This window comes from Diabrotica undecimpunctata, chromosome 7 (assembly GCF_040954645.1).
Source record: "Diabrotica undecimpunctata isolate CICGRU chromosome 7, icDiaUnde3, whole genome shotgun sequence".
NCBI lineage: Eukaryota > Metazoa > Arthropoda > Insecta > Coleoptera > Chrysomelidae > Diabrotica > Diabrotica undecimpunctata.
Window position 1 is genome coordinate 54,444,981 of NC_092809.1, and position 60,948 is coordinate 54,505,928.

General features: G+C 32.2%; 2 protein-coding genes across 2 annotated transcripts; both read right to left on the reverse strand.

The window, feature by feature from the left end:
* Positions 1–4,773: 4,773 nt before the first annotated feature.
* Positions 4,774–13,824, reverse strand: LOC140445365 (uncharacterized). Its single transcript, XM_072537344.1, has 2 exons — positions 13,281–13,824; positions 4,774–5,613 (listed from the first exon to the last, which is right to left on the reverse strand). Exons 1-2 carry the CDS (start codon positions 13,693–13,695, stop codon positions 4,814–4,816), a joined length of 1,215 nt encoding a protein of 404 aa, XP_072393445.1. The 5' UTR covers positions 13,696–13,824; the 3' UTR covers positions 4,774–4,813.
* A 20,665-nt stretch (positions 13,825–34,489) lies between these two features.
* On the reverse strand, positions 34,490–53,353 carry LOC140446762 (uncharacterized). Its single transcript, XM_072539354.1, has 2 exons — positions 52,890–53,353; positions 34,490–35,327 (listed from the first exon to the last, which is right to left on the reverse strand). The coding sequence occupies exons 1-2, from the start codon at positions 53,302–53,304 to the stop codon at positions 34,534–34,536; spliced, it is 1,209 nt and encodes a 402-aa protein (XP_072395455.1). The 5' UTR covers positions 53,305–53,353; the 3' UTR covers positions 34,490–34,533.
* Between the last annotated feature and the right edge of the window lie 7,595 nt (positions 53,354–60,948).

The window sequence follows — 60,948 nt, forward strand, 5'->3', positions numbered from 1 at the left end:
CTTTTATAATGCAAAAATACGTGCAAGTTGGGCCGAGGTATCTCAAACAACTGAGTCACAATTGATTAGCTGCGGTTAACTGGCCTGCGTCTTGGGTTGGGAGGGAAGGAGGGAGGTAGTGCTTGGAAACGCTCGGTTGTCAAATGCGCGCTATTGTTACTTTGAACGGCTCACATTCCATTCTTTCAAGCATTCGATTTCAAATTTATGTGTACAGTCAGATGTTACAGTGGTCTGTTTTAATTTTCTAAACATCAAGGTTAATTTAGAATTTTAGAAAGACCACCTAAATTTAATTTAATTTTTGACTTGTCTCGCGCCCCCCTCCTGACATGTCCTCACTTCCCCGGGGGGTCCCTCCCAGTTTGGGAACCCCTGGTGTAGATGGCCAACCCCTGCATCTTCTGTCAGCTCGTGGTCTCGTAGCGAGCGTTTTATTTGTCTTTGGAAAAATCTGCCTTTGCTTGCTGTAGCCTGGGTTAAGGAAAGTGTTTCGGCGCCGTAAGTCATGACTGGAAGTACACTTTGGTCAAACGTCTGTTGTTTTCAAATAATTTGACATGTTGCCCTTGAAGATGTATGATAGACCTTCATATGCGGCTCATGCTAAAGTGATTCTTTTTTACTTATCAGAAGTTTTGGATGTTCCCGGAAATTTGGATTTTATGGCCTTAGTATTTATATTTATGAACTAATCCTATTTCGTTGCAGTCGACTTTTGAATTTTAGCTTGGTACCAGATTTGTTATGTATTGTGTCTTTTCAAAATTTATGTTTAAACCAACTTTAATGACCAGACCGGTACAGACGGCCTCTAATTTAGTAACCATAGCTCCAGACTCTTTTAAGTTATGTGTTATCAGAACAATGTCATCCGCAAATCGTACGTGGGAGAACATTAAATTCCTTGGCTTTTCACTTCAATTTTTTGAAGGCATGTTCCAGACCTGCCGTAAAGAGTTTGGGAGATAACGTGTCTACTTGCCTGATTCCTCTTTTGGCTTTTTTAGATTTTGTATCCGTGTGTAGTCTTTTGGTCATAGTTGCATTACTGTTGTAAATATTCGCGAGCAGTTTGGAGTAATGATAGTCTATGCGACTTTCCTCCAACGCTCCCATTACGCTGTTAATTTTTATCGAATCGAATACTTTCCGAAAGTATACGAGAGCTCGATCCAATGGTAGATTGAATTCGATGAATTATTCTATAATCCCTTTTATGCAGTGGAGGTGGTCGTTGGTGTCAAAGTTTTTTCTAAAACCTGCCTGTTTCCTAGGTTGGTAAAAATCTAGTTTTGTTTCCAGTACATTTGTTATTATTATTGTAAATAACTTGTAGAGGTGATTTAACAGGCTTATGGTTGTTTAATTCTCAAGGGCTGTTGGATCGCCCTTTTGTGTAATAAAATGGTAAGTGCTCTGTGCCACCTTGTAGGTATTTCACTTTGGTGCAGAACAGTTTCCTTATAGTTGAACAATTTCCTTATAATTTTTTCTAAAATCTGTCTTCTCCAATCTTCATAACTTCTATAACGATATCATCCACTCCTGGCGCTTTATTTCTTTTTTTTTTCATTTCATTTTTATCAATTCCGATCTTTGGTTGACTAATTTTTTTCCTAAGTTGTCTATAAAAATAGATTTTTGTATTTTTTTACTTATTTCCTCCAAGTTCATGATGTTCTTTGCTTCTGTTACTTTGCATTTTTCTCCTCTTCTATTAAGGCTTGTGTTTTTGGACTTATTCTTTCATTATATAATTTCTTTTGGCAATGTATCTTCTGGCTTTCCTCTATAGCTTCTATAATAATGCCATTTAGGGTATTAATATTTTTGTCTGGGTGTAATATTATTGCTTTCGAGAATGCTGTTGATGTGTTCTTCAAATGCATTTATATTACTAGACTCACTCTGTTCAGGTATGTGTAGATTTCCTTTTGATCATGCGATATCTCTCTTTCTCAAGGTCTATTTTTAACCACGCTTTTACCATTATGTGGTCGCTACCTGTAAAAAACTGATGAAGAGCTGTAACAACTTTTTAGCCAAACAAAAATTTGCCTCTTGTCAGTGATCATAAAATCTAACTCGTTCTTAGTTGTTCAATTCGGGCTCCACCACGTCCATTTTAGATGTTCTTTTTTGTAGAAGAAGGTATTTATTAAAAATAGATTTTTTTCCAGTTTCTTAGTTTAGCAAAACAAAGTAAAGTTTTGCCGCGCTCGTTCCTGTTTCCCATACCAAATTTTACCAGTGATGTTTCTGTCTCATCTACCTTTCTCCCAATTTTTGCGTTGAAGTTACCTCATATTAAATTTCAATATAACAGGCGTATTGGTCTGTAGTTTTTAAGTTTATGGCTGTCTCCTTTCTCGTGTAGTAAAAGTATCTACGCATTTTGCATTTGCAAGTTGGAATAGAACCCATAAAGAACACCCTCTGTGATACTGCTTTATTTAAAAAATCATAGAAACAAAATTAAATAATATTTTTTTTTATATTTTAAATTGGATGTGTACTTACAATATCGATAGTGTATCCAATATGAGAATCCAATAAGTCTAGAAGAGGTAACAGTTTATCGAAAATAAATAATTGTTAGCATGTTAAATGTTGGGTCATATTTACATATAGACACCGGCTAATATAATTCGCAATATCTAATAAGATAGTAGCTAAATATACACAATTTGAAAGAAAGGACATTTACAAGGTTACGTTGGTTTTAAATGATGAAATAACACATAACCAAATAGGTCATATCCTTATTGATACAAGATACTGGAAAGATTCGAACGTAGATTTGAGGTTCGAATCGGTTTGTAAATGCCCCTTTGTCCGCTTCTTGTCGATCGACGATGATAGGTATAATAAAAGGTTGAAGTTGTGGAGTAAAGGTGTTGATTTATTGACAGCTACTGTTAATTACACAATATGATGCTCGTTAGGTAACTACTTATGATTGACTGTGTTCAAATGAGCTCAAATCCCCAATTTATATTCTCACAAATATTTCATACCTCAGCACAGAGGTTATTGCTTCTATGATACTAACCAACTTTTGAACTATTAGCTTACATTACAATTTAATCTAGACAATCATTGCAATACTTAGGACGTTCAAATAGAAACAATATATTATTCGACAATTCATTAACAGGTGAATGGACTTTAATTATTAAAATATTACTCGATATCATTTTCACAATGTCACTTATACACGGTGAAACTATAATAGATTAAGAAGTTAAGAATAATGTGAGATTACAAATTAAGGGGTTAATTTGTGATTGAACAGTACTCTAGTAGCATTATTAATTCGCGAAGTATAAGAGGAGCAGACAGCGATAGTGATCACTTTCTGGTAAAATCTAAGCTGAAAACATGAATAACTGTACCAAAGCTAAAGCAACAAGAACAAAGAGACAGGACATAGAATCTCTTTAAACACCAAATAAAGAACTGGATTATCATTAGCCATAAGCAATAGATTCCAATTGCTGGTAGAGGAAAAGCATAATGCAGACTTAGGACAAGCACTGCAACACGTGGCATCAGTTATAGAACAGGAAGCGAAAAAAACCACTGGAAAAAAGAGGACTCGTCCAAAAAGGAAATATTTTGAAAATCAATACGAAGAAATACTTAGAATAATATGAACACAAAAGCAAAATGAACAGTAACAGGGTAGTATTGCGAGAAATGGGCAAAGAATACGAAATCTTTTTCTTCTCACTATATGTACCATATACCCTCCCTACATCTATTAGTTTTTCTTGGTGTCCAACGTCTGTTCAGCATTCGTCCCTACGAATCCTCATTGCCAGTTCTGTTAATGCTTGATAATTTGAGTGTCTACACTCCTACTTCATACAAAAGTACAGACCAAATATAGCACTTAACCATTCTTCGCCTTAGTTCTAGATTGAAATGATTATTGCAAAGAAATGTCTTCATTTTCATAGAAGTAGTTTTGGTCATTGCTATTCTACCTTTTATTTTTATGTCTGGATTTAGTTTGATCGTTATGACAGTTCCCAATTATGTAATTTTGTAAACTTTTTCAACTTAGACTCTATTTAGTTGAAGCTGTGCATGAAATGTTTGAAATGACGTTTTGTATGTATTTTATTTTAACGTTTAAGAAAATATGATTTAGAATAAAAATAACTTCATTTGTCTTATCACAACTTACAAACTATGCGTGAAAATAAAAAAAATGCCACGCTTTTTCAACTTCTTTTTTATTTTTTCCTTAAAATTTTGGTTTTCCCTAAAATTATTAATTGTTAATTAATATTATGAGACATTAAACATGATTATTGTTCTGAAACTATTTTCTTGTGGGATCTTAAAGGAATTACTGTTTTAATTAGAATAAGCCATAATTAAAATTTAAAATAATTTTATTGACCTTTCAATTTTCACTTCGAAAATCGATGGTGACAGACGAAGAAATGACATAATATATTATTGAATTAAAATTTTGGTTTATTTCTAATGAATATAAAAGACCAAATTATTATTTCATGTATCATATTAACTTACCTTATACATAATAGTTCAGTTGATGACATTGTATAATATATTATGTATTATGATTGTTATGTAATATATTTATGATGGTTTCAGTGCGTCCTGGTATAAAAATTTACTAAAACTTAATTAGATATTACAGATAAAATAAATATCAAAAGATATTTGTGTTAGACAAGAAAAGCTGATAGAATTGATACATCACTTCTAAAGCACAAATAAAATAAAAAAAAATGATATATTTGAATTACTTTATTACAACAAAAAAACAATCAAATTACATCCAATCCCTTTCAGCAGCTTCTACGCATAATAAAATCATCTTTTTTAGTGCTATTGGATGTATATCTTCAACTGTCATCTCATTCAATTTTTCGTGATCAGCTGCCTTTCCTTTCTTTCCAAAAATAACGGTGGGTAGCATGAATAAAGTCCGTACAATGGCCAATTTTCCCGGTGCTCTAAATTCTTCCAAAAAATTCTCGAATGAAAAATCGTCAGTATATATATCCAGCTGTTTTAATATGCACATAAACTCTTCATAGTAATATTTAATTAGGCTATCAAGATTATTTTTGAGACAATTATATTCGACACTGCTGAAGAGAAAAAAAATTAAATCGTCAGCAGGCAAACCGAGTTGGCACATTTGAAAATCAACAAATTTATTTTTAACTGCTACATCGTTCTCGATAAGTTGCATCGTATTATTGATCCACACATCTTGATGTACTATTGTCAAAAATGTTCTCATATCGTCGTTATTAAATAACTTTTCCGGATTTTTCTCCATTGCTTTTGAAAAATTACCCAACATTTTCGTCAACTTGTCAGCCGCTTTTTTATATTCATCATTTGCATTTAATGTTTCTATCATTATTTTAAAAATCGTCGGTGGTTTTTTATCTTCTCTTTTTGGTGGTAATGAAATGGATATTTTTTTAACTAATCTCGTAAATTCTTCAGGTTCCAATAACCTGATCGCCAGCGGTACTGCATGGAACATTGCCAGATCTTTTAAAATCAGCTTAGATGTGGCCAAATCAAATCCCACATGCCTGTCCAAATTTTTGTATCCTAAAAATTATGAATTATAAATATAATTACTAAAAGCAATAACTAATGTATGTTACTTATTTAATGGACCAAAGTATTAATAAGGGTGTTAAATGACCGAGATATTTTAAGTTGGTTAACCGAGTTAGAAAAACTATTTGAAGACCAAAGAGATAACACCTTTGAGCTAGAAGAAGAAGTAAATGATGAACCAAGAATATTACAGCAGGAAGTTTATTCCGCAATAACACAGTTAAAGGATGGCAAAATAGCAGGCCCTGATAATATACAAGCAGAATTACTCAAACTAATGGACAACGACAACCTCACCGCAGATGGACGTGGAAAAGCCCAGATGGGAAGACGACAAACGAGATTGATTACTTTATCACTGATAAAAGATACATATTTACAGATGTGACAGTGCTAAATAAATTTGCGAAATCAAGCGACCATCGTATGGTGAGAGCCACCATTGTGTTAAATACCAACTATGAACGACACAATATGATAAAAAAGAAGCAAATAAACATATGGACACATCCAAACAACGAACAAAATTTTGAAGATCATATCGGTAAATTCCTTCAAGAAAAATCATCAACAAATGATATTAACATCCTAAATGACATAATAGTAGAAGCAATAACAGAAGCTCAAAAGAAATGCTGCCCAAAAAGCGTGAAGGAAGAAAAAATTAGTCTGGACACACAGAAAAAAATGGAACAAAGAAGAATACTGAGAAGCGACGAAAACTCTAGTAACGACGATATAAATAAAATAAACAAGGAAGTATCAAGAGAAATAAGAAAAGACCTAAAAAAATACAAAGATGAGAAAATCATCAAAACTATTGAGGAAAATAAGAGTATGAAAATAATGAGACGCAAACTCACAAATGGAAATAAACAAATTGTCAAACTCAAGGATAGAAATGGCAACATCACATCAAACAGAGAACATTTGTTACAAATTGTGGAATCATTCTATGAGACATTATATAGCAACCAATCGACTCTAGATATAGTTGAATATCAGCAGAGGAAGGTTCAAAATCAGGGTTCCGAAGATATCCCAGAAATCTCCTTGGACGAAATTTACAAGGCTCTAAAAAAGATGAAGAATAACAAAGCTCCGGGGGAGGACGGTGTCGTCACGGATACGATAAAGATAGGAGGCTCAGTACTGATAACCAAAATTCAAAAGCTCTTTAATCTATGTCTATGGAATCAAAATATCCCAACAAAGTGGAATAATTCAATAACTGTACTCTTACACAAGAAGGGAGATATAGCAGACCTGGAAAGATACAGACCAATCAGTCTCCTTAACCATCTTTATAAATTATACACCCGAATAATAACGAACAGATTAGAGACAAAGCTGGATTTTTACCAACCTCGGGAACAAGCCGGTTTCCGCCCTAATTACGGCACAAACGATCACCTGCAGTGCCTAAAAACCCTGATAGAAAAAACTAACGAATATAACCGTCCCTTGGCATTGATATTTGTAGACTTTAAAAAGGCGTTTGATACAGTGGAATTACCGTCCATCTTAAGAGCACTACAAGATTGCAGGGTCGACCACAGATATTGTAATATAGTTAAAAATATATATGAAAATGCCACAACAACCATAAGTCTACATTCAGCAACTAATAAGATAAAGATAAAAAGGAGAGTCAGGCAAGGTGATACCATGTCACCAAAGCTGTTCATTACCGTTCTTGAGTATGCATTTAAAAGACTAACATGGCAACAGAAAGGAATATCCATCGATGGAGAAAGATTAAACCATCTACGTTTTGCGGACGATATCGTGCTTCTGTCAGATAATCTGGGAGAGATCAAAGACATGCTCCAAGAACTGAATTACATACTACAAGAAACTGGGCTGGAGATAAATTTCGAGAAAACCAAAATGATGACCAATATGGTTCCCAGCGAAGAGATACAGATCAATAACAACAAGGTAGAATTAATCGATAAATACACATACTTGGGTCATGAAATCAGAATAACCAGAGACAACCAAACCTGCGAGCTAAATAGACGAATCACGTTGGGATGGGCGGCATATGGAAGGATAAGAGACATTTTTAAAACAAATACTCCAATTCACCTGAAAAGGAAGGCATTTAACCAATGCATCCTACCAGTCTTGACCTACGGAGCAGAGACCCTAACTTTAACGAAAGCTACTGCCGAAAAACTAAGGGTAACACAAAGGCGAATGGAGAGATCAATGCTGGGTCTGACCTTGAAAGATCGCGTGAGAAATGAGGAGATACGCCGACGAACTGGCGTTGACGATATTATACTGCGAATCAATAAACAAAAGTGGAGGTGGGCTGGATATGTTGCTAGAATGGAAGACGGAATATGGACGAAGAGATTATTGGAGTGGAGACCAAGAGCCGACAAGCGAAGTCGAGGCAGACCACCCACCCGACGGACCGACGACCTAAGGAGAATAGAAACAAACTGGATTGCAGCAGCTAGAGATAGAGAGAACTGGAGACGTTTGGAGGAGGCCTATATCCAACAATGGATGTGAAAACGGGGCTGGATGATGATGAATGGACAACGAATCAATAGCAATAATCGCAAAGATATTCAACAACATATACAACTCTGAAGAAATACCAACATATTGGCTGAAATCTGAGTTTATTGAACTTCCAAAAAAACCAGAAGCCAAAAAAATGCGAAGACTACCGTACTATAAGCCTCATGGGTCATCTAAAATTGTTCCTAAAGATAATTCATAAGAAAATCTACAAGCTGTGTTAAAGTCATATTTTCCCCAACCAGTTCGGGTTCACAAATACTGTTGGTACTAAAGAGGCTTTGTTCTCAGTACAAGTCTTATTCAAGAGATGCAAAGACGTTAACTGCGACGTATACGCATGTTTGGTTGATTACAATAAAGCGTTTGATTAAGTACAGCACGCCAAGATGATGCAAATACTTAAGAGCGTAGGCACAAAATTTCGGCCAATGCTTTTTAAATGCATTCATTTTTTTCGAATCCTAAGAAAACAAATAAGTATTTTTAAAAAATTTAAACGCAGAATGAAAGAATACATTATTACTGAGGGCCGAAAGTCCCTGAAAACGTTTATAATGTTTATTTTAATAAATTACAGGGGTGAAAAAAAAAAGAGAAAATTTAGTGTGATTTTTAATTTCAAATATTTTATTCAAAAAAACTTCTTGTTTATTCTAAGGGACTTCCGGCCCTCGGTAATAATGTAATCTTTTATTCTGCGTTTAACTTTTTCAAAAATATGTGTTAGTTTTCTCAGGATTCGAAAAAAATGAATGCATTTAAAAAGCATTGGCCCGAAATTTTGCGCTTACGCTCTTAAAGAGGCAGGAATTAACAGGCAAGATCTGAAAATAATTTGAAATCTTCAGTGGAATCAGACAGCAAATCTTAGAGTTAAAGGTGAACACACTGACTATGTGAAAATCATGCGTGGAGTGAGGCAAGGCTGTATTTTGTCTCCTCTAATCTTCAATTTGTACTCTAAAAGAATATTTATCGAAGCTTTGCACGAAACTGAAAAAAATATTCTACTAAATGGTTACCGGCTAAACAATATCAGATATGCAGATGACACCATAGTATTTGCGGACAACTTAGAAGACCTACAAGTTCTTATGAATAAAATCACGTATTACAGTCAACAATATGAACTCAATATAAACGTTAAGAAGACAAAGCTATGATAATTAGCAAGAAAAAGGTAACAAAAGGTCAACTCTATCCTCAACTACCTCGGTACCATAATAAATGAAGAATGGACCAACAACCAGGAGATTAGAGCACGCATCGGAAAATCTAGATTCAACTTCAACAAGATGGGGGCCATCTTCAAGAGCCACAACCTCTCTCTTCGTACAACAGTAAGAATGCTGCGATGCTACGTCTTCTCTGTCCTTTTTTATAATGTTGAATCGTGGACCGCGAACGAAGATATGTGCAAAAAACTGGAAGCATTTGAGATGTGGCTATATCGGAGAATACTTAAAATCCCGTGGACTGACCGAGTCACAAATGAGGAGGTCTTTAGAAGAATGAGTAAGAACCGAGAGGTACTGACCACTATCGAATCTCGGAAGATACAATTCTTCGGACATATTATGCAAAATGAATCCAGATATGCTCTCCTTCAAGCCATCCTGCAAGGAAAAATATTTGCGTAAGTAAGTTACGTATATTGTCATTTTTAAATACTTATGAATATTTCATTTTAATTAAATTTGTATTAATAATATTATCATTGTAAATTAAACATATGGGTAAGTAAGTTATGTATACCTATCGTCATTTTTAAATACTGACGAATATTATTTATTTAAAATCTTAGCATTTTTTATATAAAATGGTATATTAAATTAATATTAAGTACATTGTTTCTTTTTTAAACAACTGACCTAAATTTGGTTTAATGGAATCTTAGGTTAGAGTTTTAAAATATTCGAACTATAATCGTAATACACATCGCCTAATTAGCCGTGATTTTCTAGTGGACTAGTTGTTCGGATCTCACGTTGTGGCCGTGGTAACCCAGGTTCGAATTCTGGTCACGGCAATGTGCTAACATGTCACGGTGAGGCAATTTTTTGTTTTTTTTTTGTTAAAAAATATTTGAAAATATAAATTACTGTGTTTAAAACATTAAATGTATTTTGAACAAATTTTTACAAACAGGTGTATATAAAAAATACTCTAATCCGCTCCAAAAAAAATTGTTTTGAAAAAATTATTGTTGGAAACAAAAAATTCGATAACAGGGTATGATTAAAAATGATACTTTTGGTTATCTATATTCGCTCCGTGCGTGACTTTCGCGACACCTACCGCCTTCATCTGACTGTTTTGGACCTACCAATTTTCAGGTTAAACATATGACATATGTTTTACATTGTTAAATACAGGCGAAATTGACAATTATTAATAATTAACTTTTTAATTATATTTTTTCAGTTTATGTACAAAATAAATTTAGTATTAAAAACTGGGTTTCTCAAAATTCATCATAATAATATATCTTTTTAACCCCAAACGGAAAAGAAAGGGAAAAATCTAGTACTGGCAAATCAAGTTTTTCACGTGAAAGAGCATATATTTAATAACATTAATAGTAAAAGGTATGATATAAAAGCTAAAGTCATCAGGCAGTTAGCTTGAAGCCTTATAAAATATCATTTAAGGTAAATTATTTAAATATTTCCTATTTCAATTGCATAAAAATGAGGTTATGTGATATTTACTTTTTCACATTAATAGCACGGATCCATCTTTTTTCTTTTCTCTAATTTATATGTAATCTTTGGGAACCTATAAAAACTACACTTACTATTTTTGCTATTATTAGCACAATTAAATACGCAACATGTATTTGCACACATTTTTGATAAAATTTATGGGTAAAAAGATTCCATGATTCCAATTGTGTCATATTTCGCCGCTACGCACGCTGGCATCGTTTCAAGGTACCATGGTCACGCACGGAGCGAATAAAAATAACGATTTTACAAATTTTTAATGGAGTTTAGAATAAAAATTTTACAACAGCGATTTATTGCTCGGTTTTTGAAGTTATTATATGTCATTTTTAAATACTTATGACTATTGTATTTTAATTTGTATTGTATTATTATATTGAATTATGTTGCAGTGTATTGCATTGTATTTTTATATCAATAACTAAATAAACAATGAATTTTACTGCAGAGTATGTAAAAAAATTTTTTTTTGCATTCAACTCCTTTCATACATACCTATATGAAAAAAAAATTTCATTTTCATCAAAATATCATTATTATTTTGATGAAATCCTCCTATTACAAGTCAAATGTTATTTATATATAGCAAGTGATGCACCATATACCTATATACCTAATTCTGTTTCTCTTTCTGCTCTCTCTTACCTATAGCAGTACATTTAATGATTATGCAGATTGACTCCCATAAAAATTTGTAACGGCGAACGCGTGTATAGAAGTATAACATCTACCAGCAGTCCCACTGGACTGCCACACCCGTTTTTTTTTTAATATTTTTATATTTTTATTGTATGAAAAGAGTTTTATAAAGAAAGATTTATCGGTATCACTTTGCTACACAAACCAGTAAAAATTATTATAAAGACAGTGGCTCGACGCAGCTTTTTTACTTTAAACACTGCATTGAAATAGAATTAGTATTGCCGCAATTTGATGATGATAGTTTTGAAGCTATTCAAGACGCAAAGAAAACATAAAAAAATCTGAAATTAAAGTAGCAACTCGCCTGTATATAAATAATAATATATAAGTTAATATTTATCACATCTACCTTATTAGAAACACAAAAGGTACATTTATGCGAGTCAGTAAAGTAAGTAGATAATCTAAAGTCAAAAAGTAAATCGATACTTAGAAGCAATTGTCAATTAATGAAAAAAAGATGGTACAGTAGGCGGTACAATAGATTAGTGCGAAGCTTTTTACTGTTTTGTGTATATTTAAAAGGTAAATAATAATTTTAAAATTAAATAAAGTAATTTTATTATTTATTTATTATTTGTATTTTAAACAATTTATATTATATTAAAATAATTCAATAAATTATGTTGACTTTTGACGTATTAACAAAGCATATGTTGATTAATTCTGACAGACCTGTCAATTTTAGACGAAATATTAAATTAATATAATATAAACTAAATAAGTTGTTAAAAAATAATACTTTATTGTATTTATATGATATTATTTTTAAACAAAAAGTGTCATAAATTTAAACAGGTGAATCAGTATTGTTAATAATTGGATGAGATTTATGACTTTGGACAATCGTTACAAATGGAATCTTTTATTGACAGATATTCTTTTAATATTTTACTTCTCATTTAATGTCTGCTATTTTTTAATTGTTTTTCATACAGTTTTATACAGTTCATGACTAGAAATAAATTGATCGAGAGTAGTGAATCGATGTGAAGAAGAACTATTTTGTGACGCTACCCGTGACGCCTTCTTGTGGCGCTAGTTTTGTAACGCTCGCCTTAGATTTTACTATAAAGAAAAAGTAATACAACGTTAGTATGAAAGCTTCTCTTAAAGAAAACATGTTTTGGATAAGAATGAAGGTTTTTCGTTTTTTTTTTCTAATATTGTTAAAATTTAGACTTGGTTATTTTCCGAAGAATTACAAATTGATCCAGGTTTACTATCTGCCCTAAAATATGCTCCAATGACATCTATCGTTAGATAACGTTTATTTTCAATGTATAAATTAATTTAGGTGAACAAAGACATAGTTTTAAGATCGAAACTATTAATAAGCATTAGGGAATATTTATTAATGATAACGTTTTAAGTGATTAGTGCGTTTAATTATAAATTACGGATTATTTAGTTCTTAATTTAATATGTTATTAAAGTTTTTAATATTTGACTTTATTGCCTGTATGTTTTCTATATGTGAAGATTTTCAATAAAAAATTTGGCTATATATAAGCGCCTCTTTTTTTATTAATTTTGTTACGTGTTTATCCGAGTTCCATTTAAAAAATATTGAAAAAAAGTCACAATGTATTTATTACATTTTAAATATTTTTTATTTAGATACCACCAAATACAAATTAGTATATAAGGATTAAAAATAAATAAATAATAGTTTCTAGATCTTACCTTTAGCTACTAAATTTTCCAGAATTAAAACAGCGTCTTCATCGGCCTTGTCCGCGTCTCCCGTCAAGTTAATTCGACCCCCTGCAAAATCTGGATAAAACGAGGGGTAAGGTAAACCATGTTTTTTATGAAAGCGTTTTATCGCAGGAATTATGTCTTTATAAAATATTATTTCGTTTTTAGTTATGTTATACGTAGGTCCCATAAATTCATGAGTTATACACAATTTGGCCACCAGAGACAATTCTTCATTTTTACTACTAACTTTGTCTTTCAAAACTATATCAATTTTAATGATATCACTTAAATAGTTTTCTCCAGGTGCAGTTAAGTTACTTACTTTGGTATCCACTACAATTTTATTAGGACCGATGTAGTCGCTGACAAGTTCTTCAAAATTTTTAATCTTCTCCATTACTATAAACTTAATCTGTCTAACTATGCACTTGGTAATACTTTAATATAAATCGGGTTCTCCTTATATTAATTATACATGACAGATACAGATTAATACAACTTAGAAATTCACTTCCAATCTAAAATAAAAAAATAATTTAATTGAGTAAACACCTGTAAATACCTCGGATATGATAAAACTTATCTACAATTTTAGAGGATGAACATATTTCAATTATTAATAATAAGATAATATTCCGTTAGGCACAGAACGGTGCTGATTTATATAAACATTACTGCACACTACGCTAAAATTGTAACAGTAGTAGAAAAAAAAACTATTGTATCATATTTAAAATATCTATTTTCCTTCTCACATTTTTAAATAAAGCAAATAGTCCCGTATTAGGCTTAACCTTTAAGTCTTTTTCTCTTCTTCTTTTTTAGTATGTTTGCTTCCACTTCTAGATAAAGGCCTTCCCAGGAGTTCACTTCTCTTCTCTGTTGTGTCCTATTCGATGACATTGTCCCACCACATTTGCTTTGACGTCGTCTAGCTACCGTTTTTGAGGTCGTTACAACGACTCTGTTCTTGAGGTTTAAAATGTAATAGGTTTCTGGTAACCTTTTTGTTATCCTGTCTTACCACGCGTCATACGTCCACCTTCGTTAGGCTTCGCACGTTCTCATTTCGTACATGTTCTAGTTGCCATTGGATCACTGGTCCTTGAAAAGAACATAGTTTTTGCCTCGAAAATTGCAAACAATTGCATTTGCATTTATTTATCTTCTAAAAGAATAGTAGACCAACTCATTGATTCACATAAACACGTTAAACTTAGCAACGTGCAAGTAGAAGTCCGCAGATTAATAACTCCAGCATTAAGATTAGTAAGACTAGTTAACTCGAATGTTTGTACAACCATTCCAAACGAAGTTATAGAAGAAGAACTCAAAGCCATATCAAAAATGACATTTCTTCGAGTGGGTATGTCTGAGACAGAATATAACCATGTTCTGAGTTTTCGGCGGCAAATCTACATCAATCATTAGAAAACTTATTTATTTCTTACTATTACTTATTTCTTTTGATTCCACAACATATCGAATATACCTTTCTATAGATGAATTTAATTGTTCTAAATGTCGAACAATAGGACACCGAGAAGTTAATTGCATTCATAAAAGGGATTCGCCCAGTGAACAAATGGAAACAGAAGTACCTGAAAATCCTAATTCAAATAACCAAACCAATATACAGCTAACTGAAACCACCAATAAAACTCTTTCTGATGTAAACATTCCCTATAACCCTCCAGCTCCTACCCTATCTATAACTAGCAGCGATAACCCACATTTAAATGAAGATAAGGCCAAAAGACAATAATTATCAAATTCTCCAGATGTTTCTGATATTTCCACATCACAAGACGACTTTTCTGTTCCTAAAACATCTAAACCAAAAAAAAAGAGCCAAGTCGACTGAAAACACATTTGCTGTCCTCGAATCTATTAAAAACTTAATAGAACAAAAAAAACGCCCTTTCCTATAGGTTATTCAGAAATATGCCTATTTTTAGAAAATGCCACTAACTCTAAAAACTCTGAACTTATAGCAAAAGATTACACCAATGAAATATCCGAAATAATTGGCATCCTCACTTTTATTTACTCAAATATTCAAAATTCCTCTTTAAAAAGAACAATAACAACTATTAAGAAAAAATTATCCTCAAATTATTATTCATCTACAGAAGAATATGAAAAAGACACAATTAGTCACGGATATATAATGTCTGATACATTTTTAATTCAATGGAACCTAAACGGATTCTACACCCACCTTTAGCAATTAAAACTTCTTACAATTTCTCCTCCATTGTAATTTGTCTGGAAGAATCTCACTTTAAAAACAATTCTGTAACACTTAGAAATTATGTGCCATTTCTGAAAAACAGAAATGGAATGCATGCTAGTGGTGGAGTAGCAACTACCAAAACTGTTGAGTTTTGAAGTTATTAACAGGTTTACCTTTTTTTTTTTTGTTAAAATAATCTATCTTTAATTTTTTTTATCAAAATTATCTGTAACTTAAAGAGCAAAAAAGTTAAGTGCAAATTTATGTCACATATGTAGCATATTTGGCGCCCTCTATTAGCTACATGAAAGTTTGCATCAAATTATAATTTTCCGTATTTAAAAGTACTTAAATTTTTATACATAAATGTTTACTAACATGAAAGTTATAGCGAAAAATAAAATTTTAAATTTTCACTTTAACACCCTGTATCTTTCTTAATATCAACATTTTAGTAAGGCAAGTTGGCTTTAATCGTAATATTTTAAAGTGTTAGATTCTTGGTTTCTTTTTGTACAATTACTTAAGGACCGCCCTTTATATTTCATGTTTTTATTCGTCTTTGCTTTGCTTCGTATTTGCGTCTTTCGTCATTTGTAGTCTTTGGTATCAAAGTATCAATATTAGAACAGCTCAAAGTAAAATACATACTGCTGAAACAAATTTAAACAGATATATTTGCAGTATTTTGGACATATTGCCAGAAAAACAGAATCAATGGAAAAACTAATAACTCTTTAAATATCTCTGGTATTACCCTTGCACGACACATTATCGCCAGAGTAAATAACTAGTACAAGATTTCTACGTATTTACATCTATACCTGTATTTTAATAAGCAATGCATAGATGGCTCTGATATCCCAACTTCTTTTTTACAATTAGCACGTTGCTGATGTGTTTTGTTATTTTTTCTTCAAAACCTGACCATTGAGGAGAGCTATAAAAGGTTAGTGTTTTTTATATTACCAATATAAGTATACTATACAATAGTTTCAGAATAAAAAATATATTTTAATAAGATTAAGCAACTTTTGATGTTACCAATGATTTTAAGGGGTGGTCTAAAGAACCAAGAGTACTTACTGAATTTAAAATTAAGCAGAATTCAAGGGTTCGAAAGAAGAACTCTTCTGAAGAACCAGTAAATTTCGCTGTCCAAACCAACATAAATTTAGATTTGTACTTCGAAGAATTGAAAGCTCTCCTAGGAATTTTAATTTTAACGGGATTTAATAGTTTACCTTCTGTCAAAAAATACTGGTCTGCAGCTCCAAATTTTGATAATGAAAGTAATACTACTATTTGTCCTCTAAAGAGATTTTTTAAAGTTGTACGAAGTAAGACCTCGTATTAAAAAATTAAAAAACCTGTATGGAATCTTTTTCTAGGAGCAGAAATATTTCACATGATGAAAGTATGGTTGCCTTTAAAGATGTAAGTATGACCACTTTGAAACAGTACGTGCCAATGAAATCCATAAAGAGGGGTGTAAAAATTTGGGCAATGGCATGTGCTGAGACATTAATCAATTTTGAGGTATATCAAGGTGGAGATCCTGAACTGACTACCAAATATAGTTAGGAAATTTAGGAAATAGTTATACTGAATTTAATTAAAGTGTTTTAAAAAAGGGGACACTGCTTTTACTTTGACAATTTTTTTACTTCACTTCCTCTTATGAATAAGTTATCAGAACTAGGTTATTTTGGTTAAGGAACAGTAAAACAAACACGAAAACATTTTTCAAAAGCACATTTAGTATATGACAGAAAAATAAAAATGGATGAAATTGATGGAGTTGTCTGCAATGATATTACTATAAGTAAGTGGAAGGATCGTGGCTCAAAATCTGTGACCGTATGCAGCAACATACGTAATCATGCAGAAACTGGTTTTGTTTTCAGAACATCAAAAACTAGACAACTAAACAACTGAACAAGAAAAAATCCGCTGTCCTCAAGCCATTGTAGACTACAATATGTATACGGGCGGTACTGATCGGTTGGACCAACGAATTCAGACATACTCAGTAGCTTTGAAAAGTTGTCGATGATGAATAAAGTTATTTTATTACCTTTTTGATGCATTCATAAAAAATTCTTACATACTTTATAAAGAATTCCTTAGGCAAAGTAACAGTAGAAAAAAAAACAATATTTCACCTTGAATATAAATCCAAATTGGTTACCAGTCTTATAAAAGATTTTTCTGAGAGAAAAAAAAATTGGGAGGTCATTGAACATGGAGTATTTTCAAAATGTTGGTCATTTGCCGCAGAAAACCACGCAAAGAGGATGCCAGCAGTGATGTAAATGCAGTGATATAAAGTGCGTAGACTTTAAAGTGGCTTTGTGCTTGAATTTTTTTAAACCATATCATTCAAGTGCCTGAACTATTATTTTTTTTATTATATTTTTGTTTGTTTACTACAATGTTGTGCAGTATTTTTGTATTATTAAAAGTCCTATACCTAATATTAATACGTATTTTATCATTTGGTATACCCTATATACCAGAGAAACTATGATGAAAATTATTCCCTGATTGAACTCTGGTACAACGGTTGACCAGCATTTTTTTCGTAGAAAAAAAAAATATATTCAAAATCTAGTAACTGATGCACTAACTATAGTATTCCAAACTATTATCTAAAAAAACTTCATTCATTCAAAAGTTCATTATAATAAACTTGCGGCTTAAAGGGATAATTGAGGGCGGAGTTGAAAGAAAAAGATATTGAAGAAGATCTCCAAGCCGTTGGTAGGATCAAACAAAAATACTGATTAACACACAAAGCCGAATAACTGCCTAAGACAAAGAAGAATGGAGGAGAATTACAATATTAATATATTATAGATTAATTTCGCGTTTCAAATATTTATTTCAAATTTGTTTTATAGTATAGAGCTAATTCAGTCTCGACCACCCTTAAGGAAAGCTGGTATGATATTGTCAAGCTAAAGTTGAGTTTAATAGCAACGCAAAAGTTTCCACATTAAAACAGATTGGGGTACAAAAGTAAAATGCTGAGTTTGCTTCACAGCAACCATAAAATATATACATAATTTAAATAAATATCAAGTATCGAAAGAAATATGCTGAAAAAGTAAAATTAGGAATACCACATTGTGTTTTTTATTGATATTTTTAGATAAAATCACTGTTCTTAAATTCGATTAAATATTAATTTATTACTATATCTAATTTTTTCTATTGTTCCCAGTAACTATTATCTTGATTTTTTTGCGTTTAAATACATATTATCTTACATATCTATTTTTTTAAATAAATCTTTTCAGGATAAGATTTTATCCTACTGTGTAGCCTTATTTTATTTGAACAAGGCTATCAATAATTCCTGTAATTTTGAAAACGTATACATTGGTTTTTTTTAAACACTTTCACTTAAAAACGCTCATCTAGGACCTGTTTTTGCTTTCTTTTTCTTTCCTTTTAATTTCATTTCTACCCATTATTTATTATTATTAGTAACGTAGCAGGTAGCAGTCCTTTACGATCCCGCTAGGGGATAGGCAGCTACAAGACTTGATGACCCTGCCTTATGCCAGTCGCTGAAGTCATTCATAAAAAAACAGTATTCTAATTGTATTGTAAACTGTAGTGCTACATAATTGTAGTGTTATTTTAGGGTTTACACTGACCAAAAATTTTCAATTTTTTGACAAGTTACAATTGGGATTGTGTATAAGTAAGATATATCAAACGCAGTTTGGCTAAGAGAGGCATTATTTGAGTTAACGGTACTCTTGCAGAAGTGTCGGGAATATAACAAGAGTGCATATGTATGCTTCATAGACTTGGGGAAGGCCTTTGACTGAGTGCAGCATATAAAGTTAATAGATGTTTTAAAAAACATCAATTTAGACAAAAAAGACATTGAGTTTATTAAGGCTATATACTGGAACCAGAAAGCAGTAGTAAAGGTGAACGATATAGAAACAAATAATATAGCGATTGCGAGAGGGGTCAGGCAAGGATGCGTCTTGTCTCCGACGCTTTTCAACGTATACTCACAGGTCATATTCAGAAAAGCCTTATGGGAAAGAAAAGGGAATGAGAATTGGTGGATAAATCGTAAACACCATGAGATTTGCAGATGACACGGTTATTATGGCTAAGAGTATAGAAGAACTACAAACTTTACTAGATGCAATAAATAGTGAATGCATTCAAATGGGACTTGACATCAACACAGATAAGACCAAATTTATGATAGTATCAAGGAGTCCAATAAATAATGAACAACTAACTCTTGGTGGACAGCAAAAAGAGTGACAAAATATACATATCTGGGAGCTTACATCAACACAGAATTAGATCCAGACCAAGAGATCAGGGTACGAATAGAAATGGCAAGGGCAGCGTTCTTAAAATTCAAGCACTTGTTCTGTGAAAAAAATCTGAATACTGCGCTGAGACTGAGGTTTGTTAAATGTTACGTCTAGTCCCAACTATTGTACGGGGTAGAAACATGGACGTTAAAAGAGCAAATAGTTAAGAAGCTTGAAGCCTTTGAACTTTAGATATACCGGAGAATGTTGAGAATTCCATGGGCTGCCAGGGTCACCAATGAGGAAGTGCTGAGAAGGTTGGGTCGAGACAAATAATTGTTGAAAACAATAAAAGTACGCAAGACTGCATACCTTGGACACATACTGAGGAATGATCAATATAGTCTTCTGCAGGTCATCATGCAGGGTAGAGTCGATGGCAAAAAGGGAATAGGTAGAAAGAGGAAGTCATGGCTGCGAAATATTCGAGACTGGACAAACATAACTGTAGACGAATTATTTTAGTTGCAAAAGACAGAGAAACTTTTAGAAATGTGGTCGCCAACATCCGTTAATGGTGACGGCATGGGAAGAAGAAGATAAGAAAGATCCTAGAAAATTTTAACTGTAACTAGCTATTTGATTAAATAACTTTAATTATTTATGTATTTGTTCTATATTTTAATAAATAGAAAAGCGTCGAATATGATAACCAATTTGACCTAAACCAAGTTTTTTGCTGTGATGGATGCAGAACAGTTCTTTGTATTGAATGTGGTAATCTAACAGCATCTGAAGTTAAATGCATGCACTTGAAAACAAAACGTAAACAGAAGCTTTTCTGTGAACAGTGTGAAGTGGGATTTCAGAAGGTACCAGCTCTATTAAAAGAAGTAAGTGAGCTTAAGGAAAGTATAAATAAAATTCTACACATAGAAAATGTCATATCTGTTGCACGAGATATGGAGGATATTATTTCCGATTTAATGTTAATTAATCATTTAAAAATAATCAATCGGAACGTAATGCAGAGGAAAAACAGGCGGAACTTTATTTTAACTGATTTTATTATTAACAAAAACATTATAAAACTATTAGATTGAGAAAATTTGCTAACAGAACGAGACTTATTAGTAGTATTAAATACAGCTGAAGACGATAAAACTGTTGTCAAAAATAAAAGAGTAATTACACAGCCAGATGTCAGAATTTCCTTGGATCAAACAAAAGCCCAGCAAAAATATTTTAAGAAAATCAAATTACTGTTAGACGACAATATGGTTAAGAAAGGTGATAACTCTAAAACAATCAAATTCATTAATAATAAGCCTATAATAGTCCCAAAAGACATAAATTTACCTCAAAAGAGACTAGTAAGTAGCTATAGTATATTATTTAATATTGATATTTTATACAGGGTGTTTCAAAAAGGTATGTCATAAATTAAATCACGCATTCCGGGGACAAAAATAAATTGATTGAATCCAACTTACCGTAGTACAAAAGTGTACACAAAAAGTTACAGCCCTTTGATAAAAATTGTTTTTTTGCATTATCTTCTAAACTACTTGACATTTTATATTTAAAATGGACACGTTACTTTCTTGTTCTGCAAGCATTTTTCGTACAAAAGAAACAACAAAATCTGAGCGCACAGAAAAATTTTAAGGGGGTGTGCAGCCCTAAATCCCCCCAAACTTTTGAGTACGTTTAAATCAAATGAATTTTATGGCCCTTTTTATTAACCTTTAAAAAATTACGTGCAACTAAATAAATAGCTTAAATGAATTAACAAGTACAAACAAAATGTCTATAACCTCTATAAATATAATATTACAATAAATGTTAAAAATGACCCCATTTTCTTCAATACACATTCGGTATCGTTTTAATAAGGAAAACCGAATGTGCTGAAAAATCATATTTTTCTGACGAAATTGATTTGCAGCTTCAATTATTCTAACCCTCAATTGTTGTTCGTCCTCTATTGTTACAGAATACACTTTCTCTTTCATAAACCTCCAAAAGTAAAAGTTCATGGGGTCCAGGGAGACCTGGACTTTTGGGTGGCCAAGAAATAGGTGCGTCACGACCCCTTCTAATCCACAGACCAGGATACTGCCTGCAAAGGTACTCATTACTGTAATGCGGTGAAGCCCCATCTTATAGAAACCACATATTTTACCTTATTGCAATATTCACTTCTTCCAAATACTCTTGTAAATCGTTTGCCAAGAACTGCAAATAATTATCACCATTTAAATAAGAAAGAAATAATGGGCCTATTAGATTGTTATCAACAATTCCTGCCCAAACATTAACTTTGAAAGTCCTTTGGTGATGAGTCGTTTTTTTGATGTGAGGATTTTGTTATTCCATTTCTACTGAAGGTAGCCTCGTCGGTAAACAAAATATTTCTAATAAAATTAACATTTTGAGTGTTTTCCATTAACAACCAATTGCAAAATCCAATCCTTTTAGGATAATCTTTAACCAATAACTCTTGAACCGTTTTTAAGTGATAGGGTTTAAGCAGCTGATCCTTCAAACGCCTCCAGACCCTATTTAATAGAACATCTTCCGTATGTGGTTAAGCCACCTAATTTTAGGGGTAGCTAGAAAAGCTTTTCTCCCTTTGGATGACTAACAACTGAATGACTACTTGGGACTCATGTCCCCTAAATGTGTTGTCCAGACAGTGGGCCATCGACCTGGGTCGATGTCTTCTGTCTCCGAACTACTATTTTCTAGAGAATCCACACTATCAGTGTCACTATCTTCCTGCAAATGTATTATTAAATCGTCTACAATTAAGTCTAGAGCAATAATTGTAATCTTTTTGAGCAAATTTTAATTTTTTAAATAAAATAATATACCATCATACACCAGAAGTTTTAACTTCTTTATTAGTTTTTGTAAACTATGGTATACAGCTAACTACTGGAATTTTCCCCTTTTACTTTGTTATAAATACTTCTCTTCAATCATTTCAGTATTAGATCAATTTCAGAGTAATAATATATTTATTAAAGTCTTACTAATATTGCTGGTGTATTCACTAGCGAAATCGTAGTCTGCATATAGGTTGGGTCCATACGCGTATTCTCTCGTACGAGTTTTTTTTTTTACCGCATTAACCCCTAGGGTTATTGGCGGGGTGGTATATCTTTATTTTAGAAAAGTTACACTTAGTATATTATTAAATTTACATAAGCTGCATGAAGTTCAGCCCAACTTATCTCGCGTCAATATCTCCTCTATGAACAGGAAAGAAAAATCAGTTATTCACCGACTACGAATAGGGCATACACGTCTCACACATGGATACCTTATGGCATCAGAAAACCCTCCAGTATGCCACTACTGTAATAACGTCCTTTCCATCAAACACGTGATAGTGGATTGCTGCCAGTATGACTCTTCCAGAAACAAGCACAGCCTAAAAGGAAATCTAAAAGACATTCTCAGTGTTCCAAACCGTTTTGACAGTGTTCTTAGATTTTTAAAAGAAACAAGTTTATTTCAGCTAATATAAACATTGCATAGTGATAAGCTTTATTGTTCTAACCTTTCTATAAAAAAAAAAAAATGTTCATATTAAATTCTTGTACCTATACCTATACAGTTTTGGAAAATACAAACATTTTATGTTATGTTACAGTTTGTTACAGTTTACAATTTTTGATAAAATTTATTGTATTACTGATGTCTTCTTTTAGAGTTTCTTTCAAATTGTGTTTTATTTTCGCCGTCTATCTTGCTGTTGAGTACACTGGACAGTCTATCATTATATGTTGCACTGAAAATGGTATTTGACAGGTGTGGCAAATCGGCTGAGGGTCCTTGGAGATGATGTATTCATGTGTAAATTTTGTATGACCTACCCCCAGTCTGTTAATAACTACTTGGTCATGTCTTTTAGCTGGGAGCGGTAGTAAAGCAGAAGTAACATCTGTTTTGATAATTTTTAATTTTCCTTTTGTTTGGTTCCATTTTACTTGCCAGGTTTTGTTAATGTAAGTTTTTATTAATGTTTTTTGGTCTGAAATTGGTATGTTTTGCATAATAGGAATTGTCATGTTATTGATAGTTTCTGTTGCTGCTTTATCAGCTGCTTCATTACCCTTTATACCAACATGGGATGGTACCCATAAAAATGTTATGTTTCTGGTACGAGTTTGTCTGCTGCAAACTAACGGTATTTACACGAGTCTCGCGGTACTGTTTTTTGTTAACCAAAATATTGAAATATCACGTCTCTCAGACCTGAACACTAAGATCGAAGAGTTAAGCATACCGCGAATTCGTGGTATTTTCGTCTCCTTACTACCAGAATAAAAATCAAAGAGGTGTCAAAGCATGCGTTTTGGACAGACACGCTGAGTGGAAATAAGGCGTCTTTTTGGTACTATCGCCACAATCAGACAGATGTGTCAAAACATGCGTTTTTGACAGACAAAAGCCGAGCGAAGAGAAAAGCGTCTGTTGCTACCAGAAGTTAACAATCGGGAGGGAGTTTATTTTTATTTTCTAATGTATGTCTGTATTTCTTGAGGGTGGGGTTAGAGTAGGAGTAGAAATTATTACTAAGGGTTGGATTAAGGTAATAATTTTTATTGTTGACGTTGATAATAACTATACGAATTAATACAGCGAAAAATTTAACAGGGTTTTTCGTATCTGAAAAATTAAACATACTGGGGGCGGGCGAGAAAAGTTATGCCATTGAGATATGGCATCAAATAATTATTATTAGAATAAGGGTAAAGCGGTATACATTAGGTGCATTAATGTAAAAAACAAGATAACGAATAACTAATTAAAATCTAGAGAACCTATAGTCTAAAGAAGTTGTATAATTGGCTGAAAGCGGCACTATTGGATAAAGACTATCCTAGCCACTTTCTTTAATGACCTAATATACATGACTCGAAGATGTACAAAAGTAGGATATATGTTCTGAAACGCATCAGTGAAAAAATGTTATTTCATATCCGATACATATATGCAGTAAAAATGTCAGACATCTGAGAAGTGTAATTCTGGATATTGATTGAAATGTACTAAACAATGATATTCAATTATAGATTAATACATCATCTAGTATTTCACTGTCTCCGTCTAAGAAAAATGACCAGAACTGTTTTAAAAACGTATGAAATCTACTACAATAGATGAGAGTTTTTCTAATGAGTCATACAACCGTGAAATTAACGCTAATACTTTTCTTTTTGTTAAGAAAGGTGCCTCTTCACAAACAGGCGGCTTAAAAGAAAAATGGTCTTTATTAGGTGACCAGTCAATACCTAAAACTTAGTGAAACCATTAACTAAATCAAGAGATTGACTTTTTAAGTGGAGACCATAATATTAATTTGAAAAAGATAATTGCGATAAATTCCTGACTAAAACTCAAGAGATTACTCTTAAGACTAAAACATTTAGTGTAGGCAGAGCTTGAATTGAAACCAAAGTATTGGATCCTTGGAATATTTGAAGGGAAAAAATGTCAAGAAATACAGATGATGCGGATAATACAGTTTCAGTAATCGCATTATGTTCTAAGGTATTTTGAAAAGTGACTGTGCTGTTACTTCTTGGACACTAAAAAGTGTCCATTAAAATGGAAACAAGAATCATAGGAGACTTCACCACAACAAAAGGGCTCCTGCAGGGTTGTTCCACATCTCCAACCCTATTCAAAATATACTTAGAAAAAGACTTGACTACATGGAGAAGAAAATGCACACGCATGGGAGTACCGGTACGGAACGAATACCTATATACGTTAAGCTTTGCAGCCGATCAGGTAGTGATTGCACAAGACCAAGACGACCTCAGCTACATGATGAAGAAACTATAAGAAGAATATACCAAGGCTGGCCTAGATATTAACCTCGCGAAAACAGAGTACCTATCTACAAGTGAAGAAGACATAGAAAATCTACAGATTGATGACAACGTAACAATCAAAGGAAAGGATAAATTCAAGTACCTGGGGTTTATAATCACGAAAAAGGCAACAACAGAGGAAGAAATTACACAAAGATTAGGAGAAACAAGAACAGCAATCCGACAACTTAACTCAGTATGGTGGGATAGACACCTAAATATGAAGACAAAAACGCAAATTTATAAAACATTAGTGCGAAGTATTATGATATATAGGGCTGAAAATTGGATCATAAACAAGAAAAACAGCAGTAAGATAGTAGCAACAGAGATGGAATGCCTGCGAAGATGCTGCAGAGTAACAAGAATGGATAGGAGAAGTAATGACGAAATAAAGCAAAGAACATCAATAGAAACAGACATACTAACATATATAGAACAAAAAAGATTAAAGTGGTATGGACATGTAAGAAGAACTAGCGACAGCAGATGGATAAAAAGAATAACCGAATGGAGCCCCATAGGAAGAAGGAAAAGAAGACGACCCCGAAAATCCTGGAGGAACGAAGTAGACTACGCCATGGGTAAGAGAGGCCTAAACGATGGAGAATGGAACAACAGAGAGAGATGGAAACGGTTGAGCGAGGGAAGGCAGTGAATACTGTAGAATCCCTAAATATATATACTGTGCTGTTAGTACCTTTTATAAGAGCGGCTGGCCTGTTAGATTTTGAGTAATAATGTTATTGACGGTGATCTCATAAGTCGGCTTTTGAAGCTCTTGCGTCTGAGCTTAAACAATTGTAAAACTAAACGAAATACATCTAGTTATTTATTCCATCTGTATAAACTGGATAAGGAGAGAGTAATTATTAAAAAATGTGTTTTTACTACTTTTTGTCCATTTATATTTAAATCAATATTTTTAACAATCTGTTTACTAGAATTGTTCGCCTATAAATTCATCATTATTCTGGCTTTACAACCCTGCGTGAGTCCTATCGTCCTCAAGAATTTCTTTCCAGTCGTCCGTATCCATCGCCTTCTTTAACTAATCACGTATTCCCATATTTCTCATGTCTTCATCGATATAGCAAGAAACCTTGTTTTGGTTCTTCTCCTACTTCTCTGACCAATGGGTCTATCAAGCAGCGCTTTTTAGCTGGGTTATTTTGTTTCATCTACATTACATGCCCTATCTACCTCAGATGTCTTATTTCTCTTTCAAAACATCCCAACATGTTTTCATTACTTTTTGTTAGAGTGTAGGTCTCTCACCCATATGTTAGGACTGGGCGTATTAGTGTTTTGCACAGTTTTATCCATGTATTTCTCGATATAATTATGGTTTTAAGAAGAAGATTGAGCCCAAAATAGCATATGTTGGCCGTGTAAATTCTGCGGTTTATATCTGAGGTAGTATGATTTTCAGTATTAGGGAGCGCTCCCAGGTATACAAATTCGTTCACTGCTTCGATGACGTTGTTTTCTATAACAAGTGGTCGTAAGATTTGTGGTTGGGAGATTAGTTTTATATACCTCGTTTTGTTGGTGTTTATTATTAAACTCATTTTTGTAGCTGATTCTTTTAATGCTGCAATAGCCTCTCGTACAGCGTTTTCGTTCTCCCAATAATATTGATATCATCAGTATAGGCATAGGCAAGGATTTGTACTGATTTATTATATATTGAACCAATGGTTGTGATTTGTGACATACGTATTACTTTTTTAAGAGCCAGGTTAAACAGTATACAGAAGAGAGAGTCTCTCAGGCACCGCCCGTTATTTGTTTTAAAAGGTTTAGATAGTTCCTCCTGAATTGATACTCTACATTTAACTTTTTCAAGGCTAGTTTTGTTAAATTTACCAACTTATTTGGTCTTCCTAGCTCTTTCGTTGCTTCGCATATTTCCCTTCTATTCACAGAGTCGTACGCTGTTTTATAGTCTTCGTCTAGCCATTCACGTCCACATCTGAACATAATCCTCTTCAAGTCTTCCTTTCCATTGATTTTTATTGTACGCTACTTGTAGCCAATTTTTCCCGGCAGTCCTTTTTAGATCATCTGTCCATCTCATAGAAGGTCTGCCTCTGGGTTTTTTGTGTTGGTATGGTCTCCAGGTTAAAATTGATCTGTGTCATTTGTTTAGATCGCTCCTAGCTGCATGTCCAGCGTATTCGAATTTCAACTTTAATGATTTTTGCACCACATCGGTGACTTTGGTTTTCTGTCGTATCCATGTGTTTGTTTTCTTGTCCTTAAGTGATATACCTAGCACTGCTTTTTCCATCGCGTGTTGAGTGACTCTAAGTATATTCATATACTTTTTTGTGATTGTCCATGTTTGTGCCGCATAAGTTAATATCGGAATAATGCATGCATCAAAAACTTTAGATCTAAGATGTAATTGAATTTGTTGATTTCTGAGTATATAGTTCAGTTTACCGAATGCTGCCCAAGCTAACTTTCTTCTTCTTTTTATTTCTTTAGTTTGAATTTCCCTTTTTAGTATTATTTTTTGTCCTAAGTATATATATTCTTCAACTTTTTCTATAACTTTATCGTTTATTATTGTCACGGTGTCTTCGGAGTGCATGACTTTTGTTTTGTTTAAATTCATTTTCAGTCCTATTTTAGAAGATTCGGTATGTAGTTCTAAAAGCATGGTTTGCATTTCTTGTAGGTCAGTAGCTATCAGGATTATGTCATCTGCAAATCGTAGATTACTGAGGTAGCGGCCATTGATGTTTATTCCCTTATATTTCCAATTTAGGTTTTTAAAAACGTCCTCCAAAACTAAGGTGAACAGTTTGGGTGATAAAGTATCTCCCTGTTTGACTCCCCTGTTTAATGGTACAGGGTTCGTGTGTTCATTTTCATTTAGGTAGTATGTAGCTGTAGCTTGGTTCATAGTTTCTTTTATTAAGTTAATATACCTGCTGTCTATTCTACAATTTTGCATTGGGTTTATTACGGCCATGTGTTCTATGGTATCGAAAGCTTTTTCGTAGTCTACAAATGCTAAGAAAACTGGAAACTTTAATTTTTAGTTTTATAGTCTATAAATATGAAATGTGATGATAGGCCAAATTCCAGTGTTTTTTCTATAATTTGTCTCATGATTGCAATCTGATGAATTGTCGATTTACCACCTGTGAAACATAACTGTTATTTCCTACTATACAAGATTCGAAACAAAAAGTTATTGTAAAATATATAAAAAACTTACCAAAACGTAAAACGGGACACTGAAATTAATAAATTGACTGAAGTAAAAATTGATACCTGATATCTAATGGTTTACTGTCATTAGTATATAATAATTTTTATATGGGCGTATCGTTGGTGTTTTCGAAAAGGGTAAAGTGGAGATATGTTATGACTTAAAGAGATTTTTATGGTGTTTTATTTATTAATATTTTTTAAATCAGATTGAAATATATTTTATTTAGGTTGTGTGTATCTTTTTTGTCATTTATTGCGTTGGTATTTCTTTTTATTTCTATTGCTTCGTATATCTAACTCTTTTTTTAGTTTTGTACGGTTTTTAAAATTTTGATGTTTTCGAAGTAAAATTTATGCTTCTTCTTATTTTCATGTTTTGTGAGCGCCGTGATGTTGTTCTTGTCATATTTGTGAGAACGAATTCTGGATTGAAGCAGATGACTGGTTTGCCCGATATAGATAACCTCAGTTTTGGAGTTTGTGTTTTTAGTTTAGTAAAATATTTATTTAAAAGTTTATTGCCATATATATATATATATATATATATATATATATATATATATATATATATTGTTATGATGTATTATTTGTGAATGATGAGCAATGAGTGTTTTTAATAATATATATATAGGGTTTTTATCGCGGTTCTCAAAGAATTAGTTTGTAAGCACTTTTTGAAATTATCTTTATTATATCTATTATGAAACACACATATATATCTAACATAACCAGTGTAAAATTTAAAATAAACTATCTTTAAATTAAAATTCTTATGAAACTAATTAAATTATATAGACAATGTAAATTTTAAACAAACTATCTTTAAAATTGTAATTCTTATGAAACTAACTAAATTATATTAACAAAATTTTGTACCTTTCTGTTACTGAATGCCTAAATGAAAATGTTCTCCAAAATAAAGATTTTAATCACCACTCAATGTCTTCGTTTTCAGCCTCGGTTATCCTTGTTTCTGTGAAATTACTTTTTCCAATTATCAGCTTCCACCAATTTAAAATATTTTTCTTCTTAACAGCATTTATATTTCTTCTTCTTTTCAATATACCAATATCCAATCACCAAATATTATATAATTTTTAATTTTCAATTGATACTTTCTTCCATTATCCAATTACCATTTTTACATAACATAATTTTTAATCTTCAATAATATTATCCTGTGTGTCTATCTTCTAACTAACTTTCTTACTAACTGACTGGCCATCTTGAATCCAAATCACCGAGTATTTATACCCTTTTCAATGTTCCAGAACCATCTGGCAAGAAATCTTATTCGATTTTTTCCATTTCCTACATATCTGAATTTTCTGGAATAATCTATTTCGCAAACAGGTTATCTTCGGTGATCTAGAGAATTCCTTACTTTTCTATCGAGAATTTTATCGACATTTAGGCTTTTCAGATCAGAATATAAACTTAAATCAGTAACTATAATAGTCTCCCGTAAACTAAACATTTTAAACTAACATATTATTATAACCTCACTTTATATTCGTAATTATTATTTAAAATGTCACTTAAATGTATAGTTGGTTGCCTAATCACATGGCTTACTTAAATATATTTACAATATTATAATTATTAAAATAAAACTTTGTACACTTATTATATGCTAATTTCTTAAGAATACCCTCATATAAATAATTTTTATAAAATTCTCTAGTATATAACTTATTAAAATAACCAAATATTTTTTATATCTAACATTATCTAGTGTGTAACTTATAAATTATTTTCTTTAAACACCAATCATCTCAATATATATATATATATATATATATATATATATATATATATATATATATATATATATATATATATATATATCAATATCAAAGAACATATACTTATATCTAGAAATACGTATCGTCCGTTCGGATGAAAACTGTACAATCTCAAAATTTACAAACGTTTCAGGAGAGCATTTTTAAGATTTATCGCTAAATAAAATTTTCCGCAATGAACATTAGCAGGTTTTTGTTTTAGTTTGTATTATTTGTATCTTTTGTATGTCGAAAAAACATGAAAATATTTCAACTATATAAATAATAATAATAATTTTTTTTTAAATAAGATGTTTTGAATTTTGCTACTTTTTCAGAGAAAATATTATTAATTTCCATTATACAGATGTTTAAAAAGTACTATTATGATAAAATAGGGGTTGTACAATTTAAAATTAGGATTATAAGCAAATTTTTATTCTCAAAAATATTATAACAAAGAGTAATATGGCATAAACGTAAGAATTTACAATGTACAAAACAAATTAACCTTACAATGAAACTTAGATTTTTATAGAATCCAAGATAATAACCAGGAATGGTTTTCTTTTGCTGTAAACCCAATAAACCATTTTTCTTCTGCTGTGAAATTTTAATAGGTACGTGGTATATTGACTTAAATAAATAGTTTTCTCTTAGTGCTTTTGAATTACTAGATGCAACTTTTACCATATCTTTTTCTTTTACCTTATAAAAAAACTGCCACGATTAGCTTTTGTGACTTTTTATATCATCCATTTTATCAGTTTTATTTTTCGTGTTTTTAGAAAAGTTACGCCCTAGATCATTAGCAAGAGTCTTAAAATCTTCAAATTGATCGTATGTAAATTCATTTACTTTGTAAGGATTACCGGATTGCTTGGCTATCCTTATTAAAGAAACGTATTGATCAGGAGTATATATAGGTCCAGATTCAAGGGCTTTTTTGATGTTTCTCTCAATTACGGAATGAGTAGAATCATTTTCATTTTGCGTATGCCCTTTAATGAGAAATTTGTGAGTAATTGAATTAAGGGAAGGAATTCCTCCCACAGCCTGAATGAACATACTTATTAAAAACTTGTTTTTGCTGACCTGTGCAGTTATCACTGTAAAAAATGATGTCTATAGCTTTATTTGCACTTGCAGATAACTCTTGGATATGCTTAAAAACGCATGTGGCTATCTCGTTAGCTCCTCTGTTGCCTTGTCCCTCATCTCAGAGAAAACATTCAACATCTTTTGATTTTAAATCGAAGATGGTAAAATTGTAAGCATTTAATTCGAGACGTATAAAAAGTTGAAAATTCGCTTTTTGGACAAGGCAATGATGCTGAGAGATTATAAACAGCAACAATTAGCGATGATCTATACTATACTGAGCTTCGTTTTTGTCTTTTTCTTTTTCTAACTGTGATAATTCTTTTTCGTTTATGTGATCTTCGTATACCTTTCTCATTACTTCTTTTTTATTTCCAACAGCATTACTGTAGGCAGTACAATCTTCACACGGGTTTGGAATAAAAAACTAATATTAAATTCCGTATTAAAGATTTTATGAAACATAGCATAGTTAATATACTTTTTTGTCAGTGCACATTTTAACATAATCCCTATAAATATCACTAAGATTTCTACCTCCTGAGATGTATTCTTTACTAGAATTAGCTCAAATATAATGGCTCTTGACACGAAGAATCGATTGAATAAACTTTCTAGCAATATTTTTTAATGACTCGTCCACAGAGTGATGATGTTCATGTTTACCTCTCCTGTCTTCGAGTAAAGGCATCGGATTATTCATAACACATACCTTATCTCGCACTGTTCGTACTATTGAGAGAGATACATCAAGAGTATTTAAGAAAAATTTTTGACCTACACGAACTTTTTGGTTATTGCAATCTTGAAAGAAAAATTTCAAATTGTTTTTTCTTGGTCTGTTGCTAGATTTGTATACATATTTTGGCTTTATTTCCTCGATGCTATAAGCAATGAAGGAACGCTTATGCAATGCATCAGGTAAAGCATAGCATGCATCAAAAATTTGTGTCCGTTGCTCTTCCGTAAATTTAGTTGTGCATTTTTGTCTACATTTATCTCCACAAGTAGGCTTAACACATTTAGCATTCACGACTTTAGTTTTTGTAGCATAATTTTTACCTGAATGTCGTAGTCGCAATCGTTTTAAGACATTTGGTTTTCATGTATTTGGGTTAGCTTTGCGTTTATGTGTCTTTTGGATGGTGAATTTGTTTGCGTTGTTTGAGATTGCAACGGTAGTGATTTGAAGAATTAGTTGAGTCATAATCACTATCAGTTGACGATGAATCTAAAAAATAAAATTATTTATTAACAAAAATCGACATAAACGAAAATATAACAGAAAACTAACGTTAAATAATACGTCGAAAAGAATACGATATCATAATTAAACACAGTCCGATGTAAAGTTTGTGATTAAAACAATACAATTACAAATTTAAATTAATTTTTTGTTCAGCTTTATCTGAAACAGTATACAATTACGGAAATATACTATTACACTGATAAAAATTGCATCATATACCAGTAAATTTTTTCACGAAAACTATACAATTTCAAAATTATATGATTTTAAATAGAAAAATGTTTGAAAATATTATGAACAAAGTTAAATAAATTCGAAATTATACACTATTAATGAAACACAAAGCTTACCTTCAAGTTGATATTTTGGTTTTGTATACTCTTTAAGCGAAACAGCGTGCCCACTTCCTCGATTCGTAGGGCGAAAGAGATGCACGATCCTTCATCCTTCCAATTTAAAACTAACCAATGCTCTCCCTAGCGGATATTTCTTGAATTACGATTGATTGTCACTTTTCCAAAGAAAATATTGATGATACTGAGCATTTCTATATACTTAACTCAATTTCGTAAAAATTTGGAGATTGTATACTTTTCATGCGAAGAGACGATATATTCGAAGGACCAAAAGCTTGTGTGCACTAAAGAGATATTCAGAGGAGATAAAGATTTATCTGAACCAAATTGAATAAAAATTGGGCCACACTATGTAGAATCAAAGTCTGAGAAAGAGAAACAGGGTGTAATAGTGATTTACATCTGGCTCGAAATTAGACCACAATATGTACAAAAAGCGTATACATATGTCAAATTATTAATATAATTTCAAAGTATGAGAACTGTATTAACAAAATCTAGTACCAAGAAACACGTGTAAATACCGTTAGTTAGCGGCAGATAAACTTGTACGAGAAAGCACGCGTTTGAACCCTACCTATATGCAGACTACGATTTCGCAAGTTAATACACCAGCAATATTGATAACACTTGTATAAACTTGATTTGGCTATTACCTGTATAATCGTTTATTACCGCTCCTAATTATTTTAACCAGCCCTATTTAACTAAAATGTCAAAAATTGTCCCCCTTGCTACCGGAACAACAATCAGAGAAAGTATTCATTTCTTATTTTCTAAGGTACCTATGTCTGTATTTCTTGAGGGTGAGGTTAGAGTCGGAGTAGGAATTATTACTAAGGGTTGGATTAAGGTAATGATTTTTATTATTGACGTCGAGAATTATGGAAATTAATACAGCGAATAAGGTAACATGGATTTTAGCTAATGAAAAACTTAACAATTCTTAACTACAAATATGCTGGAGCAAGAGGAAGGAATAAGAAATAGAGGAGGCCTTTAATTACAAATTTTTATGAAAATTATGACAAAATAGGTGAATAATAAATAGTTTAAGAGTTTTAAAATAAATCACTTTATTTCTAAAAAATAATATTAAAACCAACCTCTTTCTGCAGCTTCTTCGCACAAAAGTATAAGCTTTTTAAGTGCTATCTCAGGTATATCTTCTATAGTAAGACTAGAGTCTCCTTGTTGAACTGCTTTTCCTTTTTCTGCAAAAATCACTGTTGGTATCATAAATATCGCCTGAATCATCCCCTCTTTACCTTCAGTTTTAATTTCTTCCAAAAATTTCTGATATGAATATTCGTCAGTATATAAATCCAGCTGTTTTAATATATCCACAAATTCGTGATAGTAATATTCAATAAGATGATCTAGATTACTTTGTAGACAGCTGAGTTCGACACTACTAAACAGAAGAAAAATCAGGTCGATGGAAGGTGATCCAATTTGACACATTTGAAAGTCAACAAATTTATTTTTAATTGCTGTACCATTTTCGATAACTTGCATTGTATTATTGATCCACATATCATGATGTATTATTGTCGCAAATCCTTTAATTGGTTTATTATTAAATATACTTTCTGGGTTTTCCTCCATGCGTTTCTTAAATTCGTCCAGCATTTTTCTGAAAGCCTCAGCTGCTTTATATTTTTCATTCTTGTTTAATTCTTCTGTCAATATTTCAAATATCTTTGGCGGTGCTTCTTCTTTTTCTTTGGGTGGTAATAAAAGAGACAACTTTTTAATTATAGTGGCAAATTTTTCAGAATCTTTTAGTCTCATTGCCATAGGTGCAGCATGAAACTTTGCCAGATCTTTTAAAATAAGTCTGGTTGTAGTCAAATCGAAGCCAACATGTCTGTCAAGGTTTTTATATCCTACAACATAGAAATAATAATATCTTATTAGTAAATATGTGGAAAGTAGTAATTTTGGTACATTAATTTAAATTTGTATGTCTCAATATGTATGTCTCTTATACAACTAATCACAAAATATATCGTTAACTTAGGTAGATAATAATTTGCATGTCGTTAATAGTAAAATCGACAAGTTTGGTAGGGATTGTATATATCGACTGGTCCAACGAAGACTGTAGTAACTCAAATTTTCCACTTTTTGAGTTGCGAGCGCAAAACAATAAAACATAATGATATCTTCCCCAGGAAAGAATCGTATCTCAGTAAACGTAGTTATGCAACCAATATTACGTGTAAGAGTTTTATAGTATCTCCGATTTATGAAAAACAACCGTAGAAAATCATCGTATCTTGAGTTACAATAGTCTTCGTTGTTATCTGAGGCGATAGCATAGGTATCGTAACATGAGTTACTACGGTATTCTGCGTTAGTTTAAGGTTATGTTCAAAAGTTTAGTTTTGGTATAACTGCCATAATGTGTTCCAGAAGTGAGTTAATATTGGAATTAGCTGAGAAAGCGTATAAAAACACTGAAACGGATATTTCTTATCGTTCTTTTGAAGGTAAATTTATAATAAACTTTATTTAAAATAATAACAGCAAAGTAAAAACCTACTTATTTTTTAAGGTAAACATATTGCTGAAAGTATTGTAGAAGAAAGCAAATACAAAAAGGCGAATGAGGATCCTGGTGACCACGAGACTGATATTAATCCTGAATGTTCTACAGGTTGGTTTAAATTCCGCATGAAAAAATATTACGTAGACATTTACCTCATTTTTGTTTAATTTTAGTAAGCTTAGAAGAGAATGAAGCCAATAGGAATGAAAATGAAATAATTGAGAAGGAAAGCGATGAGGAACCATTTCATGCAGACTCTGATACTGACCCAGATTACATTCCGACAGAAGACAAAAACATCCCTGAAATAATAATTGAACCTAATAAGAATATAACTGAAGCAACCACAAATAGAAAGAGAAGAAGCAGAGGCAATATAGAGAGAGTAAGTAGGAAAAGAATTAGACACGTTAGTAAGTGGGCGGATGAAAAATCTAAAACAAGTCTAAACCTGGGACTTAAACATGAAAATCGAAAAGGTATTCAAATTAAAGGAAGACAGATGGGTGCACCATGTGCAAACACATGTAGACTAAAATGTGCTACTAAAACAGCTAAAGAAGATAGAGACCTTTTTTTCAATGAATTTTGGAAGTTAAAAGATCATACGAGAAAGTGGGATTTTATTGCTCGTCATGTGAGACAGGTTGCCAAAAAACAAGTAACTATTACTGCAGAACAACGGTCTCGAAGAAATTACTCTCGAGAATATTACTTCTACATTCGCAATGAAAAACAACGTGTTTGCAAAACTATGTTTTTGGAAACCCTTAACGTTTCAGAAACTTGGATCACTACAGCATTAAGGAAACTGAAAGATTTTGGATTATTAGAGGAAGATAAACGTGGAAAGCACACTAACAGACCACATAAACTATCACCAGAACTTATAGACAACGTAAAAAATCACATAAATCAGTTTCCTGTAGTACCTTCCCATTATACCCGTAAGAATACGATGAAGATGTACCTTGAAGAAGGGCTAACTATCCAGAAAATGTACCGATTGTACAACGAGCATTGCGAAAAAAATAACATCACTACAGCTGCCACGTCACGCCAGTATAGAGATATTTTCAATGAACAGTTCAATATTGGGTTCTTTAAACCAAAAAAGGACCAGTGTACTGTTTGTTTAATATGGCTAGTGATGCCGAAAAAGCAAAATTGCTCGAACAATATGAGTCCCATATGAAAAACAAAGAAGTTATCAGAAACTTTAAAGACATAGACAAACAGCTTGCACTAGATGATAAGAGCTTGTGTGTGGCTTGCTTTGACCTTCAAAAGGTTTTAGCTACTCCTTTGTCTAACGTAAGTGATTTTTACTACAAAAGCAAATACTCTACATATAACTTTACAGTTTATGATGTTGGAAATAATCAGGGTTACTGCTATGTATGGCACGAGCAGGTGGCTAAAAGAGGTCCTAATGAAATTGCCAGTTGCCTCTGGAAATTTTTAGATCTCAAGGCACAACGAAGTGTTAAAACGATAATATTCTACTCAGACAACTGTGGGGGACAAAATAGGAATCGTTTTGTGTTTTCGATGTTTGCTTATGCTGCTGCTCATTTTCATATTGATATTGTTCACAGATTTCTGGAAAAAGGCCACACTCAGAACGAGGGTGACAGTATGCATGCTGTTATCGAAAATGCAAAGAAAGGGCAATCGGTTGTATATGTGCCAGAACAGTGGGTTACATTAATTAGAATGGCTAAAACTACAGGAAGAGTTTATGATGTTACGGAAATGTCCCAAGATAATTTTTTTAATTTTAAAAAACTGACTGATACCGAGAATTGGAAACTTGACAACGAAAAGAAATCAATAAAAGTTAGCAAAATACGAGAAATAAAATTTTCGCATGAACACCAAAATTCTATAATGTTTAAATACGAATTCGATGATGGTTTTAGAGGTTGTGACATACAATTAAATCGAAAATGCAGAGGACGGCCTTCCACTGCTATCAAATTTCCACCGAAACTGTATGATGCACCATTACCAATTGAAGAAAAAAAGCTAAAAGGATTACTGTGGCTGTGTAATACTGGCAAAATACCCACAACGTACCATGGATTTTATAAAAATCTTCATTCAAAGAGTTATCTTTTAAAGAGTTACCTCCTAAAGTCGAGCTCGAAGTTGATTCAGTTGAGAGCAAAGAAGAGTCGGATGAGGAAAATTGAATTAAAATATAAAACTGCAAATTATATCAGTAGCTTCTTCAAAATGTAGCATTTTATATAAATAAAGTTAAGAAACAAATAATTCTGGTATTTATTACTTTAAAAATATCTCCATCGAAAACTATAGTAACTCATTTAAAAGTCACTTATGACCATTTCTGTCTTAAATCTGTTTTACCCTTGTAAGATCATTATTAAAAGTATCACTTAATGCTATAAAAACATCCATTTAATAGATTAATTTTAAAGAATTTTGGTAACAGTGTAAATACATTTTTATAATTATCTCAATTACATAAAAAATGAGTTACTACAGTCTTCGTTGGACCAGTCGATATGATTCCTTGATATTTTTTCGTTGAAATATTTGTCGGCCAATATCTTCGCAAAAATTAAATTTTACAACGAATTGTAATTTTTTGAAAGCTTAGAAAATGTCGTCGTGGAATTTAAATATCGCGTGGGACTCTTCCATTAGGTACTTCTGAAGATAGCATGTTTTTTTATTAACCCCAATTAAAATTACAATATATAAAAAAATAAAGAATAATAAGTAATTTCCTCTTCCAGTGGAGACTTCCTTTTCTTTATTAAGTAACTGTAAATGTTGCTAATTTATTATAAATAGTTTAATTAAAAGATATGTAAGTTAAAAGCAATAAAATAACAAAACACAATCATAACTACATATCACTTAATTAAGGTAGATTTTAAAATACAGTTGGTTGTGCTTAAACATTAAATCTGTTTAATAGATCATTCAATCTGTTTAATAGATCATCAATCAAGTAAATGGTCAACGGCGTAAGGATGCAGAAGGTAAGGAGAAACCACTGCATTAAGGATCCAATTGGATATCTCTAGTACGATCATCATGACTGTACAACAAAAAGCCACGTCAACCACTGATCATGGGAATCGGAGACCAGGATCCGGCATGGGAGGTATATCACACGAAGACCACAGGGCCTCCCGGGTCGTCAACCAGCAAAATCCCTGTGAAGTACTAAATACCACTCCTAAAAAAAATAGAAAAACACCCAAGAGAGTATTAAAAATTGGTACATGGAATGTTAGGAGTATGTATGATCCAGGCAAAATGCATAATATAATACAAGAAATGCAAAGATTAAATGTCGACATTCTAGGCATTAGTGAAGCAAGGTGGCCAAATTCTGGCAGTTTTTCGACAACAAATGGCATGGTATATTACTCCGGAAACAGTAGTACCCAACACAGACACGGCGTAGCAGTTTTCGTATCTAAGTCTATGATGCAGTCGGTCATTAATTTTACTCCATTATCAGATCGGCTCTTATTTCTTCAATTACAAACAAACACAAGTAAACTAAATATCATATAGATCTATGCACCTATTGCAGATAAATCCGAGGACGAAATTGAACAATTCTACGAAGAAATCAATCAAGTATTAAAATCGACGAAACCACGAGACGTTGCCGTAATTCTAGGTGATTTTAACTCAAAAATTGGTAAAGGAAAAAGTGGAAAACATGTAGGAGAATACGGACTCGGCAAAAGAAATGAACGAGGTGACAGACTACTTCAATTCTGCCAGGAGAATAACATGATTGCATCTAATACATTCTTCAACTTACCAAAGAGAAGACTTTATACGTGGAAATCACCCCAGGACAATGGCGAAAGAATAATTCGAAACCAGATTGATTTTTTACTGATAAACGAACGATACAGAAACTCCTTAAAATCCGTTAAAGCTTACCCAGGCGCAGATGTCTTTTCAGACCATAACCCTCTAATAGCGCAAATGAGTATTAAACTAAAAAGATTGGAGCAGAAAAGAAGAGCAAATCAGATAGACGTCAGTCATTTATGTAACCTGGAGGTAAAGGAGAAACTGCAAAAATGTATTAATAATAATCTCAAAATACTTCATGAAAAAGAAACATCTCAGCCAACGAACAACATAGATAAAAAATGGCAAAACGTAAAAATGGCGATAACAGGTCCTGTGAAGAAAATTCTGACTAAAGAAAAACCAAAAATAAAGCAAAGGTGGATGACTGATAAGATCCTTCTTCTCATGGACAATCGGAGAATAATGAAAGGAAAAAACGAACAAAGGTATAAACAAATACAGAAAGAAATCAAAATAGAAATCAGAATAGCAAAAGAAGATTTTTATAAAAGAAAATGTAAAGAAATAGAGCAATTGCAGGCAAAACATGATATTTTTAATGTACATAAAAAAGTGAAAGAACTTGCAGGTACACAAAAACGTAAGCAGCCAAACACCCTGTATAATGTCAACGGAAACATAATAACAGAACTAGAAGAACAGTTGAAGACATGGAAAAACTATATTGAAGAAATCTTTGCAGATGATAGACAACAATCTGAGCTAAGTAACATACAAGGAGACGAAGGTCCAGAAATAACGGAAGAAGAAGTAATGTACGCACTAAAAAGAATGAAAAATGGTAAAGCCCCAGGTCCAGATGAAATACCAACGGAAATCCTTAAACTAATAGAAAAAGACTTGATTCACATTTTAGTTAAACTTTTCAATAGCATTTATACATCAGGAAAAATACCACAAGAATGGCTTTTATCCACCTTTGTTACTATACCAAAAAAGATAAATGCCAAACAATGCAGTGATTACCGTACAATCAGTCTGATGAGCCATGTACTGAAAATATTTCTGAAAATTATACACTCTAGAGTACACAGAAAACTGGAAATGGACATCAATAATACCCAGTTTGGATTCCGAAATGGACTTGGAACAAGAGAGGCGTTGTTTGCACTGAACGTTATGTCTCAAAGATGTCTTGACATAAATCAAGATGTATTCATGTGTTTCATAGATTACAACAAGGCCTTTGATAAAGTGCGGCATGATCACCTAATCAGACTCCTGACAGAAAAGAATTTAGATAAACGAGACATCCGACTAATAGCAAATATGTACTACAATCAGAAAGCAGTAGTGAGAGTAGAGAATAATACCACTGAAGAAATTGAAATAAAGCGAGGTGTGAGACAAGGGTGTATACTGTCACCAACCCTGTTTAATCTCTATTCCGAAGACGTAATGAATAGAACACTCTCTGAGCAATCCGTAGGTATTAAAATAAATGGTGTTAGATTAAACAATCTGAGATTTGCCGACGACACCGTTCTGATCGCAGAAACACTTGAAGAGCTACAGACATTGGTGAATAAGATAGCAGACTGCAGCGAAGAATATGGATTATCTTTGAACATAAAGAAAACTAAATTTATGGTAATATCGAAATCAACACAAAATGTTCAAAATTTATATTTACACAATGAAATTATCGATCGAGTTAGCAAATACAAATATTTAGGCACTTTTATAAATGAAGACAACGATAGCTCAGCAGAAATCAAAATAAGAATAGAAAAAGCCAGATCCATATTCACTAAAATGAAGAGAGTGTTCTGCGGAAGAGATTTGAGCCTTGAAATGAAACTTCGCCTGATGAGATGTTACGTACTTTCTGTGCTGTTCTACGGAATGGAGTCATGGACGTTGAAAAAGATTGATACCAAAAAATTAGAGGCATTTGAACTGTGGATGTATCGCAGAATCCTGAGAATATCATGGACCGAGAGAGTCACAAATGTCGAGGTCTTGAGAAGAATGAATAAAGAAAAGGAAGTCATATTTACGATCAAAACACGAAAACCAATACTTGGGACACATTACAAGAGGCGAAAGATATGAACTGCTTCGAATAATTATGCAAGGGAAAATAGCAGGAAAAAGGTCCATAGGAAGAAGACGAAACTCCTGGCTAAAGAATCTACGGGAATGGTATAGCTGTAGCAGCAACGAATTGTTTCGGTCAGCAGTTTCAAAAATACGTATAGCCCTGATAAGCGTCAATGAAGATGGCACTTGAAGAAGAATAGATCATTTGGTGTAAACGTTTCAGCCTACGCATTTCTTTATTGTCGTCGAATACCCCTTCAAGTTACATTGGGATGCACTTTTATCCGTTAACCATATTTGACACTGTAATTTGTTACAACTTCCTTTACCGAAGGCACATCCAGATCTTTTTCTATAGAAATGGATGTGACATAACATGGAGCATTTACACCTTAACACTTTATTCTGGAAGAGTTGGAGAATCGCAAGATTATAATTACTAACGGTGCCCCATAGCTGAATACCATAGGTGCATATGGGCTTGAGGATCGCCTTGTATATAATCAGTTTGTTATCAAATCTTAATTTAGAGTTTCTACCAATCAACCAGTACATACGTCTCAATTTAATGTTCAGTTGTTTTCTTTTGATAAATGTGTGCTTCTGACAGCTTACTCGTGTCTCAAGATCAATGCCTAAGTATAATTTATGGGTTTTCTGTAAATTTTCTGATGCTTTTGTGGCATTAGAGTCCATGGTCAGTATTGCGGTGTCGTCTTCAAAAGTATTAACTTCTATGTTACTGCTGGATGGAAGGTCTTCCATCCAGCAGTAACATTAGGAATAAAATAGGTCCTAGTACGCTTCCTTGTGAAACACCTGCTTTGATACGGTGAAGGTGACTTTATTTATCGTGCCGCGTTACCATAAAATATCTATCTGAGAGGTAGAATTTTAGGAGTGGATATAAAGGATATGGCAATTATTTCATTATCTTATAAAGTAGGCCTTATTTCAAAACTTTTCGAAGCCTTACCGGGCTGTTGGGAGGTAGGATTCACTACTTCCCAGCGTGTCAGAGATTTGTTTTACTATTCTGTAGAGCTATTCTATTGTGCCATGTTTTAACCTAAAGCCGAATTGGTGATCCGGAATAAGCTTAGTTTTTTCTAAGATTGGAATTAACCTTTAATTCCAATCTTAGAAGAAACCAAACTTATTCAGGAATGATAATTCTGAGAGAGATTCCTAATAGAAGCTTTTTGAACACCTTTGATAAAATCAGCAGCAAACTCATAGGTTTATGGGATTTTAGGTCTTCTGGTTTTTTTTTTTCAGGTTTTGGTGTCAGGATGATCTGTGAAATTTTTCACTGACTTGAAAAGTAGCCTATTCTAATGATGGCGTTAAAATGCGCTGCATATATTTGTACCCTTTTATTATACATTCTTGAATAACGCCTGTTATCAAAAAAGATTGCATGTCACGTGCCGAAAGTACTCGGCTGATTTTAATAAAAAGTTTTACGAACTATCAAGATTTTTGGGAAAATACATCTGTAGCTAAATTAACCCATATTTTAGAAGTGTGTACAAGACATACAGTGTTTTCTCAATTCAGGAAATATATAAGTTATTGGTCTTTTGTGATTTCCCGATCTTATTTCACAATAGTACCTGCTCTACGTGAGGATATAGCTACAGCTGCCCGACACGCATTTATTACAGAAAGACCAAAAAATCTCAAAGCAATAGTCTTATTTCCTTTGCAAAAAAAGAAGCCATTTAACAAAACCTTCCAAAGCTAACACAACAGACAACAGTCTTTAGAACATCATCTCGACAACATCTGCCATCTTACTACCTCAACTATTCCAAAACATTCCCTAACCTTAAGGAGGCTAAAAAAGCGTAAAACAAGGATTTTTCTTACCAATCACTTCCTACTTCCATTGTAACTTATCGATTACAATTCCTTTATCAAGAATAGAAAATTATCTTCTAAATTTAGCACTTACGCTAAAAATATTATTTAAAAAGCGTAAAATAATCCAATTTTAAATAAACTACCATAATAAAAAAATATATTATATTAACATTGCTAGATATTATTTGTCGTAATTGTTTAAGCATTGTGTGTGAGTGACCTTGCATTTAGTTAAATATTGTCAAATGGTTTTATTCATTATCTCACCGCGATAAATCATTTTTAATAATATAAAATATGTGTTTTCTGTAGTTATCTCCGCTATCTGTAATAATGATTAGCTAGAATAATATTTTGAAGCTGTTTAAAAGATACATTTTTGTATAACACCTACGTTTTAAAATTAATTGTGGAAGCTCATTATAAGATAAATTATATTTCTCACAACAAACACTAGCATATTATGTTTTAAACAACCTACTTGAATCATCTTTCAATATTTAAAATATATACAGGAGTTATCAAAATCGTTCTCATAATACAAACATTAATAAATTAAACAAATTTTGTTTTTTGTTGATTGGTGAAAAATTCTTCTAATAATTTAATTTAATCTAACTCAATAACTATATTGACAATTTAGACATATATTATACATTTTAAAGTAGACGATTTTAAAATGATATTGTCAATATTAGTAAGTTGCATAAATAAGATAGGTATTTTCAACAATCGACCGAATAGAACAGAACAACTTAAAACGATATCCACAGCATGCACAAGGAATAATACGAGGAAAATAAACATTTCAACAATATTCCAAACAACAAACACATTGAGATCTATTTTGCCTAAAACTAAATCTAACAATCAACAAAAAAGAACAAAAAATTGCCTTTAAAAAATACCTTGTGAATGCGATCAGTCTTATTTAGGTGAAACAACAAAGCCATTAAATGTTAAAATAAGTAACATCAATCTTATATTAAAAATAGAGAATTTGATACTCAAATATGTAAACACGCACGGAATAATGAACATAGGATTTAATGGAACGATTCAAGTTGTAACAAAATATGTGGGTGGATAAATACTGAACTCTTTTTAATATGGTTTCAACATTTTATTCAACAAGACAAACTAAGTGAAGACGATCCGATCTTATTAATTTTGGATGAACACAGCAGCCATACAAAAAACACAGAAGTAGTTTATTTGGCTAGGAAGAAACATGTACATATCATTTGTTTCCCTCCACATTCCACTCATCAAATGCAGCCAATCGATGTGGGTTTCACAGCGCCTTTGTTACGATATTATGATGTATCATTAGAAAAGTTTCTTAATAATAACCCAGACAGAGTAGTAACGTCTTTTCAAATCTCTAAAATTTTTGTTGAGGCTTTCTTACAAGGTGCAACACCTTCGTTTGCTGTTAACGTTTTTAAAAAATATGGGATAGTTTCTTACAATCCTAATATATTTACAGATCTAGATTTTCACTATTTGCTACGCATAAAAAGACAGTTGAAAAACAATATTCTATCACTGCCCAGCTAAGATAAGGCAATTGCTTTAACTTCAACTGCAGAGCCTCAGCTAAATCACGATGAGGCAATTGCTTTAACGTAAACAAGACTCAAACTTGCAGACAATATAGACAACAAATTTATTTGAAGCAAACAGCCCTAAAGATATTCGTCACCTGCCAAAGAGAAGTAAATTAATGGAACCAAAGATAAAATCTAAAAAAGATAAAACAGCTCTACTGACATCTAGTCCGTATAAGCTAGAATTAGAACTTGAACTAAACACGGAGGAATAAAAAAAAACAATGAAAACGAAAAAAGATAAGAAAAAAATAAATGATAATAAACACAAACAAAGTAAAAGAAGTAATTATTTTCTTGATGGGGATAAGTCACAATTGAAGGTTAAAATAAGTTTATTGACGTTTCAATTTCAACTTCAGAAATCGTTTTTTTACTTGGTGAAAAATTCTTTTAATAATTTAATTTTATCTGACTTATTTATATTGGCAATTCAGACAAATATTATACATTTTAAAGTAGACGACTTTAAAATAATATTGGCAATATTGTTAAGTTGCGTTCTTAGGACGATTTTCTTGTAAGATAGTTCATTTCATTACATGAAATCAACTTTAACTTGAGAATATATGTAAGGACAAAGTACAGGATATAATTCTCTTTAAAGAGACGTATTCCATAATAAATCATAAGAAAAAAAAAACAAGGAGAAAACCTGATAATGCTATCTCGACATGATAAGTATTTGGTTTTACATTTAGTTTACTCTCAATAAACCTCAAATTCAGATATATGTTATTTAAAAAACATAAATGATGTATCCTTGATATTTTACTGACTTACTAATGGTGATATTTTCCTTTAATTAACTTCCTCTTTTAATATGGGTATCCAGATCCTACTGCATTCTACCGAGGAATTTGAGACAAAATTGGTCTCATTTACCATAATTAGAGCCGCTTCTTTGACTTTTATCTTTTTATTATATGTTTCTTTTAGGACTATAGAATCATTCCATTGAAGCTTATGTTCATTTTCCCATGCGTGTTTACATATATTTAAGATCTATCAAATTCTCTATTTTTAATGTAAGATTGATGTTCCCTTATTCTAGCACTTAATGACTTTAATGTTTCACCAAATAAAACTGATTGCATTCACAAGGTATTTTTTAAATACAATTCTTTATTTTTTCTTGTTTATTGTTAGATTTAGTTTCAGATAAAATAGATTTCAATGTGTTTGTTGTTTTGAATGTTGTTGATTTTATTTCCTATCTTTTTAAGTTTTTCTGATAATCCATTTATGCATGATATTGCTATTTTCCTCGTAATATTCCTTGTGCATGCTAAAGAATCTTATTCTAAGTTCTATTAATCATTTTTTAATAAAACAGATATTATCAAACGGTTTTTTTTTTGAGAACGAATTTTCGTTGAAAGAAGTAATTTTGGCTCTATCATATAATGATTTAATGATTCTCTTTTTGATATTGATATTTTGATTTGATTTGTAATTTAAATATCTGTTGATGTGAGTTGGTTTTCTATACACCTAAGTATCATATCCAATATTGTTCTTAGATATTAAAACATCCAGGAAGAGTAGTGTGTTATTATATTTCTTTTACATGGTAAATGTTATTGTCTCTTCTTTATCGTTTATATCATTTAGGAATGTGTCCAACAACTTTTTTGACGGATATTTCAAGTTAAAGTTGATTTCATGTAATAGAATGAACTATCTTACAATAAAGTCGTACCAGGAACGCAACTCAGCAATATTGACAATATCATTTTAAAATCGTCTACTTTAAAATGTATAATATATGTCTGAATTGTCAATATAAATTAGTCAGATAAAATTAAATTAGAAAATTTTTTCACCAAGTAACAGAAAACAAAATTTGTTTAATTTATTAATGTTTGTATTTTGAGAACGATTTCTGAGGTGGAAATTGAAACGTCAATAAACTTTTTTTAACTTTTAATTATGGTTTATTCTCATTAAAATATTAATTACTTCAAACTGCCACAAAAAATAACTTCAGAACATAATGAAAAAAGTAACAAAAAAATAAAAGTTTGTCGGTCTAAAGACGGTAAGTGAAAGATAAAAATGTAGCAATTAAGTACATGATAAAAATAATAATGAATATGCTGAATGTTTCTACTGAGTAGTTCTCTTTATCAGCCGATGAATAAGGATGGGTACGTTACTCGGTCTGTCTGAAATGGGCTCCTGAAGCATCGGGAATAAATCCAGAAGATGACGAAGAATTTCAGTGTGAATTTTGTATTTCTGAATTAGTATAATATGTATCTATTTTTAACAATGTTCTCTTTTCGGTTTTTTGTTTTAAGTTTGTTAATATTAAATTACTTTTTCCTTGATTTTTCCTTGATAGTTCGGATTGCTTCACCCTATGTGGCAATGTGAACTTTTGACATATAGTCAGTCAGTTGTCATCTTTTTGCTGCAATTATTTCTGGTTTATTTATATGTGCATGTCTTCCTTAGAAGATTCACAATGCCTCATTTACCCCTTCACTTGTTGCTTAACCCTTTTAGACTCTCGGTTCATAATTATGCACAATTATTTAAACTAGCTCCATCTTTAAGCAACCTTGAATACTAATGTAAGAAACTTACGTAGATTACTTGTAGGAGCCTTTATTTTAAAACTGAATCATAATCGCGACGCAATAGTGGTTGTAACAAGAACTTATTATTTTATGATTTATTTGCAATGGCGGACTCTCGAAAACTTCCTCATGGTAAGTAAATAAAAATCTAAGAAAATCCGTTTGCTTTTATATAATTTTTAATATTTTATAATTTTATTGTGTAGTAAAACGATAAAAGAATTTATGTTCATATGTATTTTAGAAAAAAAAATATTTATACCATTAAAAAATCGGTTTTTATTTGTTGGACATAATTAGGAACATTAGAATTAGACTGAAATGAAAATGAATATATTTTCATAAAGGTATAATTAATTTTTTTTGAGCTAGGTGCAATAAATGTACATGCACATTTTTTTAAAGAAAGATGTATTTTCGGTTTTTACATATTTTTATTTTAAATGTGGGTTTTAGTAGGTCATTCACTAAAGTCTATGTAAATATTTTATTTTCAGAAAGAAAATACGATCCAGAAAATGAAAAAGATGCAGCTGTTTTATTGGAATTACTGGATACCGTTTCTAATATTAAACTTAATGACAAGGATAAGGAGGAATATATTCCAGAAATTTTCTCAAGTAAAATAAAAGTTTGTGTAGGTGTCGATAAATTGGGACCTACCCTTGATGAGTTATCTGAGTCATACTGGAATGAGGAGAAAGATAAAATTGATATTTCAGAGCCTTCAGACAAGAAAAAGAAGTTCGTATAGGGGCTGATCACACAGGGCCCACAAAGGTTTAAATCTCTGACTCACACAAGGATGACGAGAACGAATCTGGATCATATAAAGCTGATGAGAACGATTTACTATTTGATGGACCATCTTCTTCAAAAGAAGGCAATTTTACCTTTGTAACAACCAAAAACTCTATAAATGGCGTAAGAACTATTTTGAACGTACAGATTTGGTTTGGAATAAGGAACAACGACCTACTCCTACAACGGCAACGTCCCCAAGTGAAGAGCCTCATGATGATGTTTTTTTCTAAGTACCTATATAGACAAACGGCAGTTTGAGCAGACGGCCACTTTTATTAATATGTATGCTTTTCATAATGAAAAAACTTAGTTCAAAAATATAAGTGTTCAGATAAAATTACAAGTTTAATTGGTTTACATATTATTTCCGGTTGCCTAAAATTTCCAGCAGTTTATTTACATTGGCCAAAAATTTGCATATCAATATATTTAGTAAAACAATGGCAAGATACCGATTTTTTTAACTTCGATCAAATTTACGTTGTGTTAATACTTTGACAATTCCCAAAAACTGTACCGATAAGTTATATAGAGTACATCCTTTGTTTGATGGTATCAGGTAACGATGTTTAGAGTTAAAGTTAGATGAAAACCTATGAACGAATGGTACGATTTAGGGGCCATTTGTTTGTAATTCAATACTCAAAGGGTAAACCTACACCTTGGTGGGTAAAAATTTTTATCCTATGCGAAAAGTCTGGCATTGCTTATGATTTTGTTTTATATCAGGCGCTTCTACTGGCTTAGATGCTTAGCTACTAAAACACTTTAAATTTGGTGTTATAATAATTCTTCATCTTACAGAAAGAATAAATAATGCAGGGCACAAGTTATATTACGATAATGACTTTTCCTCGTATTAACTTCTTCAAGTCTTAAAATCAAAAAAATATTAGCATCTGTATTAGAATCTGCAATTCGAGGCAATAGGTACAAGAAAGAAAAAAAGCATATGGATGTAGAAAGACCTGAGGTGGTAAAACTTTATAACCATTCGATGGGTGGCGTTAATCTAGTAGATGAAATAAGCAATGTGTACAGAATTTATATTCGTTCAAAAAAAAGGATCCTTCGAATGATTTTTCATGCCGTAGAGTTGGTTGCAGTAAATAGCAGGTTTAAATATCGACAAGAATGTGACACACTAAACATTCCAAGAAAGGACCAAATAATCCCTCTATATTTCAAAATGAGGCTTGCTGAAAGTCTGATCAAGGCAAACAAACCAGTTTCTCGCATCAAAAGGGGCAGGCCAGGTACTTTAACATCACCCAAAGCATGAAAAAAATTAAAATATAACCTTTAAGAAACTAGACTAGTTCGTGAAGTTCAATATAACTTAGTTGACCATATGCCCCAACCGGATGTAAACGAAGAAGGAAGAAGGTGTAAGTATGCCAACTGTAATAAAAATTATCACTGTACAAAAAAAGATAAAAACTGCTTTTCTTTGTTTCACAGAAAACAATTTTTTGCTATTTTGAGTCTTTATTACGTTTTGAAATGCTTTTTTTACATTTTTTATTACTATAGTCGGTTCACAATTTGTCGATAGCTCACTACAAGTTTAACCCTAATTAGAAAACTAAAATACAGAGAGGATAGGTAATACGATATAATATAAAACCAACCTGAAACTGACGGTTTAAGATATTTTCGACTAACCCACCTTGTATCTGAAGGAATACAATACCTTATAATCCTATTACGAGGGTATTTGAATAGGTTTATATATATTATTATATATATAGAATATATTTTGAATGGTTATAGATGACCGACCAGTGTCGTAGAGTATATGATTGAAACATTTATTTGAACTAAAAAAATATATTTTTTAAATTGTACTTATGTAAATTGTATTTTTTAATAAAACTTATTTATTTTATTCAAAAATAAAAAGTTTCTTGCCATTTGCAAAAGATACATTTATTTAATTAAGGGGAAAGGCGCCAAATGTCGCCTGGCAAAATTTCCAATGTGTTTTAAATGTATCCATTATTTTCGAATCCGGAGAAAACTAATAAATATTTTTGAAAAATTTAAACGCAGAATGAAAGATTACATTATTACTGAGGGTAGAAAGTCCCTGAAAACTTCTACAATGTTTATTTTAATATGTTATGTAACAGGGGTGAAAATAAAAGAGAAAATATAGTATAATTTTTAATTGAAAATATTGCATGCAAAAGAAACTTTTTATTTAATCTAATAAATATTTCATTCTGGCTTTAAATTTTTTAAAAATGCTTTTTAGTTTTCTCAGGATTTGAAAAAAAAATGGATACATTTAAAACACATTGAACATTTTGACAGGCGACATTTTGCGCCTTTCCCCTTTAATACCTTACGATTACAACTACTATTACTTACCTTACATAATTACAATAAGAAAACTATTCAAATTCAAAATAAATAGGATCAACTTTGGAATCCGAGTCGTCTTGAGGGTTAATAATTAGCGGTTGTGTCTCTACGGTCGCATCAATTATGTTATCAAGATCCCACATTTTTTGTTTTTCTATTACATGTCTTACTGCATCTTTCCAGTTTTGTTCTGTAATATGTTGTAAAGACTCGTATAACAATTCACGTACAGCTTGTATTTTATATGACGTATTTTTTCTAGCCACATAACTTTTCATTTGTGTCCAAATGAGTTCAATTGGATTTATTTCGCAGTGGTAGGGTGGAAGTCTAAGGACTGTGATGTTTCGTCTTTCCGCCATTTTGTCAACTACGTATTTCTTGAACTTAGATTTGTGTTTCCGGGCAATTTTTAAAACTTCTGCTTTTACCGTTCCATCTTCGTAAGGCAGATACTTATTCCGCAGCCAGTCAAGAATATCCTGTTTCTTCCACGCAGTCGTTGGTACTAGTCGTGAATGATAAGGTGCATTATCTAATGCTATAATTGAATTTGAATCAGAATCCTGAAGATATCATGGACCGAGCATGTAACAAACAACGAAGTCATGAGAAGAATCAACAAAAGAATGGAAATATTCGAGACGCTAATTACTGCCATAGACGCGGAAACACCGACGAGCCGTAAATTACATGCGATCAAAAACGTACTAAACAAAAAAATAACTTCGCCCTTTCAAGTTAAGTTTCGAATATAAACTGAATAGACGAGGCACGTGGCCAAAGCCGCCATCCTAATTATCTTGCAACGAATAGTACCTTCGTATATGAATTCCAGGATTTCCAGTAAAGTGATTAAACGTGAAGATTAGTATTGAAATATCCAAAGAGATAAGGTATTCTTATTTACAAAATTGTTAATGGTTAAATTCTTATTTTTATTAATATAATATAATAACCAACATTAGCCGTGAAAGTTTTAATTGTTTTTTTGCTAAATATATTAGTATTAAAATATTATTAATATTAAATATAATAGTACTAAAATATTATATTATTATTTAATGAATAAACACCTTAGGAACGCCTATGATTTACGACCGTTTTATGAGTTTGAGGCACATTTCGTGCTCTCAACAATTTGTAAACGGAGAATAGCTAGTTTTTGTGTTTCAACATAATTTCTTTATTAAAAGTTTTAGTAAATCTTGTCAATTATTGTTCTCTATCGATAAAGTTTATTTTCGCTAGGACCCCAATGTGCATAATAATGAACAGATATTTTTTTTCCAATCTAAATGATAATTTTAAAAAGCCTACATTATAATATGACTTTAAGGACCACTGTCTACTACAAATTTCCTATAAAAAGTCAGGTCTGAAAGGGTTAATCCCATAAAACCACAACATTTAACGTAAACATGCAAAAAAAACAGTTTCAGAACCTACATCAGAAGAGTTATTAAATGATTTCATGACTGCACTAACTGATACTAAACATTATAATTAAGTAAGTGATTTGGACCCACAAGGTCCGAAGTCCCTGAACAACAAATATTGCAGTGCGGAGATAAAATATCAACCCAACCAAATTCTATGAGATCTACTTCGAAAAGTCGCCTAGAAAAGTAGAAAATCCAAAATAATAAAAATACTTTAAAATATACAAAAAAAAACTAACAAATGGAATCAAAACGAGGAAACACGTACTGCCAAATTATAATAAATATATTTTTTTAATCTTACCTTTTGGTACTAAATTCTCCAGGATGAGAACAGCGTCCATATCAGGCTGGTCGTTTTCTCCTGCCAGATTAAATCTACCTCCTGCATAATCTGGATAAAACGAGGGTGGCGGTAAACCATGTTTTCTATGGAAATTTTTTATAGGAGGAACAATATCTGTATAAAAAATTACTTCATTTTTCGTTAAATTATATGTGGGGCCAAAAAATTCATTTTCGACACATAATTTTGCCACTAATGATAAATCTTCATGGTGATTAGTATCTTTCTCTTGTAAAACTACATCAATTTTAATTATCTCACTTAAATAGTTTTCTCCAGGTGCCGTTAAATTGCTGACTTTTGTATCCACGACACTTTTGTTGGGACCAATATAGTCCCTGATTAGTTCTTCAAAATTTTTAATCTTCTCCATTGATATCAACGTTACGAGTTGTATGAGTTTGTACCTACTATTACTATATTATTACAATTAATCTTATGTTAAATATACTTATCATATCAAAAGTAAAGCACAGGTACGGTTTTAAAAATTTTAGAAATTAAATAAACCATAATAGAACTTTATAAAAATATAAAACGTGCAGTAAAGCTCAATATAGAGAAGACCTTAATAAGACCGGTTTTGATATAATGGGGTGAGCCGTGAACCTTATCTCAAAATGATGAAAGACTTCTTGGTATTTGTCAGAGAAAAATTCTTAGAAACATTTTTGGGGTCGTAAATGAAAATGGTTCAGTTATACACCGATCCAGATATTGTAAAATTCGTTAAAGTGTGGAAACTTATACAGCATGTTAAAAATTTTCTCAATTATCCCTCTTAGAAAATTATTTTCACGCCCCGTATGTCCATATACTTCTAGATGCATTAAAATAACCTTTAAGCAACGAGCGATTTGTCACGCTTGTTCGCAACAACGAAATAGCTCACAGTATGTTGTCTTAGCTCTTATTATCTTTCGTTAGTTAAATAGAAACTCTTTCTCTTAACAAAAAAGTTCGTTCCTATTATCGAACAACCCAGCTTACTTTCTAAGAAAAACTGAGATGTAGGCATTCTTTGAAATAACCTTTTCAGTTAGGAAAAGTAGAAATTATAGAAAATAAGACCACACCGGACTTGTTAATCAAGTACCATATTAGCGTGGCACTCTTCGGCAAATACTCCCACTCTTTTTTATCCCTAGCTGGCCTAAATATCAAAAATCGAATTCATTTTCGTGGTGGTTCCTGTTGCATGCAATTGTCTCCATTAAACGGCGTTAAGTGTTAATTTCAACTTTTCACTATTATCCATCTATTTTAATACAGTGCTTCCTATAGTAAATTTTCTCTCTTGTCGTACAGATGTCCTCCAATTCGATGACACTGAGTCAATTCTGTTTGCCATTTCCTTCATACATTTAGTTCAGTTTATTCTATTCCAGTCTAGTTTATTGTGAGGATTAACCTGATTGACCTGTACCTACATTGATTTGATGAGTGACATGCTGATTAAATCCACGGTAATTCGGTACCTTACTTAAATCATCTACGCTGCTTGCAACGTCCCAATACACCTGCTGCAGGTGCAACCCCTCAAGTGCCTTTATCGACGACCGTTCTATGACAGAACTTTATTACCTGTGACTACCTGCCGCCGACTGTAAGTACAATACCGATTCTTCAAATGTAAGTAGCCGAGATATTTAAGATTCAACGATTATCTTTTCTCCGGTGCTACCTAAATCGTTAGGAATTGATTTATGACTTAAGTTCAGTGCCTTTACTTTATTTATGAACGAACTCTTAATAGCTTAAATTTACGGTATCTATATACATACATACGATATATGATCAGATTTGTTTTATATGTAGCTTTTGTTTATTATAGATTTTACACATATATTTGAGGTGATCACAATCAAACATTTCAGTAACTTCATATTTTCATGTATTTTTAAGGCGTAAAAATCCTTCATTTGTTTTATTTTAAGTTATATCAAATATTGACGTAGATACAACCATAATATTCCTTGCTTTTTCTTATTCTTGAGGATACCAAAGTACTCATAATTATGTTTCAGAGAATATTATTCGTTGTATTTAATAATAAATTGTGCAATCTTGCTATTTAACTGTTCAATAAAATTTTTATAGAGCATTTACTTTAACTATACCTCAATATATTCCTGTTGATGAACTATTTGCCTTTTGTTTTTTTATTATGTATATATTTTTTTCATGTGTATGATATATCTCTTTCAGTCATTGTTATTGACTGATATTACGATTGTATATGTTGCGAAATATTAAGTGTGTAGCGCGTAACCATAATACCTTTTCTCTCATGGTTTATTTTATTCTCGCGTGATTATCCTAACCGTACCTTACCTTTCTCGTTATCTTATTTTATATGTAGTAGGTTTCCTGTTCCTTTAAAAATAGGGTTGTGCCCAAGTACTTTCCTTCTCTTTATCTTCTAACTTCTATTCCCTTTATCTTCAGTACTTCACTAACTAATTCTTTGTATTTGAGCTGCAAAAAACTCCGACCAAGATACCTCTACCAAACTGAAGCCCGAGCCTAGTGCCATTCCCTGGGTAACCTCCACTCTGTCTGCCTTATGATGATGATGATAATAGAACTTAAATTTTAAAATTGACATTGACATTAAAATGTCGCCCACTGAGGATGAGTTATGCTAACGCTGTTAAACGTCAACAATATTAACAAAACTTGATAAACTGCGTTAGGCTTTCACGGTCATCGTCTAACTTGTTAAACTGTTTGTTCGGGCTGTTAGGCCGTTGTCTTCTGAGATTAGTTCTCGACGTTTTGTCAACACTAAGGGTTGGCATCTTCTGGAGATGTTACTGCTTCGGTTGTAATCTGAAACTGGCGCCGCGTTGTACTACGGAGGCAATATTTAAATTTACCACTCACCTCCCCTCCACTGGTTTCGGCTTGAGGGGGTGTGTCGTCGTTCGTAGTAACTTTTCTTTCTTCGTGTTTGGCGGAAAGGGTGTTTGTGGATTTAAATATTGGTATCCATGTCTTGTTTATTTTCAGTCCTTCTTCTATCCGATTAAAATTATTTGGGTGCTTATATATTTCCACCGCTTCCCGATACAACCGTGGGTAGTACTGTGAAGTTTTGTCCAGCATCTGCGTTTCTTCAAACAGTATTCGATGTTCTCCGCTTCTCAAAGCGTGTTTGGCCACGGCAGATTTGTCGAAATGTCTTAAACGACAATGGCTTTTATGTTCATTTATCCTTGTGTTTGTGTGACTTTTTGTGGTTCCCACATATACCATTCCACATGTGCATGGTATTTGGTATCCAGCCGTCGCTAATGGGTTGCGTTTGTCTTTCACCGATCTTAAGCAGTCTTTGATTTTCTTTGTAGGCTTGAAAATGGTCTTTACGTTGGCTTTCTTAAGTATTCGTCTAATTCTGTCCGTTACCCCCGATATATAGGACAAGAACGCTTTGCCTTTACATTATGTTTCTTCGTCCTTTCTTCTAGAGATGTTATTCATCGCTTTGTGTATTTCTCTTCTGGTATAACCATTAGAGGTAGCGCTTTTTCAATATGAAGAAGTTCACTTTGGAAATGCTGTGGTTCACAAATTCTCTTTGCTCTCTTCGCCAGAGTTTTGATGATACCTTGTTTTTGGCTTGGATGATGATTTGAGTTCCTGTTTAGGTATCTGTCCATGTGTGTAGGTTTTCGATACACTTCATGTCCTGAGTAACCTTCGTTTAATTTACTAATACATCTAGGAACGCTAGTTGTTGTGTTTATATAAGACAGGAAATGGTTAAGTTTTTCTACTCCGTGACCTCAAATCACAAAAGTGTCATCGACGTATCTAAATCATACCCTTGGCTTGTATGCTGAGTCTATTACCCTCTTCTCTAAATGCTCCATGAACAGGTTGGCTACGATCGGGCTTAATGGGCTTCTCATTGCTACTCCATCTACCTGTTCATAAATCTGGTCTTCCCATAAAAATTAGGTGGTAGTGAGGCAAATATGGTATAATTCCACCATATCCTGGAAAACTAGTCCCTTAATTGAATTCAGGACGTCTTCTAGGGGAACTCTCGTAAATAGGGAAACAACATCAAGGCTAACAAAAATGTCAGATTCCTGTAAAGTTATTCCTTTGATCTTCTCAATGAAATGGGCGGAGTCTTTTACAAATGCATCGTTTTTTCGATTACAACCACATATAGGATTCATTATTATTAACATAAAAGATATATTAAAAGCGCTCTGGTCGCTGAAAGTTCAAAAACTTAAATTAATTTTATTGGACTAAATTTGTGGGCTCAGTTACTATCCTCAGCTCTGTTAACAATGCATAGTTATTACACGAAATGCTGAAACTACTTATATTTTCTTCCAAAATATTGCCTGTAGTTGAAAACATGTGAAGTTTAAAACGTCTTTTTTTGAGTCAGGTACCATGCTCATTAGAAAGGAAATGTCTGGATCTTCATATGGTGTTATGGTCGATCTTTTTTTCACAGACATGGTTTAGGGATCATACGAGATTTTTGACTACTAAGATTTTTTGGGAATTTGCCAATATTTGCTACACTGGATGAAGTATCGCCACGAGTCGAATAATGGCTCTCGGTCGGTGAAACAAGAGGGGACTCATGTTCTAAAGGAATTACATGCTGGGATTCGTTATTTTTCTCATTTTCACATTGCGACTCGTTATCGCCGATATTATTTGCTCTCACAAGAATAGTCTATAAATTGTTCCGATGAAGGTTCTAGGCTATTCTTAATTTGCCTGGATTTAGTAAATATCGTGAGAAAATGCATGTATTCAACAAGGTAAATGAGGTCGCATTTTTTGGCGGCAGAACCAGTTTTTTAATTGTAGTGTGTAAGATCCTCGCAAGTTCTTCCATCGTTCTTTGCAAACCGCAACTACAACTTAGTTAAAACAATACTTTCTCCAAAGATTTTTATCACAAACATTGTTTTTTTTTATATTTTGCTTTTGCTACTGGAAGTTTATTTTAAGTACTATCCTACTATTTTTTAAGAGGACATATTACGTACGCAAAATTGTGTACGAAACATCTATAACAATTTGGACAGTATCCCAGCCAGAATATCTGACCAAACCATCAAGACAATTATGGCTTAAAACAGCATGTAGATTCTGGGGAACTTTAAAATTTGCCTAATTTATGTGGCTCTATTGATAGAAAGCATATCAGGATTAAAGCTCTCCGAAATCTGGGTCGGCATACTTTAATTACCAAGGATATTTTTCTATTGTATTGTTAGCTGACGCAGACGGGTTATTGTTGTCGGTTGATATTGAAGAATTTGGACAAAATACTTATGGCAGAGCATTCAAAGAAAACGCATTTGGAAAAGCAGTAGTTAGTGACCAACTTGGTTTTCTTGAACCTAAACCGTTGCCAGGAGAAAATGACAATGCAAGTTTTTCTTACTATTTCGTAGCAGACAAAGATTTTCCCCCTCTTAAGATTTTGGCATGAAAACCTATCCCAGAAGACAATATTAACAAATGATAAACGAATATCTAATTACAGACTTTCTCGAGGTCGAAGATCTATTGAGTGTGCATTTGGTTTGCTAACTTCAAAGTTCAGAGTATTGGAGATGCCAATATCGCACGTTCCTAAGAAAAGTGTAATAAGTCAAAATAACAAAATTTTTCAGGAGAGGAAAAACAGTTTTTGTCATTTTTACAATGCGAATAGATGAACCCAGAAGTGAATTTATAAATTTTCAAATAGCATTAAAAAAAAGTAAATAAATTATTATTTCATAATCTACCTAAATCTTTTTATGAAACAAAACGGTTTTTGAGATAATGAGTAATTTTTTTTAAAAAATTTATATGTTACAGTTTTCTTTGAAAAATAATTAAAATCTATATAAAAGAATTTGAAGATACAACATATTGAAATCATGATTTTTATTAGAAAATAGTTTTTAAACAGAACATAAACACTGTATAAACTGAAATTATCTCCTTCTAAATTTTTCATGAATATTTTAACATAATGAATCATAGAATACTTGGTAATATTTAGAAATATACCCTTTTTTCACAAAAAACTGTAGGTCGTCTCTTTTTTTCTCAGTCAATTGTCGTTTCGAATTATAAGCTTTTTTTAATGTCGGCAACTGTATTTGATTAGGTGAATTTTGAATGCGCTTAGCATTAGCACGCGGTTTTTTGAGAATATCGACTGCCTTGAAATGTGTCTGAGAGAAAGAAGTTTTAAATCTGCAACACTTTTACTGCCTTCGATAAAATCTCTAGTAGTCTGTGCCCTTAAGTAGTGGCTTTAAAATTTCGGAATTGACTGAATATGTTCTCGGATGTCATTTTTTTATATTGGAATCTACTTTACGATGTTTCTGTCTTCACTTACTGATCCGGCTGAAGTGCGCTTTTTTATTACTGTATCAATTATTGTTCTATCATTTATATTTAAAGTTTTTTTTTTAAATAGTTTACATACTCGGATTTTCTTTTGATTCACTTTGAAATAAAATGCATTATTCAGTTGCCTCTTGTTAGGATTTTGGTACCTGGAGTTTGGTTGTATAGTTTCCATATTTCGATTTATAAATTCTCTTTTTTTGATAATATCACTCAAACTATAAAACTCATTAAACATATGCACTCTCTCATATTGTTCGATTTTCTCGCTACATTTGAATCTGCATTTATCAGTACATGCCGCCTGTACGTCTCTCGATGGTATAACCTTTGTGATTTTGAATATGACATATACTTTTTACCCATATTCCGCAACATCTTAGTTTTTAATTTTATCCACTCTGTTTCTTTACGAATCCTTTTTCTTGCCTTTTTTTCTTCAACGTCTTTCGACTGTCCGATGTTAGATTCTGACTCAGTTACTGAAGTAGAAGATTCTTCTGCTAAATTTAATCGGAATTTTGAGGTTGAATTAGCTACAGAGTCTGTACACCGTGGTTAACGTGCTGATCTTGTGGAAGATGATAAGCTCGATGAAGATGAAGAACCATTTAATGAAGAGCTATTCGTTGAAGATGAGGAACTGCTTGATGAAGATGAATCAGAATCATAATTTGGATCTTTAATACTATCATCACTACGACAATCTTCCAGGTCAAAACATCGTTAGTTTAAATCTTCGGTATGGCTAGTTACATTTTGTTGGGTATTTGTAGGAAACGATTCTATATTTTGTTCAACAACATCGGAATCAATGACGTTTTGAAGATTTTCAAATGCTAAACAGCCTTCTTCATTTTCTTTTACATGTTCGCTTTTCACTTAATGTTTTGTCTCTTCGGAATCAGTATTAGTAGCATTTGACACAGGATCTATATCCTTTTTGCTTGAGTAAGAAAACGATGATGATGACTCTACTTGTTTCTCTTGAAACGGAATTTCTTCCCTGCAATTATTTTCTATTTCGTTAATTCCATTATTTTGGTCGCTGCATAGGGATTCACTTCCCACAAGATCTTTCGTCATGTCTGAATCACTATTATTAAGATTTGCTACATTAGGACCTGTATTCTTTTTATAAGGAGACGATAATAAGTACTCTTCTGGTTTTTTCTTAAAATTAATTGCTTCTAAGCAACCATTTTCTACTTCTTTGATTTGCTTATTTCGATCGCTGCATAGGGCAGCCTGCATTATACGACTTGTTCCTGAACTCATTTAATCTGTAAAAACAAAATACACTGTTGACTAGCAAAGAAAAGTACATATCTGATGTATTATAGAAAAAAGCTGCTTGCTTGCATATTTATAAAATTCCAAAATTAACTGTAAGCATTCATCGAGCTGAAAGAGATCTGTTTTTGTCCCAAATCACTATGTTTGGCTGTTACTTTATAAATCTTAATTTTTAATCGGCATTCTTTTATCTATCTGCATCTATCTAAAAATTTTGCATACAAGAACCTTTAACAGTTAGATTAAATTTCAACTTCAGTTTATAACCTGGGGTTTCAACGGCCAGATTTTTTATGTCAAATAAAATGCATTCTAATAAAGTTTTATA

Excerpts from the sequence above, each read along its gene's own strand:
- LOC140446762 (XM_072539354.1), bottom strand. The coding sequence starts at position 53,304 with ATGGAGAAGATTAAAAATTTTGAAGAACTAATCAGGGACTATATTGGT. Across the intron at positions 35,328-52,889 it reads GGAGAATTTAGTACCAAAAG|GATATAAAAACCTTGACAGA; the intron begins GTAAGATTAAAA and ends TCTATGTTGTAG.
- LOC140445365 (XM_072537344.1), bottom strand. The coding sequence starts at position 13,695 with ATGGAGAAGATTAAAAATTTTGAAGAACTTGTCAGCGACTACATCGGT. Across the intron at positions 5,614-13,280 it reads GGAAAATTTAGTAGCTAAAG|GATACAAAAATTTGGACAGG; the intron begins GTAAGATCTAGA and ends CATAATTTTTAG.